At 44.5% G+C, this 72089-nt stretch overlaps 1 protein-coding gene across 1 annotated transcript; it reads left to right on the top strand.

The window, feature by feature from the left end:
• Nucleotides 1-23045: 23045 nt before the first annotated feature.
• CLIC6 (chloride intracellular channel 6) lies at nt 23046-67667 on the top strand. Its single transcript, XM_019730260.2, has 6 exons — nt 23046-24590; nt 57598-57707; nt 58207-58332; nt 58927-59033; nt 59471-59652; nt 65662-67667. The coding sequence occupies exons 1-6, from the start codon at nt 23514-23516 to the stop codon at nt 65821-65823; spliced, it is 1764 nt and encodes a 587-aa protein (XP_019585819.2). The 5' UTR covers nt 23046-23513; the 3' UTR covers nt 65824-67667.
• Nucleotides 67668-72089: the final 4422 nt, after the last annotated feature.

Raw genomic sequence — 72089 nt, 5'->3', positions numbered from 1 at the left:
GCGGGGGGGCTCCTTTTACACAATGAAAGGTCCCTTCACAGGACTTCTGTGGCCACCTCATTTCTATTTCAGGAAGAATCAAGCTGTTGCTTGGAAAACAGACTGTGTTGTGAGGAAAATGTTCAAAGTATTCCTTACCATTTGCCAACCCTCTCTATGAAAATTCCTAATAAAACATGGTCTTACCATATGATCCAGCAGTCACATTCCTTGGTATTTATTCAAAGGAGTTAAAAACATGTCCACACAAAAACCTGCACACAAGTGTTTATAGCAGTTTTATTCATAATTACCAAAACGTGGAAGCCACCAAGACGTCCTTCAGTAAGTGAATGGATAAATAAACTGTGATATATCTAGACAACAGAATAGTATTCAGCAATAAAAAGAAACGAGCTATCCAGCCACAAAAAGACACAGAGGAACCTTAAACACATATTATTCAGTGAAAGAAGCCAATCTGCAAAGGTTACATACTGTATGATTCCAACTATAAGACATTTTGGAAAAGGCAAACTATGGAGACAGTAAAAAGATCAGGGGTTGTTGGCGGGAAGGAGGGATGAATAGTGGAGCACAGAGAATTTTTAGGGCCATAAAATTATTCTGTATGATGCTGCAATGCTGGATACATGTTACTACACATTTATTGAAACTCAGAATGCACAACGGGAAGAGTAAATCCTGATGAAATGTATGAACTTCAGTCACTAATAATGAGTGTATCGATCTTAGCTCTTCAATTCTAACAAATGTACCACAGTAATGTAAGATGTTAACAATAGGAGAAACTGCTAGAATTGTTTTACAAATGTTTACATTCAGAGATTTTCATCAATAAACTAACATGAACAACAGTTATAAAACATATTTATAAAAAACACTATAGAGGAAACTGTGTGCTGTGTGTGGGGGTGATGAAGCGATAGATGGGAACTATGTACTTTCTGCTATATATATATATATTTTTTGTACACCCAAAACTGAGCTAAAAAAATAGTCGGTTAATTTTTTTTTAAATTGCTTAATAATATGGCCACGAAGCAAGAAAGTCAAGTAAACATGCCGGAACAAATTAGTTGCAAATTTCACCTCTCCAGGATAATATTGGAGAAAAAAAAGAATGATTTGGTTTTAGAGTAGCTATTTGTGAGGGGGTTTCTCCCCCCTTAAATATCTAGAGAATAAACTCATTTGTCAGCTGGAACCACTCAGCAAATTGCAAGGTAAAGGAGAGCAAGCCATGGAAACAGTGACACCTAGTGGTAGAAGACATACTTTCAGAAAAACGTGGCGTACTGTTTCGTACAGGTCGTTTACTGTGGTATTATCACTAACGGTGGCGAAGTACCCAAATTCCTTTATAAAAGCTGGGAGAAAGGAGGCATGGGGGAGGGAGAAGGAGAGCTGGGCTGCCCAAGTGGACGGGTACCTAACCTTTTCCATCAGACAGACTAGCCTAGGCAGAGTGATGAGATCTGGAGAGCCCAGAAAACTACTGTACAGACAACAGTGATTTAAAAGGCACTGCAGGATCTGTTTGTTGAATAACGTCTCAGAATGAAGAGCTCAGAATGAAGTTTGGGGTACACATGCATCCCTCTGGGTCAGGCACAGGTCTCGGGTTTTGGTTGAGAGACTCGCTGGGTGACATTTGTTCTGGGTTTCAGATGAATGTTCATGCAAAATTGTTGGGTTTCTGAGATCCCCAGGAGCTGGTGGCTGGTGGGTGTTGTGACTGTGGTGGAATCTGGAGGCTGGCAGCTCTCTTTCAGAGGCACATGGCTTGAAAATTCCCAGAGTCTTGCTGTTGTGGGCTGGGGAGCACCAACCCCTCCCCAGACCTTGGAAGAGTTCAGTGTTCTGCAGAGAATGGATTCTGCGGTAGAACATTCAAACCCACTGGCACCAACCAGGAGCTGATGTAATAGGTCACAATGCCTGGGGGCATTGGATTTGAGCTCAGAAGTTTTGTCACCCTTATGTATTTGCAATAGGATTCACGTGACCTTGAGCATAGGAAGGGAGAAGACTGGTGATGGCGTATCCATGATTGGTGATGGTAACTCCCACAACACTATATTTTGGCTGTTGTGAATACTGTTGCAGTGAACATTGGTGTACAAAGATTTGTCTGAGTCCCTGCTTTCAATTCTTTGGGGTATATACACCAAGGAGTGGATTTGCTGTGTTGTATGGTAATTCTATGCTTACTTCTTTGAAGAATCACCAAACTGTTTTCCATACATGCTCTTTTCTCTCTCTCTTTTTCTCTTTTTTTTTAAATAAACAAACAACCAAAAAAAGGAATTTATTCGGCTCATGTAACGTAGCATTTTGGGATGGAGCCCGCATGGTTTGCTTGCTTCAGAGGTTCATGTGATGGCTCTGGACTTGGTCTCTCTTTATCTCTCATTCCTGCCCATCTCCATTCGCAGGTCTTTCTCAGGCGCTGTGACAGTGAGATGGTGGCAGCAGCTCCCACATCCTGCCACATTCAAGTTCATCTCATTCACTCTTTGAGTTCTTTGGAGAAACTTTGGGGTTCTGGCTGACCAAAAGGGTGACTGGGTTCCAAATAGCAAAGGTAACAGTTGTGACCACACCTTTCCTACTTCTGTAGATTTCCCTCCCACCTCAGGACATAATCAGCTTCTTCAGCTCCAATACAGTGTATATGAATGGAGATTGCTATTCTTCTGATGTGCAGGGGCTGTTAGTCAGGGCTCTCCAGAGAAACAGAACCAGGAAATACACTATATACATACAGTACATTATATACACTATATGTTATAGATACACGTTACATATATAATACATTATATAGATTGAAATTATACATTATGTACTTTATATATACCTTATATATGCATTATATACTGGCATTATAGGTAACAATGTACCTTTTATGGCTTTCTCTAAGAGCAAAGGAATTTGCCCAGCAAATGTCCTTTCACACCTGTCACCCAATGCATCACTGAACTAATCTTTGGTGGGAAGATACCACCTGTTGATTGACTCAGGTTTGTGTTCTGGAATCCATACCTGACGGGGGGCTGGGACCACCATGATCATCTTAGATTAATGAGACTCAGCCCTGGGTGGAGGCCACAGTAACCAGAGGAATGACTGTTAACCCTGGGAATTTATCGAGTTATCAGTGGGCACATTGGACTTTTCTCCAGATGCAAGATAGGGGATTTAGATTACTTTAGCAAATATTGTAACAAAAGAATTGCACATATATTCATTGATTTCATCCTCCAAACCCCTTTTCCATTACCATTTAGAATTTCTTAAAATGTCAAAACCAAACAACCTGGGTAATACGACAAAATCAGCCTTTTCATACACTTTCCTCTGAAAAGCTCTTCTGGATGACTTAATAGTACTTGAAACAAAGCATCAGGTTGCCATGATATAAAAAACTAGATGGTGCCTTACGGGTCAGGACCTAGAGATGACAGTCAGAACAGACTGCCACTGAGTGACTCAGGGTTTAGGAACGTTGTGGGAAAAGAGGAACCCTTCAGGGAACTCTAGAAATCCTCTCCTCGCCTGTAAGCCCCACTCCAATATGGGGGACAGGCATTACCTATTAACACCTGTATGTTTTACTGTGTTACTATCTATCTTGCTTTTGTCCCTTGGAAGTCACTGCATAATAGTATAGGGAACAAGTCCTCATCTATTTCTACATTCTGTTGTGTACCTTTGCCCTAGTTTATTCAACCAGTTTGAATGGGTCGTTTCCTACCCTTTGCTGTTAAAAACAGTGCTCTGTGAATAGCCTTGTGCATGTATGTCTTCTGCATTTTTCCAGTATATCTTTGGGAAAGACTTTCAGCAGTGGGATGCCTGGGTCAGAGGGCAAAAGCATATACTATAAATTTACTAATGTTAATATCATTTGAATCCCAGGTTTCTACTCGTATGTGTATCTCTCTTACACTGTTAAAACAGAAGCTTTATGTTTAATTTACTTGTATTGGCACAATGTTCCACTCAAGAGAAAAAACATGTTGCCAGACTCAGACTTTCATTCCCGATACAGATTTTATTCAATGTGTCCCTGAAATGGAGTCCTTGTTAGTGCATAAAAACAAGCCAATTTGGCTACTTAATAGTTACCAGGGCACCCTAATGCCATATTTCCAGTGTCAATGGCTGGCTATTTCAGCATCATTAAAAATATTGTACTTTGAAATTGTTTCAATGAAAAAAATTCATGCTGTGCCCACAGGGAGGAATTCTGGTGCTGGAGTGTCTCCCGATGGCATCATGTGTCCCTCAATTCCTATAGAAAAGGAAAACTCCCTTCTGCATTGGACACTGAACCTCCTTTTTCCTCAAGTCCCCTCATTGCTCATTCCCACGGGTCCAGCCAGCACTCTGGATCCTCTTTGCCTCAAATCACCTCCAAAGACAGCTGCTGGGGGATAGGGGTGGGGCAGGCCCTGGAAATTCAGGAAGGATTTTTATTCCACTTATCTGGGCATGTAGAGGCATGCCGGCCAGACTGATACAGATAGGTGCGTCATAAATTCCATGGGCTGTCCCCCAAAATCAGGGAGTTTGGGCCTGTGATCTAGGGCTTTTTGTAGCAAGTCAAGGCTTCAAATTCCTGGAGGTTGATTACCTGCCAAAAACCTCTTTACAGGTGAAGGAGTCCTGAAAGGAGGGCTTACACACCTGGGATATATGATCTGCTCTCCTAATGAGCCAGCGGCTTTTAAAAGGGCTTGTGAAGGGACAGTGGCAGCAGTGGAAGAAAACAGTAACTTGGGCCCCTCAGAGCCTAAGGATACCAGGGAAGGATCAGGTGATTGATTCATTCAAAAGCTTCCTGTAAAATAAATGCATTTCACAGGTAAGTCCTGGAAGAAAACAGGCTAACTGAAACCAGACCATTGTTGGCTTCAGGAAAGATTAAAGGGAAGAGTGAGCCTTTTGAAAGAGAATGGGTGCACATCTTTGTGTAAATTTCACAGGAAGGGGCTACCAGCCAGTCCCCTGTTTTGATAAACATGCCATGTATATATTAAGAAGAAAGGTCATCAGAAAAATCCAGGGTTTACAAATAAAGTTCAAGAGGGATAGAAATCTGGAAATCTGAATTGCTAAACTCTTTAAGAAAATAAAACAAAATAAATATTGTTTTTGAATTGGCAGAAATAATTTGAAATATTTAATATTAAAAATTTTAACATAATAAATTAAATGTACAAGATGCAAAAAATCAAAGCCATTCTAAAAGGTATTCACAGAGATCACTCATTCCCACCCTCACCCTCTGTTCCAGTAACTATATACCCTTATTTTCCCTGCTTTGAGCTGCAGCTGGCCCTGGTGGGCAGTACCTGCAGCCTTTCTGGGAATGTGGGAAAGGAAAGGAAAGACGAGAAAGGCCTGATGAACACGACACTCCTTTCCAGCTCTGGCCAGGAGGCGGAACCTTTAATCCAGGCTCCTTTCCACCCAGGGGACAGAGCCATTACCCTCCCGGCCCTGAAGGGCGGAGCCTCTGGGCAAAGTGGGGCAAGTCCCCAGGATTTGTGCTTGGAAAGGACCAGGCAGATTGCACAGTGGCTTCACATCTGCATGTGCCAGAAGCAAATGGTCCTTAAGGGAAGGAGTTGAACTTTGGGAGGGTAGAAACCTTTGGTCTAAAAAACTTTTAAAGCATTGGAATAAATAGAGCAAATAAATAGAGCATCTCCCCAAATCCAGTCCTCCCCAATTCACCCCGTACCAGAGCCCATGCTAACCAAGTCTGTCGTCAATGCCAACAGTGTTTGAGCATCCCATTGGCAAAAATCAACCAATCAATAATATATATACATATCTGAATGTGTACCCCCAATATTCCAACATAGTAAGTATATTAATGAATTTTACCACACATTTACATATACAAATATTTTATTCATAAATTGTATATATTAGTAAGAAAATGTTACATTATGAAACATACGCAAGAAATATGTGTTAAGAGTGTTGATACCAAAAAATGTCTCAAGTGCTTGTATTTACTTTCTTCACCCGGGGGTTGGTCTGGGACCACTGCCTCACACACCCCAGATTCAGGAGGTGGAGTTCTGGATTGGTCCAGAGTTCTCCCTCAGACATTCCTTCAGAATTGCAAGTGGGAAGGGGAGCAATGTTTGCTGAGAGCCTATAATAGACCAGACGCTAATAGAGGCAGCTCCTTTTCAGGATCACTACCTGATTGAACAGATCAGGCTGTGAGGCTCCCAGGTGGGGGACCTGTCATGCATCCCCCCACGGAGCAGGGCGGGACCCCCATGGCTGACCTCCCGGAAGTCAGGGAGCTGACCACATGCCTTGCAGTCCAGCACAGGGACATGCTAATTGATTTTGTTTGGGTTCTTTTTCTGCTTGGTATATTTTTAAAGAGTTGTTCAACTTCTACTTTTTGAATTTAACCGCTTTGAAGGGTAATGTCCCTCCTCCTCTGTCCGACGGGACGCTGGTTCTGAATTGTTTACAGATTGCTGTGTTTCGGTCACCTGTTCAGCGTAGAGTTTCTCAGTGGGAGCCGTGTTGGCATTTGGGGCTGGACCAGGCTTTGGTGTGAGGGGCTGTCCTGTGCATCCTTGGATGTTGAGCCGCATCCCTGGTCTCTACCCACTGGAGACCCGTAGTACTTCCCCAAGTTGTAACAACCAAAAACATCTCCAGATTTTGCCAAATGTCCCCGGGGAGTCAAAATTGCCCCTGGTTGAGAAGTCACAGCCCCACAGCTGGGCGGCCCTTTTCAGACACCTGCCTACCCTTACTCTTTGATGTTGACCCAGCACAACTGTTAGGGTCCTAGACTGCCAGGAAGTGGTTGCATTAGTTCTGTAGGAAGTGGCAGCCGGTGCCCCACCTTGGACCACTGCCACGTCCTTCTAACTCGTCTCCTGCAAGTGCTCTCTCTAGATGCCCATCAGTTCATCTCATCCCCAGCAGACAACCCTTCGTTCGGGGTGCCTCAGTGCTCTTTGGGTAAAGCCCACACTTTTGGATGGGGCTCCCAGGGCCCTTCAATGCCCGGTCCTTATCTGTGTCTCTAGGGTTCTCAGTCCTTTGCTGCCCCCCACGCCCATCACCAATCCACGGTTTGCTCCGTCCTCCCTGAGATGACTTTTTTCCCCCTGGCATACTTGTTCTGGGTTTTCCCTATGTGATTTCCTCTGCCTGGAATGCTATCTCCTACCTTTTTTTTGGTGGGGGGGGGGAACCAGCTCTATTCATCCTTTAGCTGTAGCAAACCTCATTGCACCCCTACTCAGCTTCAGGTCAGGGTGGGACCCTCCTCCCACCAGCTCCTCGCAGGACAGTGACTTCTGCCATGTTGTAACTGTTTGGCTCATCGTGTGAGGCCTCCCAGGAGTCCATTAGGGCATGGGCCATGTGGTCTGGTCACCCTGTGTCCCCAGCCCTGGCACAGTGACTGGCACGCCAGCAGGTCTCAGGGTATATCTCCTCAATACACGCACACGCTGTGCTGTGCCTGGCGCTAGGCACATGCTTCTCCAATGTCAGGAGGGGTTAACTTCATGGGGTTAAGTTCACAGACGCTGGAGCCAGGCTGTCTAGGACATCTCTGGGCTCTGCTGCTTTCCAATTGGGTGCCCTTGGGCACATTACTTACCCTCTCTGTTCCAGGCTCTTCATCTCTAATGCGGGGTGGTGCTAACAGTATTTACCTGGAAGGTTATTATAAAAATCATATGAGTTAATATACGTTCTGTGCTTAAAAGAGTGTGTGGCATTCAGTCAGCACGATATAAGAGTTTGTTGTTAGAGTTTCTGGACACTTAATAGAACTTACCCACATTAAGAAGGTAAGAGTTTTGTTTTGAGTGGGAGGGTAGGTGATGGGGAGGAAGAGGGGGAAGGGTGACAGGCAGGCTGGGAGTCCTCAAGACAAAACCAAAAATTCTCAAGAATAAGATTAGGACCTCAGAGAAGAGTGCAGAAGATGGTGGGACGAGTCCAGAAACTCACTCATTTTATAAAAAAATTGTGGTGGGTTCATTTTGGCTCCAGGAAAGCAGGACATTTGCTGTCTTCCTTCTTCTCCTGTTTGGCCTTCTTTCCCCAGGATTCACGTGAGGACGCTTCTCTGGACACCTTATCACCATTTGTCACATCATTTCCATGAGAAAAATGCATTTCTTACCTTCTGGCTTGTCAACACATCCGTTAGAAAAGACGGGACTGCCAGTGATAGAAAGCCAGAGTGGCTTTTTCTTATTATCAAAGATTTGGATGAAACAGAAATTTTAAACCTGTCCTGGAGGCATTTCTAAGCCTTCATACTCATGCCACTGGATGGTACACTCGAACCCGAATTCTCCATGCACCATCTTCAGTTTGCATTCACAGGTCTGGAATCAGAAATGACCTGGGGTGGGGTCAAGGCTGGGTTTTCCTGTCTGCGAGGGAAATGACTTCAAACTTGTGGACAAGGTTATCTTGACTGGAGGAGAGCCAAGAATAGGAAGCTTTTCTTGACCCTTGAGCCTGTGTTCCTAAGCTCACACTGACCTTTACTGCTGTTTGAGCTCATGCAGTTGAGATTGCGATGGACAAAGCTGGGTTATTTGTCAGTTGTTGCGTTAATTTGGTTGTTCAAACAATAAATCAGGCAGACAGGTAGGCGGGCAGACAGCAAACATTTGCCTGACATCTGTGCTAGGTGCCCTGGGACAAGGCAAAGGCACTGGTGGCCTGATACAGTTCTGCAAGTCACCTGGGCTGTCGGAGACACCTCGGTTGGACTCCTGGCGCTGCCACTTTCCATAGTTATTTGATACCTCTGACTCTCAGTCTGCTCATCTTTCAAATGGGGGTAATAATTTCAGTTACCTCCTAGTGGTCTGGAAGGAATGAATGAGACAATCCACATAGACAACTTAGCACGCTTGTTTGTCACTGTGCATTAGCTATTACTGTCACTGCCTTGGTTTTGGAGTTCATGGGAAGATGGAAGAATCCTATCTGATTAGTAAAAGCCCCTTGATGGGCCTTTTTGGTTTTGGGACAATAGCTCTCAGGGCATGGGGCAGCTTGGGTGGGGAATGAAACAGACAGATGGCTACCTTGCTTTGTATAATAAATTAATAGGGATTTTGGGGTTGAGTGTGAGCAAGCTGAGGGGGAGAATTCAGGATGAAGTGGAGAGGGAGAATGGAGTTCTGTTATAAGTAGAAGGTGTAACCATTGAAAATTCCTGGGGCCAGCAGTGACCTAAAACTAAGAATCTACACATTTAACACTTGACTTTTTGGGGCATTTTTCCCCCAGTGTGGCTCTGATGTAACTACCCCCCAACCTGCTGCCATCATTAGCCCTAAATCTTAAGTAAACATCTCCCATGCCATGAAGCCACGTGTCCAGCTTTGCCAGGAGAGTCTCACGACTTACACCTGAAGGCCCAGCAGAATTACCTTTACCTCCCAGAGTGTCTGAGTTTGTGCTATAAATCAGGTCCTAACTATGCCAAGTATCTTCTGTGAGGTGGTGTGTTTGAAAAACCAAGGAAAGAGGCAGGGTTCATCTGGACTGACCGAGGAGCAGTGGAGAAAGCAGCAGGTAGAGGTGGCATGTGTGTGTGTGGGGGGCAGACATAGGCACTCAGAGCCAGAGGTGTCCCGGGGAGACGCTAAGACACAGTGGGACAGATGCTGGGCTGTCCTCTGTGCTGGGTCGGGCTTCTGGCCTCTGACTCGTACATCTTTAGGGAGAGATGGAAGATGGGGGATAGTCAGCAACTAACATGTGGGTTATATTTATAGCATGTTAGAGAAATGTACATACCCTGAAATTAAAAAATACCATGGACCCCAGAAATCCCCTGTGCCCCTTTGTTGGCAATTCCCCCACTCCTTGCCCCCAGCCAACCATTGATCCGTTTTCTGGTTTGGACTTGGAAAAGTGTCATAGAAATGGAATGATACAGTACGTAGCCTTTTGGGCCTGGCTTCTTCCATTTTTCATAATGCATGTGACATTTCTTCATACTATTGCATGAATCCTAGCTGGGCCCCGTTTTATTACTGAGAACTATTCCACTGTATGGATGTACCACAGTTTGTTTATCCACTCCCCTGTTCAAGGACATTTAGGTTTTCATTAATAGTATCATTTTGACAAATCAATATGTCTGTGTAACTCGCACCCCTCTTGAGATATGCAAATAGGTTTCATGTAAAATACCACTGAGAAACGAATTCTAGTTCAAGGGTTTTAACTTGTACGAGCTATGGCTGTCTTTGCTAATCTGTTGAATTTTTCTCTGAATAATGTTTTTAACACATAAAATGCATAGGATCTCAGAGAAAGCCAATTATATCAAAATACAATTAATATCAAATATTAAGAAGAAATGTGTAATTAAAAAGAAACATAAGAAGAAATGAAGTAATATATGTATTTCTTTCTGAACACATTCAATAAAATCCAGAGGCAGGTCTAATAACTACTGAAATTTTAAAGAAGTGATGAGCGTTTAAGTGACACCATGCGATAACTCATGTCTGGAATAAGGTATAAAAATATCGATGATTTTATTGGAGACAAAGTCACAGATGAGATTATTACTATTGTTATTTCCCCTCCTAACTCATAATTGGAGGAAATGCTAAATTTCAATTTGAGGTTCATGAATATAAAAATGTGATTTTCCCCCACTCACCTTCTGAACTGACCCATGTACCTGCCGGGGACTTCGCTTGTGGCACCTTGCTATAATTAGATCACCCAGATCATTTGGTGGCTACAACCTTAAAAAGGGGGAGGGCGATCAACTGTGTTTTGCCCACTTTCATATACACAGAGATGGAGTCCAGGCCCTTTTCTCTGCTGACTCACAGCTGTTGATTTTTGCATAACCCACCTATTTAAGCAGGTACATGATCCCTGGTCATTTCTGTTACTCCGGAAGCCACACAGCTTACAGCAGTCTGACAATTATACCTTCAAGTCCCATGAAAAAGAACTGGAATAAAGCCCCTAAGTCCTCGGAGAGGTGAAATGTCTAACTTTACCTCACTTAGGTAGGAGACCTGCCACCTGAATGCATAGCTGTGTACACACACTTAATGCAAAAGCGAAAAATAAATAAAGAAAGAGAGAGAGAGAGAGAATGGTTTATCCAGGGGTAGAAAAATACAACCCGTATTTTGTGACCTCAGAGTTTCTATTGAAACATGAGCCAGTTTGATTCTGGGAAAATTCAACTTCCTGGTTTGAAGACGGGCTTATTCAAGTTTTGCATGTATCAAATGCTTCTGCACTCACCCAACAGGATTTTTTCAGATGTAATGCATATACATGCATCAGAAACATACACACTAATAATGCTTTAAAAACCACTTAGATTTATAAGAAGGAATAATTGTATAAAAAAAAATAATTTAAAATCTCCAAATAGGGCTGCTTTCAGACCTATCTCTTAACCTTTTTTTTTTCACTTCTCCAAAAAATCTAGGACTTTCCCCCCTTCCTGCCATGATTTTAAATTGCTTTTAGATTTACCAAGTTCCTTATTCACTCCTTCACTATAAAAATCTATATGGTTAAAATATACCTTAATTATATTCTTTCTTCAAAGGTCCCAAGTGGGTGAACTTCAGGGAACTGTCAAAGGTTCTCTACCTGAAAAATAGGTTTCTCACTTGATTTTGGATGCCTTCAAATTTTAGTGGGTGCAAAGCTCTTATTTCCCAAATAGAGCTAGGACTTAAAGTGTAAATATTATTTGGAGTGGTAGCTCACCGAGCCAGGTTCACATAAAGGAACAGATATCTGATCTTGAGAGCAGTCTTCCCAAACTTGGAAGGACACGAGATTTTCCTGTAGAACCTATAGAACAGATACCGGGACCTTGAGTCTGACCGACTGGATGAATGATTTCTGGAGGCAGCATCTAGGGATCTTCCGTCCTCACATACTTCCCTGTTATGCAGCAGAGCTGGGTTTGGCCATCACTGCCTTCGAGCACTGCAAGTCTGCTGAAAGATGCCTTGCTTTTGTACATCCGCAGTGTACGGGGTTTTAGTCACACAGACTTCTTGTTTGATCCTAAATAACTTTGCAAGGGCAGGGCAAGGATGTTCCCAAGGTTGGCAGGAAAGGACTGGAAACGTCAAGGGACACATCCAAAGACATCCAGACACCAAGTGCAAGGAAAAGAGGGAGAAGGAAGGGCTGGTTCTGCCCTTGGCTTATATTGAAATTTTGTTTGAAGGCAATCCTGTGTGTTCATAAACGCCAGGAGTGTCATCTGTGAAATTCAGGGACTTAGATATGGAAAGAAGTGTTTTTTTTGTTTTGTTTTTTTTAAAGCTCTTTCATTTGCAAATGTAGTCAGGAGCCTTCCAGAGGGGCCATGCTGGGGTTAAGTGTGTATTTCTCTTCTTTTTCTTTTCTTTTTGATGAGAGAAGCTGCTATTTACATCTTAGCAGAGGAAGGTCAATTGTCTGGGACTCACTGAAAGGCAGGTGCCAGTGGGATTGCCCTGGGTTACTGAGGAAGGGTCGAGTTGGAGAGTCTTTGTTTTGAGGGTTAAAGAAGAAGCTAGCCCATGGTGGTGGGGAAGCTGGGTAGTGCGGTGGTGCTGGACTGCGTCCCCACCTCGGGCGCTCCAGGCCTGTAGGCCAGCTGCCCGGAAGAGGCTGGATGAGCAACCCACAGGTGATTTGCAGAGAGCGATGATGTGGGGAATGCCTTCCCAGTGGGGAACTTGGAGTCAAGGAATGGGGTGGCCTCCTCTGCAAACTTTAGCCCCTGTGGCTCTGTGCGGACTGGGGTCAGTGCTCCGGGTTGAGGGGAGAAGCACTCCTGGCCTAAACATCAGCACTGGGTAAAAGTGGGAAACCAAAGTCATTTCTCACCCTTTGACTGACGAAACTTCTGGGGTTCTTAAATTAAATGAAGGGGAGGCCCAAGAGGAAGAAACCTGGCTTCCTCTTAATGAGGCCCAGGAGTCCTTGCAAAGAAAAACGAGGTGGCTGCATCTCGAGCTTGACTTTATAGGTAGTTCACCAGCTACCAGTTCACCTCCACCTGGGCATGAACTACCGAGTAACTCTGCCAGTTCAAACATACCTGATGGCTGACTGACTGGATGAATGAGCAGGACGTTTGCTCCCTAAGAACAAACATTGGCTGTGCAAAGACTCTCAAAGCATGTGAGCACCTTAGACAGCAAGTTAAGTCAATTCAGTCAAAATATCATTCATTCCAATAACAAATGATTATGAGCGCCTCCTGTTTGGGGGTGCTGTTCTAGGTGATGAGGAGACACCAGTGAGTAAGAAGCCGGCTCCCTGCCTTCCTGCAGTTTCCTGTCTGGGAATTGGGGGGTCAGGGACTGAAAATCAGCCAGTGCAATTGGGCTGAGTAAGAGGATGGCGTGAGGGTTGGGAGGAGAGCAGTATTGCTGGGAGTTCTGCATAAAAATGGAGCAGAATCTCACGTACATGTGGAATCTAAAAATGCCAAACTCATTGAAACAGTGTAGATTGGTAGTTGCCAGGGACTAGGCGCTGGGGGAAATGGGTAGATGTGGGTCACAGGGTACAAACTCCCAGTGATCAGATAAGTTCTGGAGACCTAATGTACAGCATGACGATTAGAATTAATAATTCTGTGTTGTGTACTTGAAAGTCGCTAAGAGAGCAGATCTTATATATTCTCACCAAACACACAACATGGTAATTATGTGACAAGATGGATGTGTTAACTATCCTTATTGTGTCATTCCTCATAAATAATATATATATATGTATCAAATCACCACATTGTATACCTTACACTTATACAATTTATATGCCAATTACCTCTCAATAAAGCTGGTAAAAACGGTGCACAAAACCTTATTTCATGACTGTCAGGGATTATTACGGTTATTTTACACAAGGTAGGAAAAATGATCATGCTGCTCTCATGGGGAATATTTCAGAAAAAACTGTATTAAAAGTCAGTTTTTCACAAGTCATTGTAATGTAATCCAGCTTAATTTCATGTCATTTCACCCTGTGACATCCCCAGATTCTAGTCCAGGACAGTGACCACCTCCCAGGATTGTTGAGATTATCACATGATTTAAAATAAGAACTTATGTGCAAAGAACCCCCTTTGTCATGTTGCAATGCAAACTATTCTACTGACAAGGGGGAGCTAGACAGAGCATCTTTAAGGACATTTCACATTTTAATATTCTAGGAGGATGTGAGATATGTACTGAAGACTTGCAATAAATGTGGCCCGTGCTTTCCTGGCAGAACACACCTGCTTAGAAAGTGTCAGGTGAAAGTTCAAGTCCTACCCCTGGGGACAAGGAATCTGTTCCCCTCCAGGTGCCTTCCTTTCAGTGTTGGGATCTATTGGTTGCCTTTTTTCCCCCTGTTGGACCCCATTGACGAAGATCCTGCTCTTTGTCATTCTCCTAGAAACCAGCTTTAAATGAACAAGAACTTTGACCACACCAGCAATAGAATAATGGAAGAATTTTAAAACCTAATTTAGACTGTAGTAGAGGAAGTATAAAGAGAAGAAATTATGGTGCCAAATATCCATATTGTTTTTTTCCCCAACATGTGTACCCATAGTCTGTTTTTGAAATTTTTAGTCATTGTTATGTACTATGTGCTAGGCTTGTAGGACTCTTGCCTTTCTTTCCTCCCTGCTTCCCTCCCTCCCCCCTCCCTCCCTCCTTCCCTCTCTCCCTCCCTCCCTCCCTCCCTCCCTCACTCCCTCCCTCCCTTCCTCCTTCCCTTCCTCCCTCCTACCCTTCTTCCCTCCCTCTTTTCCTTCCTCCTTTCCTTTTTCTTTTGTTCAGTCAATATGTCATTTTCTTGGTTTATTTGAAATGAGGAACTAAACCTTATCAATAACTGAAACTTGACACTTTATATGCACTTTGCTTTCAATTTAAGCATCTTGTTTTCATGAAGACAGCTATTTCAGCCCTTCTATTTTGCTGTTTCTAATGTATTCTAATCAACACCAGAACATTGATTAGTTGAATTTATTATAAAGTCATGGGCTCAGAATGAATGCCCAGTTGCTCATCTTTGAGGAAAACACACTTGAAGAGGGAAACTCAGTTATATTGCTTTTGGCTCTCGGAGACCTTTTTCTGCTCACTTTCTGATTCTGAGCTCTTTCCACTCTTATTAGTGACTTCCAAATATGTGAGCTGTAGGATCATAAGTTATAGAATTCAAAGTGCTGAAGGAACCCCAAGATCATCTGATCCAAGGTCCTCCTCCAAGGTGATGCTCCAACAAGTGAAAGTGACTTCCAAGGTCACTGAACTCACAACTCACCAGATCAAACACTTGCACCTCCAGGGAGAATGTACCAACAGGGCTGAGCTCTCACCCAGGCAGACTCTCCTGCTCAGCCTTTATCTCTTTCTGCTCCAGTCAGATTAAATTCGACCAAATTAAAAATGAAAACCCAAATGTTACTGAGACTTTTGGGTATAAAATCGTGAGAATGAAATCAAGTATGCTGAATAAGTAAATAAATTTTAAACATTTGACTCCAAGTTTTTTAGACATGGATTTCAAAATACGTAAATGTTTAATCACAGTTATCGATGAAGCATGGCTTGAGATATCAGCATGAACCAGCATGAATATCAGAAACTCTACACTTCAGTAAGCTTTTTCCACTCTGCAAAATTATTCAGCAGGCTAGAATCCTTGTTTTGTTTATGTGTATTTCCCCACTACTCATTGAGTCATGTCACAAGAAAGGTCTTCAGAAAAAGATTGTGGTGTGATGGATGAACGATGGATGGATGGATGGATGGATGGAAGGGTGATGGATGGATGAATTGAATGATGGATGGGTAGGTCTTCTCAGTTCTGTGAGTAAACTGGAAATGGTTATTCTAGATGACAATTTCATGACTACGTATACCACATAGAGATGGTAAATTAATTTTAAGATGTGGTACACACTTCTTCATTGACCTGTAGTTACAGGTAAAATAATAAAAACAAAGGATTAGAAAGTCTCACAGTGCCCAGCTTGTGCTTCTGCTGGCCACTCAGAGTTTACTTAACTCCTGGTGGGTGAGTGTTACTTTCTGGATATGTAGGAACAACACCTAGCACCATGCTCTCTCTTTAGCTTCGTCTATCTTTTTCATTCTGATAGACAATTTTTTCCAGTGTTTCCTATAGAAAAATGGAAGTTTAGGGAATTGAATTTTCTAAACCCCTATGTGTCAATAGATCACCAGGGCCATGAAAGTTAGCTCTTTGACATGCCAGGGGATTAAATATTTTAGATAAATGTCCTGTGTTACAGAAGAGTAGGGTCAATTCCAATATCTGGGCAGTAAAAAAACAATAGGATCAAACATTACCAGAATGTAAATTAATAATTTTACTTGGCAATTGTGTAGAAATTTCATAATTACAAAACAGTTTACATAGTATCTCCTTCAGTGCTCAGAGGAAACCAGTACAATAGATTGAGTACCAACAAATGGCTTGCACAGTGTAACACAACCAGTAAGCAGCAGAATTCGGATTTGAGTCTAGATTTCTGAATGCAAATCTCATAATCTCTCTGTCTTCCCAAAGGACTCATGAGTAACCTTCAGGAGATGTTTTAAGGGGTGACAGCCCCCCAACATGACACATCCATCCCCCGTGGACTGCTCCAAGCCCTGGGTAGAGTCAACATATTGGATTAAGGCATTTTCTATGGAAAACTCTGTAATTGGGGGGCTGCAGGCAGGCTGTCCTTCTAACACAATAATTAACGTGATGGGATGGCTAATTCTTTGTCCTGGGGGGGAGGCTGCCCTATGCATTGGAGGAGGTTTAGCAGCATCTACCCACTAGATGCCAGTATCACTCTCCAATCATGACCAAAAAAAAATGTGTCCAGACATTGCCAAATGTCCCTTGAGGGGCAAAGTTGCCTGCATTTGAAAGCCGCTGCTCAAACCCATGACCACAGATCTATTTTGTCAGGTCAGCATCCATCACCACGATTTCAGGGTTCTGGGGGATTGGAGGGCAGAGGTCAAACACTTGGAGTTTAAAGAGTTAAAAGAAACTCAAATTTCTAAGACATGTAGAAAGCAAATACAGAAAGTTGAACAGTTTTTAAAAAATACCAAAATGCTTAAAAAAAAAAAAAAAAAAAAAAGAAACCCAAACAACTTTACAGCTAGAGGTGGAAGGTTTAAGATGGACTTGCAATCTTAAGTTTGAGTATTGTTTCTATCTCCTGCCGCCCTGGTGTCAGACGTGAAGGTATGTGAGAGTAAGAGGCTCTAACTGCAGCCTTCTGGAGCCCAGAGCCAGCGCGGCACAGGCTTAGGCACCTTTCCACCCTTCTCCCCATCCTTCTCCCCGGGGCCCGGGGCTGACCGTGTTATGTCTGAGGCCTATGACACTTCCTTCCTTCCAGATTATAGGCTACCTTTCCAGAATGGCTTCCAGCAAGTGGTTCGTAATAGAATTTTGGAGGCTTCTCCTTCTCCCCTACTTTCCCCATCTTCCTCTTCCTCCCCATTTCTCCTCCTCCTCCTCCTCCTCTGGTTTAGAATATCTTCTACTACCCAACAAGTATTTGTTGGAAATCTAGTTTGCTTTGAGAACTGTGCAAGATCATGTGGGAAGAAGACCAGGAAAAGCTCTCATGAGCTAGATGAGTTCATGATAGGGTGACCCTATAATTTATTGTCCAAACTAGGACACTTTCAAGAGTGACAGGGGATGCTCTTACGATTATGCTGCTGAGATAACAGGCGTAACCCAGAACTGTCACGGGCCAAGTGAGACACAGGGTCACTCCAGTTCTCCGTGGCTCTTCCAGTACTTTCGTCAAGATGTGACAGCTCTGTCCTCTGGGACAACAGTAATAATGAGGCATAATGTTAACAATAACAGGCTCTGTGCTGAGTATGAGACACACATGCTGATTCCAAACTCACAATGACAGTGGTCCCACTGTTCTGGATGAAACACGGTCAAGATCACACAGTTAATGCACTCTAGACCTGAGAACCCACCCATTTCTCCGTGGCATTATTTGTGTTGGTTTGTGTCATGTTCTTATTGACTTGCAAGCTGCTCTATCTGTGTTGAACCCCTGCCTCCTAATTTAGGCCTATTCTGCTGCAGTATCTTTCTTTGAGCTGAAATATACCTTTACAAGAAACTGAGCAAAGCCAGGCAGATTCACGCAGGTTGGGGATATTCTCACATAAGGAGAATGAGCTGTTGGAAGAAAAAGCAGAACAAGGGGGACTTTGGTTCACCATAAATGTATCCTGTGATCTGAATATTTAGATACGTCATAATCCCAAGGGCTCTGCTGAAAGGAGAGACCTGCAGAGAAAGGGGATTTCTGCGGACACGAGTCCATTCATTCTGGAAAAAATAGCAAAAACAACAAACCTTTAAAATGTTTATTTATAAGCCCTTGGGATTCTCTTTGTGACCCCCGAGATACCCTGCTTCACGATTCCTTGTAACGTATGATAGGGAAACTCCATAATTACTAAACCCTCTTCGTTATCAGCCCTTTTCTCTTGCCTCCATCCCTGAATTTGTCACCTCTGTTTAACCCTCCTTGGTATTTAAATAGCTCGTCTGGTTCTGGCTGCTCAGGTAACAATGTGCAAATCCCTAGGTGACTTCACGGTGACCTTCACAACTCTATTTATTTGGTATTTCCTTTGTGTTCCTTTGTATGAACTGACTTACCCTTTGCTAATAATTAAATGTATTCGCTGAAGCATTCACCAAAGTCAGTAGATAAGGATTTCTGTGAAACGCGTGTCTTGTGACGTCAGCTCGTCCCACAAAGTATAAAACCAATTAAGAAAAGTATTTTTCAAAACTGGTTGAGATCGATGCATCTGTGTATGAAAGCATGCATGTATTCGTTCATTCAATACGTATTTACTGCGCTTCTTCTACCGTGTACCCAGTCCTGTTCCAGGCAGTGACAAGTGAAAACCCCCGGCTTCACAGAACCATTATCCCAGGGGAGATAGATAATAAGTAAGCAAAATATATTCTGTGTCATAGCAGAGATAACTGCTATGGGGGAATAAGGCAGAAAAGGGAGACAGAGTAGAAGTTGTGTTTTAAAATAGGGTGTTTATCCATGTTCATTGAAGTATAACTCACAATAGTTAAGATATGAAAACAACCTAAGTGTCCTTTGATGAATGAATAGAAAAAGGAAATGTGATATATATATATATATATACACAGATGTATAAAATGGACTATTACTCAGCTGCAAAAAGAAGGGAGCCTTGCCATTCGTAACAACATGGATGAACTTGGAGAACATTACGCTGAGTGAAATAAGGCAGATGCAGAAAGATACACACTGAACCCTGCATGATCTCATTTCTATGTGGAATCGAAAATAGTCAAATTCAGAGAAACAGAGTAGCATGGAGTTTAGGGCTGGGGGCAGAGGGTCATAGGGAGATGTTGGTCAAGGGTACAAAGCTTCAGTTACGCAAGAGGAGTGAGTTCTGGAGATCTAATGTACAATAATGTGACTACAGTTAACAATATTGTACTGTATATCGCTAAGAGGGTTGATCTTAAGTGCTATCACTATAAACATAAGACAAAATAGGGTGCTGCAAGAAAATAGCTTATAAAAGACCTCAACAAGGTCAGGGATGATGTAGGAGGGCACAGGGAATGTCCAGGCAGAGGAATACCCAGCAAGTTCTAGAAACAGCAGAGAGGCTGGCGTGTTAGGAGCCAATGAGGCCGGAAAGAGATTGTTGTGCCTGATGTTTTGGGAGCTCATACTTGATGTGTAAGAACCGGACTTTTTCGTGGTGTGAGACGGGAAGCCTTTGAAAGGTTTCGAGCATTAAGGTGGCATGGCAGACTGGTGATTTCAAAGGAGGCTCCGTGGCTGTGGGGTGGAGAGCAGACTGCGGAAGGGCAAGGAGAAAGCAGGAGGACCGATCAGGAGGTGACGGTGAGTTGGACCAGCATTGTAGCAATGGGAGTAGAGAGAAGGGGTTGGATTCTGGATATATTTTAAAAAGTGGAAACAATAGGATTTCCTGGCAAGTTGGATGTGGGGTGTGAAAGAACAGAGTTCATGAAGGTTTTCAGTATGCGTATGTGTGTGCTTATACAGGAGTGTATGTGTGGCTGTATAAAGCTTAACTTATTAAAAAAAAATCTTAACGTTAATCAAGGTATTTGGTTTGCTTATTTTTCCTTCACCCCAAAACCCTTCAAAGGAAGAGCACTTGTCAGTCTCACTCATTGCTGTGAGCGTAGTGTCCAAACAGCCCATCTGCCTCCCTCTCCTTCTCTCTCAAAAACAGAGAAAGTGTTTATTGTGGATAATGGGATTAGAGAAAAATTGTAAATTTTCTTTTACTTTCTGTCTTCCCTATTTTCAGCTATGAGCCTGTCATCATTTTAAAGTTATACATTTTGTTTAATTACTGGAAACGAAAGACATTTTCAGAACGGTATGACTTAAAAATACACGGTGCACTTACATGGTGGAAAGTTCGCGAACTTAATTGTCCCACGCCCGTAAAAAACCTTCTTAAGACTATCATTGAAAAGTGAAAGGTTCTACATGTTACGCTCCAGATGGAATGAAGCTATTTGGAGAACCAATGTCAATGTGAGTAACTGAACCTAAACAGTATGAAAGGATAAACCCTATAGAATAAATCAGCTTTGTGTGATACACAGGATCAGTTGCCAGAACAGAACAGACTTTATTCGTGTTTTTCTACAAGGACGCTGCCCCGGGGCCAGCTCTCAGCCAGCCAGTCAACTGTACCAGGTCTGCATTCACTAGTTAATCATCTCTTGACTGGATTCAAAAGGAGGTTTTTGCAGAGATGCCAACCTTCCCATACCCAGGGCATTTCTGTCCACTTTGCCTGAGTTAAAGTTTATGGAATATTGTTGCTCACATAGGTAGGGGCCTTTGATTTGGTGCTTTGTAAAAGGAGAGCATTGGAGACAGCTGGTTTGTTAAGAAGCACAAACTTAGAGATGTACCTGATCTCAGATATTTCTGAACTGTAAAGAAACCTAGGCCTCTTCAAAGGGTCACAGGACCCTCGTCCCTTATACGCATTGGGGAATCCACAACACCCTGAAACTGCAAGCTTTTTGAGGAACTCATCGGGAAGCAGAACCAGACTGACCAGAACTGATTTAGTGGTGAACTTGAACTGGGGACCCTGATGCTAGGTGTGATTTTTCACATGTCCCACTCTCATGCGGGGTCTCAGCTCCCTGCACAAGAACACAGGATATAGTGAGTCCAAAAAGGAACACCCACGGAGCCATAGATAGGGGAGTCATACCACTATGTTCTCACTGGCGGCTGGGTTGGAGACACAGGAAGCAGGAGCCACACGGTCTGCAATCTGCCGTCCGCTTCTCTGCCAACCAACCAACCAACCAACCAACCAACCAACCAACCAACCAACATAGCCATGGCAGTTATACCCATGGCTAATGGCTAACTGGTAACAGCTGATGGCCAACCAGTCACAGTGGCTGGCCATCTCCTTCCCGAGCCAGCACCTTTCCACGTGAGAGACAGCTTTCTGGGACTCTGTCCCCACACCCACCTAATGGGAATCTGTGTCACCGCAGACATATGAGTGTGTTTGGTCACAGGGTGGTGTGCAGTGTTGCGTAACATACACAAAAGCACTCAGCCATCTTTCTAAGAATTCTTTTTCTCTGATACACATCTGGCCTCATGGGGTTTGTGTCGGGGACTGTAAGCCTGTACTGTGTTTTGCTGTTTGGAGCTGAATACTCTGGCTCCATCCTTCTTTAAGAAATAAGGCTGACGGCTGTTTTCTTGCCTGTGAGTACAGCAGGATTTCTTTTCTAGGTGACTGGAGCTTCCACAGAGCAAGATCTGTCTCTGACATGTCTATCTAGCTCATGCATGTGAGTGCCATGCTTTGAGTAGACACTGCTTTGTGATGACGAAGCTTCTGGCCGGTTCCTTCCCAGATAGGGCACAACTTTGGAGGAAGGTAGCATGAAGCTGGGTGACACTGGGCTCCTGTCTTGTCACCCATCAGTGATGGGCAGTGGAAATTAGAAGGAGTCATATCAAGGATGCCCCTGATCTTTTAGTGACAACAGAGACCTCTGGGCACATAGTAGGCTGCTGTGTCTCAGGGAAACATCAAAACCCTTAAGAACCTGACAACTCGAGACAGTCTTCAGTTGGGACTCCTGTTTCATCACATGTAGACTGTGCCATCTTGGGCAACCAGTTCCTCACTGTATGATCCAGCCTGGCTCGCAACAAACTTACTGCATGATTTTTCATCATGACTCCCCTTTTTAGGGAAAAGGGTGCCCAGTCTGTGATCTTGGGAGATTCCTAATGCAGTGAATTCCACAGCTCCTCCCCTTCAAATCTTGTATTTTTATCTCCCCACTGCCAGCTCCCCAAGCCCTTAACACACAATTTTGAGGCAGAAGCATTGGTCATGGGTTTATAAAACCTAGGAGAATGTGCAAGATACAGATTTAGTCTTTAGAGACCAGGGAGAGAACGGATAGAACCTTCTCTCAGTGCAGGATCCCCTGTACTTGTCACGTCTGGAGAAGGGGACCCTCATGCACGACAGGGTCCATCTCTGGTCAGAGCAGCTCAACTGGCCCCTCTTGCTTCTACATTGGGGCGTCTGGAACTTCTCCGGAGGGCCTTGCAAAATTGGAAGGTGGCGGTGTGGCTTCCCTTCTTTTTTCTTCCAGGATTTACCACCCTTGATCTTGGACACTGAGGCAACTGCAGTTGGGTTCCAGCTGAGAGGCTGAAGCTTGGCTCCTGGGGCAAAGCGGGGATTAAGTATTTGCGTGTGGGGTGTGTTTTTTGGGGGTGATTTAAATGTCTCTGGAATTTAAAGCTGTTCCAGAAAACACCCAAGTGGCCAGTAGGACCAAGATCTTTTCACTGAAATCCACAAGGGCTTTGAGAAAGGCTGTCATTGGCCAGGCTCCCAGGTCACCCAAACAGGGGCACAGGAGGGAGGTACAAACCCCGCCCAAGCCCTAGAGGGATGGAGTTGGCACTAAGGACCTGGTGAACCACAGGACGGCTGGCCAAGCACTTCAAAGAGAGCTGGAGCAAAGCGGCCCTCGGCAGCCGCGCATTGCACCTCCACCCGCCACAAGTTCAGTAGGAATTAGGGTCCGGGTGGGAAGCAGAGGCAGAACCAGGAAGAAGCACCGGCGGTGGAGGAACAGTCCAGAGAGCTTAAACCCAGGAGTTGGGGAGCAGTGTGTTGGGCGCGGCGGATTTCGCCCCCCGCGTCCAGCGCACGGCCCCCGGGCCGCCAAGCCCGGAGCGGGCCGTCCTCTCGGAGGGGGCGCAGTGGCCCCTGGTCTCCTGCCCTTCGCCCAGCGCCACCTGCTCCCCAAGCAGCGTAAAAGGAAAGATCTTCGGTCAAGGACAGAGAACTGTGGCCATGGCCGAGGCAGCAGAGCCGGAGGGGGGCGCCGCGGGTCCGCAGGGGCTGTCCGAGGGCCCGGCGCTTCTGGCGGAGAGACCCAGCGAGCTGGGGGACGCGGGGGGACAGGCGAAAGGGGAGGAGGCTAGCGAGGGCGCCGCGGAAGCGCGGAGGAGTGAGGGGGCAGGAGTAGCCGCGACGGCCGCGGTGAGAGAGGGAGAGGGCACCGGGCAGGACCGAGGGCGCGCGGGTGAGCTGGCGCCAGGCGCCGGCAGTGAACCTGGGGCCGAGACGCCGGGTGCGAGCGGAGCGCAGGGTGAGCTGGAGGCGGAGGAGGGCGCCGAGGCCCCCCAGGGAGGGGAGGTGGCAAGCAGAGCAGAGCAGGTGGAAGAGGAGAGGCCCGGGCGAGGCTCGCAAGGCGAGGCCCCGGGGGAGACTCAGGGGGAGGTAGGGGACCCCGCGGACCCCAAGGCGGAGAAGGAGGCGGAGAGCGGGTGGGAGGAACCGGGAAGCAGCGCGCCCGGGGCGCCGGGGGCCAGCATGGAGGCGGAAGAGTCGGCGGGAGGGGCGCCCAGGCCCCAAGGAGACCCCAGGGACAGAGGAGACCACAGCCCCCTGTCCCAGGTGGAGGTGATTGAGGAAAGCACAGGGTGCAGCCCTGGCGAGCTTTCGGGGGAGCCTCAGGGTGCAGCGTTGGGCGCCGCGGAGGAGGGAGGGAGCCCCGTGGGAGGAGAGTCAGAGGAAGCGGTCCCCGGGGACGCGACGGCAGACACTGGCGAGGACGGGGACCAGGGGGGACCCCAGGAAGAGATGGAGGAGGCAGAGGAGGAGAGGCGAGAGCGCGGCCCGCAGGGGCCAGGCGAGGAGATCGCAGCCGAGGGTGAGGAGGGGCGCCCCGATGGCAGCGCGGATACTGAGGCGATCGCACAGACTGGGGCCGCGGAGCCGGAGGCCGAGCTCAGCAACCACCTGGCGGAGGAGGGCAGCACGGAGGGCGCGGACGAGACGGCGCGGGTGAATGGCCGCGGGGAGGACGGCGAGGCGCCGGAAGAGGGGATTCCGGGGCAGGAGCACGACATCACCCTCTTCGTGAAGGTAAATCTCACTTCCCCTAACTCTTATGACGCCCCTTCTCATCCGTAGTCTCCGTCTTCTCACGTCCCAGAGGCAAGATCGGGGCCGTGCTCTAGGCGTCCTGATTGTCACCAAGCGCTTTTATCCGCGGGAGGGAGGCGGGACAGCCTGGGTTTCATGGAGAAGAGTTAAAGGGAAGTTTTGGGGAGGACACACTGGTTTGGAAGCGAAGAGGTTGGGGTGGGGCTGGTGAGAAGTCGGGATGCGGGGCCATCATCCCACTGTCCTTTGTCCTGAAAATCCTAACTGGCCCTTCTATTCAGGAGGTTATTAAAAGAATGAACTTTTTTTTTTTTTTTTAAGTGACAATCCTTATTGATGTTCAAAATAATTTCTGCCAAAGGAAACTCTAATACCTGACGTGAAAAAATACAAGTAGGTAGGTTGCAATGTGAGAAGTATCCAGGACTCAAATTCCAGAGGCCCAAAGCGTCTGGCCAATGTTTTCAGCTCTAATAGGGTATCCCACTTTGGTAGAATCTGTAAGGTATGTTTGGGAGGAAGTTTATTTAAACATTTTAATATTTATTCAACATCTTAACATTTATGTCGGAAGAATGCAGGCACTGGGGACTTGCCCAGCAACTGCTTTTATGTAATATTTTCAACCTTCAAATGGGTAGAGAGCAATGATTTTGTGAAAGAATCGTAAGAGACACAATTGAAGAAGTTTTGAGTTTAAACAGGCATTTCTATAAGGCATCAACAATAAGGGACACCAGGATCTCTGTTTAAAAAAAGCCCTGTGCGAAAAGACCTTTAGCCAGACCAGCGAAAGAAAGCGGTGGATAATAAGGTCAAGAATGTGCATTGCATGTTGATTCATAATCCTTCCAAATACTGTAGGCTTATAGAAGCCAGTTATGACCTAAACCTCTTTGACTGAAATGTAAGCAAGTTCTAATCAGCAAAAGAAGAGAGAAATGTTTCCAAAGTGATTAACGTCAGAATATCATGAATTGTTTGCATAGTGAGGGGGTTAGGGAGAAGGGGTTTGGATTTGTTTCTTCACTAGTGAAAAGGTGCTGTTCTGAGCATTTATATAAGACCCTGGGACATTTTAAGATTATGCATTAGGACCTAACCTGAGGGCACAACCCCTAAGAAGGCCACTGGGAGCTGGAAGTCTGCAGGGAAGTGAGGGGAAGGGAGAAGCCAAAGCACGGTGCGGCTGTGTGAGCCCCAGATCTGCTCCTTGGTTTAAGAAATTGCTATTGCTCTGATCACATGGTTACCTGATTCCAGCCTCTTGTTACAGTTTTGAAATACAGGGACAGCTTCCTAACTAGTCTTCCTGCTTCCTTTCTCTGCTCTCTCCAAACTGGTCCCTTCGTGATAGCCAGTGAGCTAGGAAAAAAGATCTAGTCATTTCGTTTCTTAGTCTAAAGTTCTTCAGTTGTTTATTGCAGAATTTCAGATGAATCCACACTCCTTAGCCAGGTCACAAGGCCCTACGTGATTTGTTCCTGCCTCCTCGGCATCATCTGGGTGTCCCCACCCTTTGTCACTCATGGTACCGCTATGCCAGCTGTACTGAACTACTTACTGTCCCTTGAGGAAACACATTTTTTTTCCTGCCTTGAAAGTGTGACTCTCTCCTCCTCCCTCTCTATGCCCCCTGCTATGTGTTCAAGGTACAGAGCAAGAATCTTTCCTAAGGTAGAGCAAGTATCATTCCTAAGTATCATTCCACAGCTCCTCCCCTTCAAATCTTGTATTTTCATCTCCCCGTTGCCAGCTCCCCCACTTCAGTCTGGGTTGGGTGTCTCTCTGTTGAGCCTCCACTCACACATGGGAATAACCTCTGTGCTCTGTCTCTTCTCTTGACTGTGAAATTCATCTTATATGTCTGGTGTGGCGCACAGGCCTGGAACTCAATGAAGGTTTGAGTAGGTGGTTTGCCTGCTTGAGATAGTTTGCCGTGATCGATAGCACAGACTTTAGAGCTAGTGGGCCTGGGGTCAAATTCTGGCTCTGCGACTTTCTTGCTGTGTGACCTTGGGCAAGTTGCTTAACCTTTCTGTGCTTTTGTTGCTTATGAATAAAATGGGGACAATAATAGTACCTCCCCAGCAAGGTTGTTGTGGGGAATTCAAGAATTAGATTGTATAAAGCACTTAGAACACGACCTGGTTTGAAATAAGCATAGTATAAGTGGGACCTCTAACTGTTACAGTGCTCAGTTCCCATAAACTTTCATTGGTTTTGCCCAGAAACAATCCCCTTCCTAATCCATTCATGTTGTTTGTTTGTTTGTTTGTTTATTTATTTATTTATTTATTTATTTATGTATTAATTTGCAAATCCCTTTAGGTACCCAATTACCTCCATTCTCTGGGGATAAGAATATAATTAAAAGTCAAAACAAGTTGTTTTCTCATTCTTTGCTCCGGAGTGGCTTGTGTAGACAGAGGCAAAAGGCATATCTTGGACAGCTTATCTAAAATGTTTTACTCTGATGATTGGCTTGGTGATCAGTCGATCACTTATTGTACTTTTTTTTTCTTTAAGGAAAGAAACAGATCTCCAACCAGTGAGATTGATTTTCAAGCAACTGCTGCTTGATCCAACTTCTGAGGGCCGCTTAAGATGTGTCTCATCTCATTTCTAAGGCTTATCTCTTTCTACTTATCTTACTAATCATTCTCTTTAAAAACAAGACAAAAGGCCCCAGAGCAAAAAACAAGCAAAAACCCATTAGACGGTTAGACCTTTTGAGTTTGTAATACTTCATTTTAAATCCTTCAGTTAGTTCAGAATAGGATTTCTTTGCCAGATTTAGCCTTTTCTAGGTTCCTTCTTTGGGCTCCATTATATTTGGACTCTATTCCATAATGGACCTGTGACCTCCTGGGTTTTGTAGACATGTCCAGGCAGGTGTGTTGTGGTGGGTTTTCTGTGCCATCACTGGGGTGTGGAATTCACAGAGCTGTTCTTTAAGGAGAGTGCCACAATGTCCCCCAAACATTCCTCTAGCCTTCATATGACAGCCCAGTAAACACAATTTGAGATTAGTTAGCCTATATTCTATTTCTGAACTTCATATTTTTACATTTCTTCCTATTTTAAAAATTAAATCGATTGGTTCCAAGTATATCAGAAAGTAATGACATACGAGTATGACCCAGTAACATGTAATAATAAAATCTGCTTCTAATTTTAGCCACCTATGCTTTATATTCCCTGTCTTAGAGTCAGCTTGTTAATTTGTCATTTGTTTTCTCCTATAAATATATAAGAATGTAGTCTTGCATATAAAAGAACCAGCAACGTATAGAACAGGCCAAGGAAAGCTTCCTTGAATTACTGTATGGTAAATTAATTGCTGATTGTGCTAATTTTTGGTTTTGTTTTCTCAAAGAAATGTTAATTTGTCATCACATTATAGGGTAACCCTGCAATATGTTTAGTAAGACAGATTCTTTTCTTCTTTACTCATGACACAAATGGTAACAACATAATAATATACCAGCATAATAGCAACTAATGACAAAGCAAATACTCATGATAAAGAATGAAGTAAGGACTCCCGTTGCTGTGGGGATTTAGTCACTAAGGAAGTCTCACTTACAGGCTTGGTTCTTCTAATTCAGCATGTATACTTTCAGGCAGGATCTAGGGTGGGACAGTCCGATATATGGGTTTCCTGGCAAATTTCTCATGACTTAAACAACCTCAATGTGATCAGTGAATATTCATGGGCCAGAGTCTAAGAATTTCTTAAATAATGTTTTGGACACCATACATTTAACTATTAATATTCAGCTACTGTTGAGCTTGAAAACTTGCATTTGTCATCACACTTGGGCTCTACAGAAAGCTGAAGGTGAGGATGGAACAAGTAAACTCAAGAAAGATATGGCCTTTGAATAATTGTCACTCAGAAATGCCTCCCACAATCAGTCAATCAATCAATCAATCAATCAATCAATCAATCAAACAAACAATCAGGCCACCCAAGCTTTGTCACACTGTGTGGCAGGATGAGAGTGGGTCAGTAATCTGTTGGGACCAGCATCGAATTGACCTGTGGTAGACCAGTAGGCTGCAGTTCTCTATGCCTATTTTACTGGAAGAGGGCTTGTTGAGATCTGTTTTGTGGGGCTTGGTCTCTGAGGAACTTGAAAGGGAGATGTGATTTTCATAACTATATGTGGTCTATGTATTTTGACGGGACATGAGCAGAGATGCACTTCTGTGACTTCAATTATCCCCCTAACATGACATTTTTTGTAATTTGTTTTCTGAGTGTCCTGTACAATTTGCTTACACACTACATGTATGAAATTTGTCAAGGGTTAGTTGGGGTGGAAACTGAGGTAGAAGATCACGTCTTGCTAACTTCTTCCGTACACGTTCACATACAGCACAGGCACACCGGGGAAAGTCATACAGTATGCTCACCCCTGACGTAGCAGTGGGCTGTGGTAAGCTGTCAGTCAGCGCTTTTTGGTGATGATGGGTAAATAACCAGATGGATGGATGATTGGTTCAAAGTGACTTGGCTAGTGAGAAGCAGGACACAAGTCCTGTTTCCCACTGTCCCAGTCCAGTGTCCCTTGTGAAAGGGCCAGAGCCAGTCTTCCTCATGGTGACAACTTGGCAGCAGGGCTACATGACACTGGAACCCCCCAGGGCTAAGGCTCTGCCCTGTCCTGTGTGCAGATGCCACAACCCCTATTAGGGCTGAAGGGTTGTGTGCGCTGGAGTCGTGGGGGTAAGTGAGCCGTTGTGCTTACCTTCAGCATGAGCTTCTCCTTCTCTTCACAGCTTGTGCCCTTTAAATCCTTGGTTGCCCATGGCCAGGTCCACTAAGATATCTTACCTCCTTGAGAATCTGCACGAAGCCTTTAGCAACACCACACTTGGTTCTTTCAGCATGTAAATTTATCTTTTTTTTCAGATCCATAGAAAAATAAAACCTGGAATTTGAAGGGATGTGTAAAATTCAAAGCTCTGATCCATGCTTTAGGTTCAAGTGTATCATAATGCTATAGATCAATCTGCTAACTCAGTACCTGTGGATGTGTCACCTATTGTGTGTCATGCACTGTGGGAGACACAGTGTCAAACAAGACTGACGGGGCTCCTACCCTCATAGAACTTTCCATCTACTATGGAAGACAGAAGTTGAGCCATGTATTGTATCAGTGGATGGACATTGCCACTGTACTAAAAGCTTGCAGTAGCAGGGACCATATAGCTTTGCTCAACGTGGTTCTCCCAGCACCCAGGACAGGGCCTGGCATATAACAGGCACCCAGTTAATGGAAGTAGTAAGGGGAGGCGGGAGTGAAGATGGTTAGGAGTCTATGAGTGTGTAGCAGGAAGACTTGCAGATACCACGGTTGTCACTAAATAGTAATTGATTTAATTGTGTTTCGGGATACACAGCAAGTGAGACCCTTCGGTAATCCCTAGTACAAATTCTTCAAGAGTTTCTAAAATAGGCTGTCTTTGCTGTAGCCATTCTCTGAGCCCATGCGCCATTCAGGAAAAAAAAAAAAAAAAAAAGAAAGAAAGAAAAAAGTTCTTTTTGAGAGTTGAGGAGGCAGATGTTTCAAGTTCCTAAACCTTGCCTCTTCCATCATTTATTTCCTTGGCTCCTTTTCTGACAGAGTGTGGTGATTCTGTATCTGGGCACGGTTGGAGGAGATATTTTCTCCACAATGTAGACAGTTTCTGAAAGATATTGACATGTTTTCTGGCAACCCAGTCTCCTCCCCATAAGGAGACAGTATCCAATTCCATCTTTGGCCGGAGTCCACAAAGCCTAAAATATTTCCTATCAGTCCCCTTAGAAAAGGTTTGCTGACTCCTAATTTAAACCTACTTTGATTCATCATCTGGGGCTCGACTAGTTACATTGCCTTCACCACAAAGGTGTTTTATTTAGCAAAGAAAAAGAGGAACTAGTAGTATCTATCAAGAAAGAAATATTTAAGACACTAAACGTGTTATATATATTGTTAGAGATGTTTTCTTTTTTTTTTTTTTTGCCTATGAAGTCCGTAACCTTGATTTAGGTTAGGTTGAAATTAAATAGAGATTAAACATATTTATACAAAGTTTGGACATTTATATAGTCCATGGGATTCCTTCGTAAAATGTACTTACTGATTTTTAAAAAGATAATGCATTAGGATAATAAAAACTTTGTAAATATCAAAATACACAATACAATGAAAAGTAAGTCATCTTCCACTTCTGAGGCCCAGCCTCTCAGTTTTTCTCCCTAGAGAGAACAACTGAATATCTTCCCAGAGGTATTCTGTGCATATTCAAGCATATATGGAAATACCCTCACTGTGTTGTCTACTGCTGTGTAAGCCATTACTACAGTACTTAGCATCTTGAAACAACAAACTTTTATTATTCATAGTTTTTCTGTGTCAGGAATTCAGGAGCAGCTTAGTTGGGTAGTTCTGGCTCAAGAGGTTGCGGTCAAGATGTTGGCAGGGCTGTGGTCTCATCTGAAGGGTTGGTTGACTGGGGTGGAGGACCCATTTCCAAGAGGACTGACACACATGTCTGTTGGCGGGAGGCTCAGTTCCTCACCACGGGGACTGCTTTAGTGTCTCCACAGCATGGCATCTGGCTTTCCCCAGAACAGGGATCCAAGAGAGAAGAAGCTATAATGCCTTCTATGACCTAGTCTCAGAAGCCACACACTGTCATTTGTTCCTTACTCTATTCACTGAGTCCAGCTCTCAAGAAGAGTGGAATTAAGCTCCACCTTTTAAAGAGAAAGCAAAGGATTTGTGGATGTTTTAAAAAATACCATACCCACCTTCCCCCTGATCCCCCAAAAATAGTACACTGGAAATACATTGGGTTATAACTTGCTTTTTTAACACCATATCTTAGACATCACATCCTATTGATGCCTGTGGCTCTCTTGCATTCTTCATAAAAATTTCATAGTTTTTTAGTTATGGTATTCTACAGTCTCCCACAGATGGATGTTTAGGTAGTTTCCTCTTGTTGATATGTTAATCAGTGCTGTAGTGAATATCCCCCCACAGATGTACAATTATATATGGAAACCAAATTCTTAGAAATGGGCTTGCTAGGGCAAATCATGTGAATATTTAAGATTTAGATGACCTTTACCAAAGTTCCTTTTCAGAGAGGTTATACCAAACAGTGGTCCCCTGACACTATACAAATGCCTTGTTTGCTTCCCCAACTTTCCTCACTCAATATTACCCAACTTCCTGAATCTAAGTGGTGAAAAATGCTGTCCGTTGTCACTTAATTCATATCTCTTTTAGTATGCATGAGATTGAGAATACTTTTACATATTTAAAAACTGTTGGTAACTGTTTTTCCATGAGTTAGCTGCTTATGTTCTTTGCCATTTTTCATACTGCTGTGGCCTTAGTTTTTCTGATTTTTACATTAAGAAAATTAAACCTTTGTCTGTGATGTGAGTTGCATTATATTTTCTGGTACTGTTTTGACTGCTTGTACTAGAGTAATTTATCCTTTTAGTTTTGGTAATTTCTTGTAATTGATGCTTAGGGAAACAAAGCATAGGCTGTGACAGCACTCTTGGAAACGTCACCTACATTTACTGGAATCTTTAAATGCTCTGTTTTACTTCATGTTCTATAGCTTCTAAAGTCCTGAGGGAATTAGGTCTTTCAAGTCTTGCCTTTCTCCCTTTCTTTTTAATTAGCAGGTTACATTTTATCAAACACATATGCTTTCAGGATCCAACTCTTTTTTACATTGTAAGACTTCTATTCAAAACAAAGTTTACAATGTGTAGATAGCAGGATCATTTCAGGCCCACACAGCTCCATCTTTGATCTTGGGTTGCCATCTACCGAAATGAATTTGATTCCCACAAATAAAAACCATTGTGAAAAGTTATCTTCTGTGATGAAGTGATATCAAAATATTGTTTGTGAGGGTGTGTCTCTTAGACAGATCTTCTGTGTATGCTCCCACGTTGTTGAAATAATTGACCAAAACTTATAGAGAATGATGACAAATTCTACTTTTAGAGTCCAGTGAATGGTGGAAGCCTACTTCTAGCTTATGTTTAATGAGAACTGAAACACACAAATATCAAAGATTGTTTTGAAAGATGATTTTGAAGCTTCTGGGAGGGTAGCTCTGTGGAGAAACACAGACTGTGTTGATATGTACTTACTTAGTCTGCAAGGGTAAGTCTAATTCTACATATGCCTGCAAGAAATCATCAGATTGAAAACATTCTCTAATTCCAGATTTTTACTAGGTTTATGGACTCTACCCCCAAATAACTGTTTCTCTTCCCTTCTGTGCTTGGTTGACCATATAAGAGTTGACTCTTTTGATGTGAGGATAAGTAAAAGCTACTTTTCAGTCTTCAAACTACCGAGTGGCTATTTAAAGCACATATTTATTAATTACCCATCATGTATCAGACAGTGTGCTTGGGGCCGGGGTAGAACCGTAACAAACAGTGATAAACACAGCTTTTCTGGAGCCTTCAGCCCAGCGGATGATCCAGGAGCAAACAATTACAATAACAGGTGAGAAAGGGGAGGATAGGGGGCGCTGGGACAGGTGGCAGAGCAGGATGGCAGGCTTGGCAGTGACAGTCAGGAAGGGGGAGATTTGGTTCCTAGATTTCTGAGCAAGGGCTCTGCCCTTTGCTGCATCCCCCTCTATTTGCAAGACTGTGCCGTGCACTATGGATGGACAAATGGATGATGACAATGTACAAGCATGGCTGTTGTGTTGGGAGGAAAGAATTGGGTGGTCAGTTTTGAATGATGTGTTTTGCAGAATGTAAGTTTTATAATCCCATAAACTCTTTCCACCTAAGCCAGCAATGCTTTGCCAGTGAGATTGCATTTACAGACACTGGCTTTTGCCTGAGCACAATAATTGAACAACTGTTCAAGGATGGTGCCCCTTAAATGTCATTCTTGCTTTTCCATTTCTGTGGCAGGAGACTATAGCCAGGAATGCAGGTGAAGACCAAAATGCGGAAGAGGAACAAAGGTCACTCAGTGGGGTCAGCTGGTGGAGGGGCTGGTCCGGGGGTCCAAGACAGCGTGTCTAGTGCCTGGGCCTGGGAAGCTGGAAGACTAGGATCAGCTGGGATTGTCAATGGGTCGCTTTCAGGTGGCCCCTCCAACATGGTGGCTTCAAGATGGTCAGTGAACAAGGCAGAAACTGCACAGCCTTTTATGAGGAAAACCACACAGCACCACTCCCATCATACTCTCCTGGTTACCGAGTAGTCAGGAAGGCCAGACTAGACTCGGAGGGAGGAGAATCAGACCCCCCTTCTCAATGGGAGGAGTGTCAAAGAACTTACAGCCATCTTTAAGCCATCACACTATATGATTTCAGGGTGTGCCCAAATGCTCAAACCATTTATTTATAGATCCAATTCTTTACTAACTTAACTGGCTTAAAAAAATGTTAGCAGTGTCTAAAAGCAACGGAGTTATTTTACATGTTCAGTGACGGGCAGAACAGCGTTATCTGCAGTACTGACTAGCTAATCGCAGTAGCGTAACTATGTAACTCTAGTCCACAAGCTAAGAGGGCCTAGAGCCACGATCTGGGCCACCCCACAGGCCTTTATTCCAGTCTTTTCTCTAAGAAGCAGCATTTATTCTTATGAAGGAGAGGAAATACTGTGCCGATTAAGTAGATACCAGCCCTAGCGCCCCCTTTGTCTTCCAAGGGTACATGTTCAGAGCTGCCCTGGAGAAGTGAGAGAGGTGGGTCCCCTTTCATAATCCTGTGGGATTCTGCTGAAGAGGGCGGCCCACTGCTGGGAGAGGAGAAAACCTGGACCTGCTCGGCCCTATTTTTCTAACTTTTGTGGGGGCCTAGGTTGCTGCAGTGCAGTGGGAAGAACCTCGTCATGCCCCTGTAGCAGCCCCCCCACCCCCAAAAGGCCTCTGGCCTCCCTCTGGCTGCAGTGAGGTGTAGGGACGGGAAATCAGGGCAGGGACGTCATTGCTCTTGGTAGGGGCACACAGGGGTTCTGATGCGGCCCTTAGGATAATTGCCACACTATGTGTGCAATCGTTGAGCACATCACAGCCTTCATGTGCTTTGAAAGGCTGCACAGAATAAAAGCGTTAGTGGTCTAGAGAACCAGGGACACTAGGCTTTCTCCCTAAATGAGGAAAATTAATACCTTTTTGGTGCCTTTGGTGTCAGGGCCTTAGAGGCGGTGAGTTCAAAGAATCTGGGAAAGACTTAATCTCTCTCCAACTTTGTTCCCTTTGTTTGAACTCCAGGCTGATGCCCTCAACTCTATTCCCATAAATGGCCAGACTGGATAAAGTTTTAGGTTGCACTCAATGGCTTCTTTGTGTCGTTTAACTCTCCAGAGAATTCAGAACTCAAGAAAACTCAGAGGTATTAACACATCAGATATGGAGGGGTACATTTTTTTGGTAACTGCCATTTTATATTACAAATTGTTAACTGCCAATATATTACAATTCTTTGCATCATAAATAGCAGCAATAAAATAAGATTGTTCTGCTGCTCTTCAGATACTGGGATTTGATTTAGTAAGTACTCCAGATATGTTGCTGTGCCCATTACTGAATATACCCCTCCCCCAAAACAAATAACACTCCATTGCTTTTAGACACTGTTAATATTTTCTTAAACCAGTTCAAGTTAGTAAAGAATTGGATCTATAAATAAATGGTTTGAGCATTTGGGCACACCCTGAAATCATATAGTGTGATGGCTTAAAGATGGCTGCAAGTTCTTTGACACTCCTCCCATTGAGAAGGGGGGTCTGATTCTCCTCCCTCTGAGTCTGGTCTGGCCTTCCTGACCACTCGGTAACCAGGAGAGTATGGACGGAGTGGTGCTGTGTGGTTTTCCTCATAAAAGGCTGTGCAGTTTCTGCCTTGTTCACTGACCATCTTGAAGCCACCATGTTGGAGGGGCCACCTGAAAGCGACCCATTGACAATCCCAGCTGGGCCTAGTCTTCCGGCTTCCCAGGCCCGGGCACTAGACACGCTGTCTTGGACCCTGGGACCAGCCCCTCCACCAGCTGACCCCACTGAGTGACCTTTGTCTCTCTTCCGCATTTTGGTCTTCACCTGCATTCCTGGCTATAGTCTCCTGCCACAGAAATGGAAAAGCAAGAATGACATTTAAGGGGCACCGTCCTTGAACAATTATTGTGCTCAGGCAAAAGCCAGTGTCTGTAAATGCAATCTGACTGGCGAGGCATTGCTGGCTTAGATGGAAAGAGTTTATGGGATTATAAGACTTACATTCTGCAAAATATATCATTCAAAACTGACCACCCAATTCTTTCCTCCCGACATGATAGCCATGCTTGTAAATTGTCATCATCCATTTATCTATCCATTATGCACAGCATAGTCTTCCAAATAGAGGGCGATGCAGCAAAGGGCAGAGCCCTCGCTCAGAGATGCCACATGGAACAGAAGAATCACTTAGTCAAGCCTTGCCCAAATTCCTGACTCACAAAATCATGACATATAATAAAACAGACACTTCAGGCTGCTAAATTTGGGGTAATTTGTTTAGAGGCAATAGGTAACTGGGCCATGTGGCTTATGTCTCTTTTAAGCTAGTGAAATCTGGGTGACTGACAAGACAGGACCAAGGTGAGAGGTACAGAGTGGTTTAAAGCAATTCAAAGGAGGGGGCAGTGCAGACCAAAGGGGGCCCCCATGAGGCCAGTTCTTCCATTTGGTGTGTGCATTTTTTCCCATTGAGTCACTATAGGGGTTGAAATACTCTCTGTCATTCAAGAATATAAACCACTGGGGTATATAAAAACAGGCTGCATTATTAAGCAGGCTTTCCAGAACAAGATGTTCCTTTGTTGTAATAATTCCTTGTGAGAATTTTACAAGGAAATAAGCTTTTCATCTCCATGTAAAAGCTTCAGTTGGTATCAGGCCATATTATTAAATACGGATTAAAAATAGCCCTGGAGTTTTTAAAGCAGAATTCGTATTTGAGGATAAATAGCAAGTTCCATTTCGTTTATCCGTATACTTCTTGTGACTTGATTCACCCACTGTGACAATGAACGCTTCTGGCCAGAATTTAAAGCTAAGGGCAACTTGGTTCAATGATTAAGCTATAAAGGCCAAGGGTGGTGAACCTCCTACTCCTGCTGACAATACACGGATTATTACAACAGTTAAACAGAGTAAATACTATACGTCCTTGCGAACACATTTAGGATTGATTGACATTTGGAAAAGCTCAGATCTATGGTTTGAAGTCTTAAGATCTAAAATGTGTTTCTTAGGACACAGGTGTAATGATGAATGGGATTATTCTTAAATTCTGAGGATATGGAAGAGTGAGAAGCATGTTTCAAGACTGAGCACAGTCCCTTTTGTGGTCTGGAGTGAGCAAGCTAATACATACAATTGTAGCGATCAGACGCAGACGAGTGCCGCTGTCCACGGCATGTTGGGTGGACGGCCTAAACCATTGGTTGGCTCTGCAAGCAAAGTCCAGTTAGAAAGTGTTACCAACTGTGCAAGCTTTTCTTTCTTTAAGGAAAAAAAAAAAAACCACTAAATTTTTCTTTTCTAAAAGTGGCCTAACTGCACTTATGATACATTTTTCCTTTGTAGGCTTACAAGAAATGCGATGCATCATATTTGTGTCACGGGCTACGCTAGCATAACATCGATAAATAATACCAACCAAGGTGTGGAGATGAGGGGGAATGACAACCTTTCCCTTCACTCCTCATAAGTGTGGCAAAAGAGAAGCTCCACCGCTTTGGCTCTTATTCTGCAGGAGGTCTTCTGTCCTGCACTGGGTTTTACTGGTTGTTGCTGTCCTCGCTGGCTAGTTGCTGCTCCACTAGAGGGCAGAAGAGGGAAGACAAGAGACAGCCCGAAAATGGCCAACTTTGAGTCCAGTTAGCGTTCCCTCTGCCTTGCTGAAAAGTTAAAGAAACGGAGAAGCCTTACAGATGATCTGCACTGTACAGCAGTCATGGCGATGGTACAGCTGGATCTCTGGCCTTTTACCCGCAAGCAGCCCCCTACAGCCCTCCCTCTTGACAGTGGCAGTTATCCCCCCACTATAATAACAGTTCAGCAGGGCACCCTCTGGCTTTCAGCTCTCTTCCCCATGGGCCCCCCTCTTTCCCAAGTGCAGGGCGGCCAGCTCCCCACTCCACCTGCCATGGCCCCATCCTTCACCTTACCAAGAGATGCGGATAAGACCACTGAGGGTTCCTACTTTGCTAGCACAAACTATAGAGGAAGAAGAGAGGAGAGATGATGCTGAGCTGAGAAAAGCTTGTACAGAGGGTGCAGGAGAAAGCTGATAGGATCTAAGTAAGTGGTGTGTCTCATGACTGATGTGACGAGACTCGTTTCCTTCAGCCTCTAAGGGGGACTCATAAGTAGGAATTCCAGAATTTGAGCTGGGGTATCAAATTCGGATGGCGGCAATGTCAATCTCCCCCAAAGAAAGGAGCTTTCCTGCATGCCTGGCCCTTACAGAAGCTGTGAAATTAGATAAGAACTTAGTGCATTGTGGACTGGCACTCTCTCACATTTCTATTGGTTTTTCCTCATGGCATCTCTGTTCACCGCTTAAGGGTCTGTATATTCTTTAGAATACTTTACACTACATAAGACACTCCTCACTTAATTTTGTGGTTGATTGGGCATTTCTATAAAGGTTGTTCCTTTAGCTTTTGGCAAAGAAAATAATATTATATCATTTGTTTCATGGGAAAAGCAGTGTATCAACTCAACTCACATCATCTTTCCCAAGAATGTAGGCCACTTATTGAGAACATCCTTCCTTTCAAAGATATCAGTGGGTGTTATTTCAGAAACACAAGTTTTAAAAATCCGCAGTCCAGATTTTCAGAGCTGGACTTTCAGAGCCTGTGGCATATTTTATTCTGGCAAATTCGTTTTTCAAGGTTTGCAGAGTATTACTAAGTTCTTACTTCCGGCACCAATAACATCTGGGTAAAAATGGAAAGAGTTAAAAATCCCCTGAAGTTATTCAACTTACCCACAGAGAATAATGTGTGAAGTGAGTTTATGGCCCTAGATTTCTCCAACACTATCCATTGTAGGTCGGGTTTTTGGAGTGTTCTCAACACAGCGGGTATCCCGAAGTAGGTCAGGAATAGAATAAAGCTTGTGAAACTCTAGAGGCTGACCCTTCCCTGAGTGGCTCTCTCCTCCTGCCCCATTGTCACTGTCCCCTTGACCTTGAGGACCTGTTGACATGTCAAAGTGCTTCTGTTTACAGAGCGGTGGAGTGCTGACTGGCAATGTGTTTGAAGGATAATTGATTGATTGACTCATGTGTCCATTCATTGTATCAGCAAGTGTTATTAAGCATCTCAAATCCCATGGAAGAAAATATTCTTTTATTATTTTTGCACAATGTTGTCTTTAGGAATGAGGTGCCATATTTCCTGGTTTGGGGTACTCAGTGTTTTGTGTCATTTTTACCCTCGTGCCTCATTTTGTCAAGTCCACCTTTATTGAATAGACTCAGGGGCAAGACAGAGCTAAACCAATCCCCTCTCAGCTCTCTCCTCCTAGTGTTTGTTGGAGGGGCTCTGTGATCAGGATCCCATAGGTCATTATCATTATCAGTGTGGATTTGGAGAGAGGTGGGGTCCAGGGAACCAGAGCGGGTCTGGTTCAGATGGTCCCCAAGGATGGGCTGGACAAGCTAAGACATGTAGCCCACTTTGGGTTAAAGATACCTAAGATACAGCAAGTCCTCCCTCTGCTCTTTAAATCCCCTGCACTCTCTTATTTTCATCTGTGTAGATGCCTTTATATCAGTGATAAGTAAACGAGAGCCCTCACAGAATCTTCACACTCCATTTTCTTCCTGAAATAGACTTGACTTTTCCTGTTTAGTTCATTACCTACAGGCACCCTGGTGTAAAATATTGTCAAATTCTTCTGTACAAAAAACAATATTTTGGTGCCTCATCTTTGAATTCCGGTTTTCCAAGCCTTACTTTCCCCCTTAACGTAAAACCGAGATATAGCAGTTCTTGAGGCACTGGAGTAGCCTGGATTGGATCTAGGACCATAAATGAACACCTTTAGACAACCCCAGCCTCCCCTCATGTGGTGTCGCTGTGTTCATCTCCCTGAGGCAGGTGAAGTGACTCAGCACCTTGACACTGGATTGCTGTGGCCTCTGTACAATTTGCAACGAATTAGAGACACTAGTTTCTTGGCTACTTAGCATAACTGCCCCTTTTGAAAACAGGAGGCTTGGAATGGTTTGCTTCTCAACTGGTTTGTGGACAACTTTGTGACGCTGATCTTTTTTGAATCAATGGGTAAGAGTTAGGGAATCTTGAGGCAGGGCCAGCCCCCCTTTTATTTTCCCAGGGGTGAGGATCGGAAGGAGTTAGAATATTTGCCAAAAAAAGCATGTGGCACTGAAAAGACTTCCTTATAATAAAGCCAGGGCATTAGCTTTGGCCTTGGCCAGCCTGCTCGGTGTTTCTTCTGTTTGGAGCGTGGTTGATCCACGTTGGCCACAGGCCTTCCCTGTTCTTGGATCAAACAAGGCCATAGGATACAGTCAGACAACTAACAGTGGAGAATGGGGGAAGGGAAAGCTTCCAGATAATTCTATAATGCCTGAAATCTTCTAAAATCTCTTCGTTGAAAACATCTATAGGGTCATACCACATGTCTCTGCTCACTGACCTAGAAACTTCAAGGTCAGCAAATTAGTTACCCATGGCCTAGAAACCTCTGTACTTGTAAGCATTTACAAACAACAAGGAAATGCAAAATGAAATCTAATTGTTAAATTGGAGTAGTTACCCTTTACAATTCTAGTAAAGTTTTGTGATTTTCCTAAACTCTACTTTCTTCCATCCTTCTTTCCTTTTCTTTTCTTTTTCTTTGTTTTTTTCTTTTGTTGTTGTTGTTTGTTTGCTGACTCTGATTTTCTTGCTTTTGAAGCTTAATGCCTATTTTTCCTATTTTATGCATAATATGATTTTATGTACTCCTGGTTGATTCTTTTGTCTCCTTTCACCAATGCAAAAGGACAGGTTTGAGCCCAAAGCTTGTGAAACCTGAGATTTCGGTTTACAAATGCAGGCTTACCTTCCACTTTCACAGGCCAGGAGAAAAGGGACATTTAGCAAACTGATGTCGCTTTGCTTGCTGAAATATGAAGATACAGGGCAAAGTTTACTAAATTTGCATTTAAATTAAAAACTGCCATGCCACTATACCAGTAATCTGGTATGCCGTCCCACAGTGTATTATGCAATCACCTCTCTCCTTTACAAGAAGTTTTGTTTGTGCTGGGAGCTGTTCATTTGTTTGCTATTCTTGTTGAAGTTGCAAAAGCCATTCAGAGATAATTCCATTTTTCCATTAAGCAAGACAACTGCAGGAGAAACCGATTACCTAATTGACTAGAAACAGCTCTGCTTTATTTGTCTTTGAAAATGTAGCACACATTTTCAATGGACATGTCATCCAGGAAATAGATCTTTTACAAATTTTAATTTAGAACACCAAATTTACTTAATACCCTAAGTTGCCATTTTTCAGTATACCAGGTGATTTAATTTTATGTTTGTCTTTTTGTTAAATTATTGTATATTTTTATTGAGGTATGATTGAAGTACAACATTATATTAGCTTCAGGAGTACAACACAATGATTTGATGTTTGTATCTATTGTGCGATGATCACCACTATAAGTCTATTTAGCTTCCTTCACCATACACAGTTACAGAATTTTTATTTCTCGTGATGAGAACTTTGAAGATTTACTCTCTTAGCAACTTTCAAATATACAATATAGGATTAGTAACTGTAGTCACCATGCTGTACATTACATCCTCATGACTTATTTATTTAATAACTGGAAGTTTATAGCTTTCGACTCCCTTCACTCATTTCACCCCTCACCCCTGCCTCTGGCAACCACCAATCTGTTCTCTATATCTGTCGTGTTTCCCCAAAAATAAGACCTAACTGGAAAATAAGCCCTAGCATGATTTTTCAGGATGCCATCTCCTGAACATAACCCCTAATGCGTCTTTTGGAGCAAAAATTAATATAAGACCCAGTTTTATTTTCTTATTTTCTGGGAAACACGGTATGAGCTTGTTTTTTTTTTTTTTTTTAATTCCATATATGAGTGAGACATATGGTATTTGTCTTTCTGTGTCTGACTTATTTCACTTAGGATAATGCCCTCAAGATCCATTCATGTTGCTGCAAATGGCAAGATTTCCTTCTCTTCTGTGGCTAATATTCCATTGCGCATATATATACACACACACACACACACATATACATATATATATATATATATATATACACATATACATATATATATACATATACATACATATATATATATACATATACATATATATCACAGTTTTTTATGCATTCATCCGTCGATGGCACTTAGGTTGTTTCCATATCTTGGCTATTGTAAATAATGCTGCAACAAACATGGAGGTGCATATATCTTTTTAAATTACTGTTTCTATTTTTTTCAGATACCCAGAAGTGGGATTGCTAGGTTGTATGGTAGTTCTGTTTTTAAGGAATTTTTTAAAGGAAACTTCATATTGTTTTCCATAGTGGTTGCACCAATTTGCATTCTCACCAACAGAGCATAAGGATTTCGTTTTCTACACATCTTCACCAGCTCTTGTTATTTCCTGTCCTATTGATAATAGCCATTCTAACAAGTGTGAGGTGATATCTCATTGTGGTTTTGATTTGCATCTCCCTAATAATTAGTGATGTTGAGCATCTTTTCATGTTCCTGTTGGCCATCTGTATGTCTTTAGGAAAATACCTATTCAGATTCTCTGCCCATTTTTTTAAATTGGATTGTTTGTTTTTTTGCTATTAAGTTGTACGAGTTCCTTATATATTTTGGATATTAACCCCTTATCAGATATTTGATTTGTAAATCTCTTCTTCCATTCACTAGGCTGCTTTTTCATTTGGTTGATGGTTTCCTGTGCTGTGTAGAGCTTTTTAGTTGATGTCGTTCCACTTGTTTATGTTGGTTTCTGTTCCTTTGCTTTTGTTGTCAAATCCAAAATATCATTGCCAAGACCAATGTCAAGGAGATTACTTCCTTTGTTTTCTTCTAGGAGTTTTATGGTTTCAGGTTTTACATACAAGTCTTTAATTATTTTTTAGTTAAGTTTCTGTGTATAGTGTAGATAGTGGTCCAGTTTCATCCTTCTGCATGATGCCGTCCAGTTTTCCCAACAACACTTATGGAAGAGACTGTCCTTTCCTCGTTGTATATTCTTGGCTCCTTTGTCATAAATTAATTGGCCGTATATTTGTGCATTTATTTCTGGGCTCTCTATTCTGTTCAGTTGATCTATGCTCCTGTTTTCAGGTCAATACCATACTGTTTTGATTAATATAGCTTTGTAATATAGTTGAAATCAGGGAGTGTGATGCCTTCGGTTTTGTTCTTTCTTAAGATTGCGTTGGCTATTTGGGGTCTTCTGGATTTAATTTCAGGTTTTGAGCTTTTTTTCATAGCTGTAATGACCAGCTGTAGTAATTAATACAGCTTATTAAGTGCCTTGAACCTTTTTGAAAGGGATCTGGCAAGCATGCTTTTAGAAAATGAACTTTAATAAAAAAAGACATGGGTATTCATCTGGCTTTGCTACTTCATCAAACATCTATAGGAAGCTGTAGAAAAAGTCACCAAAATGGACCCTTTCATGTTGTATATGAGGAAATGGACAGTGTCAGCTTGTGGGAAGGTAAGAGATTGCTGGATCTGGTGCCCTCTCCTCGCCTGACCCCAGGGAAGACAAGAGGTACCACCACCACGTCCTTAACAGACTGTGGCTTTTTTTCTAGGTGGTTCTCTGAGATTCAGGCTTTCATGGGCATTTTTAGTCAGGTAGATTCTTCTAGATCTTAGCTATCATACTACACAGGAGATCCCTGCCTTCTACCTGAAAAGTTAACCACAGAGCCTCTGATTTCTGCCATCTTTCAATATGAAAAGGAAAGCATTCTAAAATCCACACTGGTCCTACACACTATCTCATAAGAATTCCCTCAATAACTTTTAAGATATTTCTGATTTACTGACTAGTTTCAGTCTGAATAAAAAGTACTATAGAAATACCAGAAATACCCACAGCATCGCTCGTAGAACTTTCACAAGTTAGTTATTGAAACCTACCTGATTGTCTTGGAGGTACCAGACTTTCTTCTTTGTTAAATAGTTTCAGGCCTTTGGCATCCTTAAAACTTATAAATATTTCAAAGAAAATAGAAATAAAGCTGATATCTTTTTTTATTTTTCAGGAAGCTACATATTTCTAAAGAATTTTGCAAGAGAGCTAGAGAACTCTGAACAAATTGAGAAAGTTGAATCTGAACACATTTAGACATAATTAGAATTTCTTTTTCATGGTCTGCTCTGGCCCCACCACCCCCATACATCCTCCCTTTTCTCTCCATTGGTCTTCAATGAGAGTCAAGAAGTAATTTACAAATCTTCAATTGTTATTTTCCTACCATGAGCAAAGTATGCACTTCTGCTGCTGATGTCAAATCAAGATGCATTTTTAAAGGCATGCTGTCCAAGTCCCAATTGTGTTTGGGGCCTCATTATTGCAGTGTCTAGGATACAAAGCCATTGCTCTCTTCTGGTAGTCTTCCCATGAGGTGTGCCCATGGGAGTCAGGGGTATGGAGACCAACATGCCCTAGTCTTTCCAGGACTTGCCTAGTTTTAAAATGAAAATCTTAGATTGCAGGAAACCCGAGTCCTGGACAAACTGGGGAGGTTTAGCCTCTGATAGGGGCTAAAAATTAACTTGTGACATTTGCCAACAGAACCTAATCAAAGATGGCAGAACCTAATCAAAGATGGATGTGGTAAAAGTGAAGGTGGTAAGTCTGAATGTGCATCCCAAGGCCACTAAGGGGCGCCAACAGCAAAAGAGTTAGAGAATTACCACAAACTTGGTGGCTTACAACTCAAATTTCTTATCTTATAGTTCTATTGGTTAGAAGCTTGACAAGGGTCTCAGTGAGCTAAGATTAAGACGTCAGCAGGCCTGTATCTCTCTCTGGAGGTTCTAGGGGAGAATCCATGCCTTTCCCTTTCCAGCTTCTAGAGGCCACCTGCATTCCTTGGCTCATGTCTCCTTTGTCCATCTTCAAAGCCAGCAATGTTCATCTCTCTGACCGTTGTTCCCTAGTCAAGTCTTCTTTGATCACAGCTGAAAAAGATTCTCATTTTTAAGGATGTAGATGATCAGACTGGGCCCACTTGATAATCCAGGATTACCTCCCAATCTCAAATCCAGAAACTGACCACCATTGCAGAGTCCTTTTTTTTTTTTTGCCATGTAAAGTAACATATTCACAGGTTCTGAGTATTAGGATGTGGACATCTTTGAGGGGCCATTATTCTGCACCAGTAAACAGTCTTAGAGCTTGTTCTTTCACATTCTGTCATTGTCACCCCAGGCCATGGCCAGAATGAGGTGTGGTAGACCTACCTGGAAAGTCAACTGATGGTATTTTCCTGGCTGCTTGCTTCTGAGATAGCCCTACTGGCTCTTAACCAATGCCTTCTTAGAGTCTGAAATGAGAAGAGCAAGTCTGAAAAGCAGACTTTTTTCTACAGCAGAAAATGGCCTTGCTTAGTGCTTGTCACTCTCTGGGTGCTTTTATTGAAAGCTATTCGTGGCCAAGGTCAGGCATTTGGTATCACATGCCTTAAAAAAAATTTCAGACCCAAAGTCTTTTGGCCACACAACATGGACTATGCTACAACTAATAAGTTACTAGTTGCCTTTTTCTTGCTGCTTTTAGGATTCTCTCTTTGTCTTTAACCTTTGCCGTTTTAATTATAAATTGTCTTGGTGTGGGCCTGTTTGGTTTCATCTTGTTTGGGACTCTCTGCACTTTCTGGGCTTGTATGTCTATTTCCTTTACCAGGTTAGAAAGTTTTCAGTCATTATTTCATCAAATAGGTTCTCAATCTCTTGCTTTCTCTCTTCTCTTTCTGGTGCCCCTATGATGCAAATGTTGTTACACTTAATGTTCTCCTAGAGTCTCTTAAGCTATCCTCATTTTTTTGGATTTTTTCTTTTTACTGTTTTGTTTCAGTGTTTTCTGCTACCTTGTCTTCCAAATCAGTGATTCAGTCCTCTGCTTCATATAGTCTGCTGGTGATTCCTGCTAGTGTGTTCTTCATTTCAGTTATTGTATTCTTCACTTCTGACTGGTTCTTTTTATGGTTTCTATGTCCTTTGTTATGCTTGGTATCTCTTTGTTGAAGTTCTCACTAAGTTCCTTGAACATCCCTATAATCATTGTTTTGAACTCTGTCTGGCACGTTGCTTGCTTCCATTTCATTTAATTCTTTTTCTGGATATTTCTGCTGTTCTTTTATTTGGGACGTATTTCTTTGTTTCCTCATTTTGGCTGCCTCTCTGTGTTTGTTTCTATGTATGAGGTAGATCTGCTATGTCTCCCAGTCTTGGCCAGGTGGCCTTATGTAGTAGGTGCCCTGTGGGGCCCTGGCACAGTCTCCTTGATCACCTGCTCTGTGTGCTCCAGGAGTGTCCCGTATGTGGGTTGTGTGTGACCTTCTGTTATAGTTGAGCCTTGATTGTTATTGGCATGTCAATGGGTGGGATTGACCCTCAGGCTGATTGGCTGTGGGGTTTGTCCACATCCACAGCTTATGGGCTGCTATATAGGGAGCTTACCTCACTAAGTGGAATTCGCCCCAGTGGGCTCTAGTGCCTGTTGAGACCACCCTTTGTGTGTGCCACTTGTGAGGCTAATTGGGAGGTGTTTTGCTGTGGTCTGAAGCCAACCACCAAGTATGTTGGTTCTGGGGCCTCTTGGGGCGGGGAGGGGGGGCTCTGGTGCAGGCCCAGGTCACCCACTGCCTGTGACCAGCCAGGGACTACCTGGTAGGAGCTACAGAGTGATCTGTGGTTGTTTGCTGCCTGTGCTAAAGTTGGAGGCACGCAGGATAGGCTACATTGCAAACCGAGGATGGCTGCCACCAGTACCAGGCCTGGGCTAGTTCCGCAAAAAGCCAGGACATTCAGAGGCCTGCTGCCACCTGCTGACTCCCTTAAGTTTCAGCCACTGAAAAAACCTCCTGTGGTACGTGAGTTGGGTGAAATAGGGCCTCAGGGAGTCACTAGAGTGAGAAGGGTTGTGGTCACAGGGTAAATGTAGACTCTGGTTTGGTGTCAGTGCAGAGCCTGGAGCTACTCAGCAGAAGTCTCAGAGCACACCGAGGACAGTCACCACATACCTGGGGCTTGTGGACTCTGATAGTTTTCCAAGAAAGAGTGCAATGGGGAGGGGCTGGCTGCTCACAAGAAAGTACCTCTGATGTTGGAGGAGTTGGGTGGGGTGAGGTCCCAGTGGAGCTCACCAGGCCTGTCAGATTCAAATTTAGCTGTGTGGGGGTGGGCTCAACACAGAAAGATGGTGCCTGCCTGCTGGCTGCATGGGAGGGGCACCGCACAGGGAAAATGTCGACTGCCCTTTAGTCCTCCCCCTGAAGCTACACACCTCAGTCTGCCCCCTCCCCCATATATCTCTGAGGCCCCCTGAGTCACCATTCCTCTGCTGGGGCCCAAGGTGAGTGCCTGCGAGTGAGTGAGTCTGTACGTGGGCCCTTTAAGAGGATGCCTGGATTTCCCTGCAGCTTTCAGTCCCACCTGGATGGTCGGAATCCCCACTGTTTTTCACAGCCAGATATTGTGGGGGCTTCTCTTCCCAGTGCCAGTACTTGGGCTGGGGAGCCTGGTGTAGGGGACGGGGGTCCCTCACTCCTCCAGGGGGAACCTCTGAGGCTGAGTTATCCCTTCTCATTCTCAACCGCCACACAGAGGTTTGGGACCCATTTCACTTCTCCGCCCCTCCTACCAGTCATGGCGTGCCTTCTTTATATCCTTAGTTATAAAGCTTCTGTTCAGCCAGATGGTTCTCCAGATTGATTGTTCTGCAATTTAGTTGTAATTTTAATGTGTTCACAGAAGGACACAGGCACAGTGTTTATCTACTCCGCCATCTTGGATCTAGGGTATGCATTTTTGATAGCCCAGCCAAAATCCATTTTCTGTCCCAACCATTGCTTTCATATGCTTCTAATATGTTTTTTCCTATTACTGTGGATTCCTGCAAGCCACCTCCAATCCTTACTAGAAAGAGGTGGAGTAAAACCAACAGACAACCATTTCTTCTGAGGAGGGGCCCTGCTGGAGCCAGAGTTCCCTCCATTTGGACATAGGCCAGTTCAGGAGTAGGGTGAAAAGCATGGATGCTAGTTGACTCCTAAGTTCAAACCCTGCTGGGTAACCTTGGGCAAGTTACTCTAACTCTCTGTGTCTTTGTTTTCTCACTTATAAATGAAGATTAGTAATAGTTCCTGCATTGAATAGGGCTGTTGTCAGAATCGAGTTAATAGAAAGTGGTTAGAACAGTGAGTAGTAGAAAGTAAATGCTATGTAAGTGGTAGTTGCTATCATCATTATCATCATCATTGTTACTTCAAAATGGCCATTTTGTTCATAATCACATTTATAAAAGACAGAAATGGAATCTGTGATCTTAAGACTTTGGGTGAATTATTTTGAGAAGATGCATCTTTGAGAAGATGTGTCTTCTTTTTTCAATGAAAGGTGGGAGCTAAATTCCAAGCTAACACTAATCGATACTGATCTTTTGATCCTAAATTCCCAGGAGGCAGACACTCAAGTGTGCCAGGGTGTCTCCTCAGCTGCTACTAACTTAGGGGACCCCTGGAAGGTTTTCCTGTTTGAGTTGGTACAGAGTTTCTTGCTCTTCTTTTTAATCCAAGGAGAAATATAAAGTATCGAAGAGAAATTGTGCCCTTTTTGGAGAGCGATTTAGGGACTTAAAAATGAGGAGGTCCTGTTTTCTGGCCCATTTGTATAGTGCCCTTTGCTCTGGGGTGTCTGTCACACCCCGAGATGAACCATTCTGGAATATTTGCCACCTGAACTGCACCACCGAGTTTAACTGCTTCTCTTTCCTGAAGGTGACCCAACAGCCAGGAGGAGAATGGATGCTCCTATGTGACCTTGTTCTAATAACTTAGGGAGTCTGCCAGGCTTGTCTTAAACTCCCACCTCCTTCCCCAACCCCACAGGCTCAGCCCCTGTCTATCTGTCCCTTCTCCCAGGGAGCTCACGGTTCCATGTCCTCAGCTTCCAAGGTAGCAGCGATTTCATCTGATTGACCAATGGACTCATCTGTGCGGATGAGCTGGTGGGGGAGCAGCAAAGCTTTGCTTCCAGGGAACCTGTGAGGACTTTATAATATGTCCCCCTCTTCAAAAACTGAGGCTGTCATGTGGGCGGATGATGGGGTGACCCACGGTCCCAGCTCACCTGGGACTTGGGGCAGGGTGATGCAGATTTCCAGGTTTAAAATCAGGACAGGCCTGGCCGACCAGGTCACCCAGAGCTTGTCATTTTGGGTGGGTGGGAAAGAAGCCCCAAGACAGGCAGGCTGGGGAGAGACTTGGGCACAGGTCAAGGTGGCAGCACTGTTGGGCCTGCCAGGTTCTCCTGAGGGAGGAGGTGTCGTTTTGTTGTTTTTAAAGGAACGCTATTTGCCCCATGATGTGAGTTTTTATGGAATGACTTCCGTGGGCCTGGCCCTGTGCTGTGGGCACTGTCAGGGGAGTAGGAAGAAAATGAGCACGTCACAGCACTCAAGGGAACAGTTCATCACCCGTTCTGTGCAGAGGTCCACCCTGAAGGCATGTAACCAACAGGAAATAATTAGTAAACAATTTGGTGCTAACCCAGGCAGAGCTGACTAGATTGCAAGCAGGCTTCAGAAAAAAGGAGAAAGTAAAGCCAATCAGAGAGTCATAGAAAGGGGTCAAGAGTGGGAGAACTTACCTACCAGACCTGAAGTAAGATGGCGGCAGGGTGGCCAAGAGGTATTTCAGGAAGGTGACATGGGATAATTAAGGCAGTTGGCCTGAAAGGGGACAACATTTGAGGAGAGTAACTGGCTTGACAGGCGTATATTGGAAAGTGGAAAGGAAAGGAAGGAGGGAAGGAAGGAAAGAGGGAAAGACAGCCTAAGGGCTAACGGACAGATGAGGGAAGGAGGAAGAAGGGAGGAAGGGAACGGGGAGGGAGGGCAAAGGAGAGGGAATGAAGGAGAGAGATCATTGAACATTTGTTTCTGGGTGTCAGGCATCATTCCCTGTGATTTCCACGTGACGTCTAATTAATTCTCACCCAACCCTGAGGGATACCCTGTTATCCTTACTTTGTAAATGAGGAAAGGGCTGTAGTGGAAGGTTGGGTACTTTGCCCTGGTCACACTGCTTGACAATGTGATAATTTGAATTTGCACTTGAATAGCATCCAGCAGAATGACCTAAGGAAAATGGCATTTTATCTGGGTGCACCTTCTGCAGCTTACAGGGAAGATAAGAGGGGTTAGAAATCTAGGACAGAGACTCAGCAGGAGGCTGCTGCGGGAATGTCAGTGGGAGGCTCTGAGACCTGGGCAAGAGTGATTTCAAAGGAGGACAGGCGATGCTGCAGGACAGACTGAAGTTCAGACTGATGTTCAGGTAAAAGGAAAGGAAAGAGTCTGGTTTCCATCTTGAAGACCTGGAAAGAAGTTGGAACCTTTAACTGGATCCCATTTGGGAGTACACGAGACATCTTTATTCATCTAATTCTGTTGACGTCTTCGGACAGGTTACGTAGTCTCTCTGTGCCTCAGATTTGCCATCTGCAAAATGGGACTAACACGAGGACATCTTATAGGAGTTTGACAGGACGGAATGCCATAACATCCATCATTGTTTGGAACCATTCTTGTAATCAGAGCAATGAGTGTTTGCTGTTACCAGTTTTGAAAAAATCACCTTTGAAATCATTGATTTTGGAGGAGGGCATTTCCTTCCAAAGCATTCTTGTTGGACAAGGGAGGGGTGAGCAAGGTTGTTTCTCCCCCACTTTGTTAGAATAACCTTTCTTCGTGTGGATCTATAATTCCAGCATGTTGAGCTTCAAATCTCGATGGGGACTTGTTGCCTTCTTTTCCCATTGCATGGAATTCTCTCTTCCCCAGGTGATGGGGAACAGGAGACAGCCCCTGTCTGCTCAGGCTCTCTTAGTGCCAACTGCGAAAGTCAGAAAGGAGGTCAGCCTTTTAACTGTTACAAGCAGAAGACTTTGGAGTCATTTCTTGAGAAGGAGGCAGTTCCCTTGGGCTTAGCCTGCCATCAGTCAGGCGCTCACAGATCTTCTGTCCTCTGGACCTTTCAGCTGGAGATTGGTGTAACTCCCAGATGCCAAAGCCAGGCCAGGGCCCTGCCGTTTTGCCTCCTGGCTGAAGATCTGTTTGCTTTTGCAATTAAGAAAATGACTTCAGTGTTAATTTTCACTTGGAATAGATATCGGAGGCGTTACTTTCAGGGGGGAAAAAAAATCAGTGGTTCTTTAAGGACTATACGGTTTGGCACGAAAATCAGACTAATTGAGCCTTGTTAAAAAGTACCCTAAATTCCATAATTGCCTGTTCTGGTGCATGCAGTTTTGGAAGAGTACTGTTGATGATGATAATGAGAATAATAGCTGCTTTTATTGGGTGCCCAGGAGACTCGAGTATATCACACAAAGTCCTGCAAGGCATTGGTATCTTTAACCCTGTTTTTAAAATGGAGAAACTGAGGCTCAGGCAAAGCAAATGAAATGCTCCAGGCCACACAATTAGGAAGTAGTGGGGCGAGTGTTCCCCCCACCAGCTCTGCCTGGCTCCAGGCTGCACCCACTCCCCGTGACCGAGATGCCTCAGGGAGACATGATGCTACTGAGGAATGGAAACTGCAACTTATCAGGCAAATGGAAAGAATGATACATTTTCTTAACTCACGGAATTATTCAAAAGCAGGAAGTCACAGATCTATTAAAAGACTGCATTCTAAGTCAAACCCTTGGACCAAGAGGCTTGGGGAAGACTTTGCTGCCCCTCTGCACCCTGTCTCCCTCTCCGTCGCCCTCTATCTCCTCCACCATCGATTCTCTCCTCTCCCATTCAATGTCATTCTCCATGGCTGACCTCTTCGCAGTGAGAATCTGTTTGCTTCTGAAAGGGAAAGGTTTATGGACATTGGCCCAGAAAAGGAATAGCAGGGAGGGGCTGTGAGGCACTGGGCTTCTTTCACATGGGAGCCATTGGATTCAAGCCCCCAGTCATTTTTTGAGTGTTTACTGTGTGCTAGGAACTCTGCCAGGGCCTGTGGGAGCCACCCAGGTACCCTGACTCCAGACACAGCCCTTTCGAGGGTTAGAGAGATCCCAGCTCTCCCACCTGCTTCTGCCTGGGAGTAAAAAAAGACCCAGTAAGAATGCCCCTGATCCATCCCACAAGGCCTGCTTGCTGGGCTGGGACAATTTCCCTAGCCCGACCTGCTCCCGATGGCAGACCTTGAGTCAGAGACACTGGGTGCAGGCTGGGCAGGGTGGTGGGCTGTCACTGCTCCCACATTTCTCTGTCACAAACACCAGCTATTCCACGTGCTGCGTGCTGATGACTGATGACCCCTAGATCCTCACACACCACAAAAGGTGTTCATCAAATACTAGCGTCAGTTGTTTGTGCAATAACACTCCAGGTGCCGAGGGAAGGGAGCCCAGGAACCTGGAGAAGTCCGACTGTTCGGTTAGAAGGCTAGAATCATTGTGCCTGGCCACACGCTGTAGGTCTGATCGCCAGTTCCCAAAGTGTGTGAGGCCATCGTGCTGTCAGCAAAGGATGCAGAAAGAATTCAGGGACTCGGAGGGCATCATCTCCCATCCAGCTGTCTTGAACTTTCTCTCTGGCCGTGCTGTGTTCAGCCTTCCCCTCCCCTGGGCAAGCGGCCAGCAGAGGAGAGTCCTGGCTGGTCCTCTTGGCCACATTGTTCTTCTCAGTGGAGAACTCATTCTGGTGGCTGTCCAAGGCCTCCCACATCAAAATCTGTGTCTGACCCCTGCCTCCTCTGGTCAGCTACTGTTTCTATTCAGCTTTGGTCCCTCTGGAACGTTGGAAACAGAGTGCGCCATCTTCACTCCCTGATTTTCTTCGTGTCCCTGTGATGGACACACCCAAACTATTTGTCCCCAGTTTGGGACCGGGAGGGATCCCGGTCTCCCACAGGACCTGGAACACTTCCCTGCACACAGGAGACCCTTTGTACCTCCTTGGCTGAAAACCAGTTATCAGAAAAGGGATCATTAGAATATTACTAATGTATTGCCTCTTCCTTATTTTCTCTCCCCCCTCCCCACCCCCTGCCAAATTGTTTTTCACTACATTTGAGTAGAGTAAGGAAAAATGCTTACTTTACAGAATGTTTACCATTTAGGCTTACATAGAATTTTCTAGAAAGAAGGTAGAACCAAAAAGGTGAGGAATCAAGGTGGTGAGTGAGTGACCTGCTGTGGTGGGAAGGAGAGGGTGAAGTGCCAAGGAGCCACCAAGAGTATTTGAGGGCTCATCATCCAGTTGTCAAGTCTAGACTAGGATGCCAGGGGTCTGTCTCATCCTTCAAAGGCAGTGGCTGGACGGGAGTCATTTAGTGAAGGTGGGGGAGTGGGTGGTACCCCTTACTTGTAACTCCAGCCCAGCATTTGGAGAGCTCATTTGCCTGAAGCGAAAAGCACTGAGAAGAAAATTGAAAAAAAAAAAAAAATTTCCCCACAAATTCTGAATGGAATTAAGTGGGCAAAGAGTAGGTGGGAAAGGCTCTAAATTGAAGAGGGCCGGTGATGAAGAGGGCTTTCTGACCTTTGTTGTGACCTTTGGACCCTTACATCTGGGGCCTCTGTGATGCGGAGGTGGGCACAGGCCGGGACCCAGCAGAATTACCACTGATCTCGAATGCTGCAGCTGGTCTCAGTTGCACACAGAATTTTTCGGAACATGTCAGAGGCATCCGTGTTTTTCTTTTGAGAATTACCATCGTCGGCACTCAAAACAGTTGAATTTGAAAGGCAGACATACAATCGTGGGTTCTCCAAGTGCCTGGGTCTTCACTGGAAACAAAAGACACTCTGATCTCTCAAACTGCTTAATTTGATTTTATCAGAAATGTATACATACAAAATTTCCCCCGTAGGCTGAGAATTCTGTGAGAAATGTGAGCCCATAGTGTAATTAGCCCGACAGCATTATCAGCAATGGAAAATAAAACTATGCGATCAAATGTTCCAACTATGGCGGCGGTGTCACTCCTAATAGGTACATCTTGAGCCCATCGTTTTGTCCGGTTGATAAATGTGACCAACATGTCCACTCTCTCCCAGTATTGCTCAACAGTGGGCTTTGCAGATGGCATATCTCTGCCTTTCTTTCTGCTGGCACATCCTAGCACTGAAGCACATTAAAGAAACAAAATTAGGCAGCAAGGCGTCCTCGTCACTCCCACCATGTTCCCGTAACTCCCTCATTTACAACAGACGAGACAGAAAAAATTTTTTAGAGCAATTTAAGATGAGGCAACACGGGGTATGTAAATCCTGTTTTATTGGCAATCGTGGCAGCTGGCTAATTCTTCTAAAGCGCCTCTCAGCCTTCATTCCACCAGCCGTGCTGGGTTGGAGCAATTTCGTTTTAAGGCCATGGGGGGAGGGGGACATGTACAATCACAGCTTTCGTCACTGTCATCGAAGCTGTGGGTGCAGTGGCCATACAAGGCCATCGTCCTACCTTCTGGACACATGTTTGGTCACAGTTGCAGTTCTGGGAAGGAGCTTGTTAAGAATTCCAAGTTTTTACAGAGTCAGATGACAAAGGCAGGTTTTCTTTCTTCTTTTTTCTTTCCCCCCCAAATGTATTGCTCCTACCCCCTTTACTTGTCCTAAAGACATAGCGGCCAGGATTCAGGAAATGGCGAGAAGAACAATTTCAAGGGAACACACGGGCTTGAGACTATTAAAGAGATAGAGCAGGGGGAACAGGCCTACGCAATGTAGTTCTTCTCCAGACCCAGTAGCAGAACGTGGTTTGCTGCAGGGAGGCCCATCCTGTCCTGCACATCCAGCCTCTTATCAGGTCAGAGATGACAAAGCAGCCACAAGCTCAGCGGGGCTTTGACATTCAAGATGCGTTATCACTGGATTCCCAAGGTTACACAGACAAGGCAGGAAGAGAAAGAAAACAACGGCCCCCACCCTCGGCAGAACTCATCTTGGACGTTACTGTGCTCAGAGTAACTACTATAAAAATGAGAGGTTGAATAGCTGCGGAACAAGTCAGCACTGGCCAAAGTATGTGGCTTTGTGTCCCTGCGCTCATCTCCCTATCCTCTTTCCTTGGCTTGACTCTGCCCCAACCTGCAGTGGGGAAGAAAGCAGCCCGATTTAAGAAGGAGACCAAGCAGCAGGCTGCTGGGAGTTTTACAGACTCAGGTCTGAGCTGCGTTTTGCTCTGGGACAGACTGATCAGGACATAGGCAGCCTTCAACTTGGCCACGAGGGGGTGGGACTCAGGTGGCCGAGGGGGTGGGACTCAGGTGGCCGAGGGGGGCGCTGTTTCAGGGGAGGGAGTTGTAACAACTACCTGGACGCTTGGGTCCTGACTCTCCACCTCCCCACCCCTGAGGCTCCCAGCAACTTCACAGATTCCAGCTGGGAAATTCTCAGCTCCTCCCCTTTACTAAGTGGACAGAAGACTAAATGCTGGAGGGAGAAAGGGAGAACCAGAGGGGTTGGAAGGGTGTGGAGCAAGCACCCAGGGCTCCGGGGACTCTGAATGCAGTTATCCCGGTGGATTGGTTCCTCTTTATGGGTAATAAGCCCGCCCATTATCTTCATGGCTTCCTGACCGCCAGCCTCACATCAGCTTCGGGGAGCTTATTCAGATTCCTGGGCCCCATGCCAGATCTACTGAATCTGACTCTCCGTATTATTTTTTAATTAATATTTTTTACTTTCTTTTCTTTTGTATTGAAGTAAAACACGCAGTAAAGTCCCTAAACCTTAAGACTTTGTCAGTTGACTATACCTGTGTAGCCACCATCAAGACCAAGATCCAGGACACTCCTGCCATCCAGGAGGCCCCCTCTCACCCTTCCCAGACAATACCCAGCTTCCAGGGCACCTGCTAGTCTGCCTTTCAACACTCTGGGAAGTTTGCCTGTGCTTGAACTTCACCTACGTTGAATTATACAGGACTCTTTCGAGTCTGGTTTCTTCTCTCAACATTATGTACATGAGATCCATCCACACCGTTGCTTGTGCAATAGCCAATTCTTTTCCATTGCGGGGCAGTGTCCTACCGTAGGAATATATTACAACTTATTCAGTCTACTCTTGATGGTAACTGGGTGGTTTCCAGGTTTGTGCTGTTTTACTAAAGCTACTAAGAACATTTCTATATGTGTCTTTTGTGCTCATTTCTGTTGGGAGGGGGATTGCTGTGTCATCCGTTAAGTGCATATTTTTAACTTTTGGTAGATAACTGCTGAAGTTTCCCAGGGCACTTGTGCCTCTTCACACTGTCACCAGCAATGAATGCACATTCAGTTGCTCTGTATTCTTGTCCACACGTGGCATGGTCAGACCTTTTCATTGTAGCCACCCTGGTAGGTGTGCAGTGGTATCTCTGTGGGTTTAATGTACATCGCCCTGCTGGCTAGTAATGTTAAGAACCTTTCCATGTGCTTATTTGGACTTCGCCTTGTGCGAAGAGGCTTTTTAAAATCCAGTTGTGTGTCTCTGGTCCTCTTAATTTATAGAGACCTCTTGTCACTAATAGCCTCTCTGGGTGGCTTAACGCTAACATCTGTTAAGTACACCTTGCATTGTTCAGTTTTCTTGAGGCTATTTGTTTTCAATTTCAAAAAAACAGTGGCTCACTTTCTGCCTCGTGCCTTTCTGTTCCTCAGGTTCTAGATACAGTGTTTTACTCTCATCTTTCTTTTAGCAGAACTGGACTTCATGGAGTACGTATGGCTGTGTTTGTGTCAGTGAAGTCTGGGGATGTGAGGAGCATGCCTGAGTCACCTCTGTGCTGTTCCAGCAGCACTTTGCTAAGACGATAACCTCATCAGAGATGTGTGGAGTGAGAAAGATGGGACGAGAAGGAAGAGTTTCGAAACTTCTTTTGTTAGCCTTGGTAACACCACCCCATTTCCCAGGGCTCGGGAAGCCCTCCGTCTCCCCTCTCTTCTCTAACACCTGCCTTTCTCCTTTGCCGGAGGACATACGTTCATTTGTTCTCTGCTTTTGTTTGGGGAATGGGTGTGTGGATGTGACCTGTTTTGGGTCATCAGAGAGGAACCATTTCATATCCTTCCACTCTCGACGCCAGCTGGGTAATAGTCTACCTTCTAAGTACAATTGCTCCCCATCTCTCTGCCACCCCGTGAATCAGAGGCGGGTCATAAGACTTTTACAGTGTCCAGGGATCGCAGAGCACATATTATCCCATTCTCTCCTTCTGTAGCTGAGCATAGCAGAGACTATTGGGGATGGTGTCTGGAAGGGAGAGTCGGCTGATCTGGTGTTAACCATGATCAGCCTGAAAAGAGAGGTGTGTTGCTTCTGGAAAGGACCAAGAGACAGAAGAGGGGGTGAGAGCATATCTTTCTTCTTTGCCTTCGGTGACAAAGGGAGTTCCCTCTTACCACTCTTTCTCTCTGTGCACTGCTACTCAGAGGCCCAGCGTGGCAGGAAGTGGTGAGGTAGTGGGAAGAAAGAAAGAAAATGCTGGGTGCACTGTGCCTGTGTCCTCTCCTTCCCCCGCCCCTCTCCCACCTTGGCACAGAGGCTGAGTGAAATGGCCTCAGAAGGATATTTACAGTCTCATGACCATGAACGAAAATTTGTAATGATTTTGTGCACGTGTGTTGTGGAATCTGGCACTTATAATTGTGAGACTGGCTCCAATAAAGATTTCTTTTTTCCGTTTGTAGGCTGGTTGTGATGGGGAGAGCATTGGAAATTGCCCCTTTTCTCAGCGTCTCTTTATGATTCTTTGGCTAAAGGGTGTTATATTTAATGTCACAACAGTGGACCTGAAAAGGTAAGGTGAGGTTTCTGCATTATTGAAATAACTACCTAACTTCACACACACACACACACACACACACACACACACACACTCACACACACTCCCCTAAGACCCATGGTGTTATCACAGGCCTGTCCGTCCTTGGTCAGGACCCTGAATTGAAGCCAAGTGTGGGCTAAGCAGTAATTACAGGATCGGATCAGACATAATCAGGGAGGAGTAGGAGTTGGGGGCGCCAGAGGAACCTGCTTTCCCAGTTACCGGTCAGCTGTGAACCTCTCAAAAGCCTGTCTGAGCAGCGCTCCTGGCTGATAACACTGGGGAGAGGTAACTTTTTCACCTCCATATCCAGAGAAGGGGCCACACTTCACTGCCAGTAAGCCATTTTGTAAACACACAATTTCCTTTGAAATCCTCGAGGGCTGTTTCTCTTAAATTGGGGAGGACATGGCTAAGCCTCAGAAATGCGTCGCACACTGGCCTACAAACACTGCCATTCCATCCCACCCAGGAAACCCGCGGACCTACAGAACCTGGCTCCCGGAACGAACCCTCCTTTTATGACGTTTGATGGTGAAGTCAAGACGGACGTGAACAAGATGGAGGAGTTCTTAGAGGAGAAATTAGCTCCCCCGAGGTAGGCCTCCTAAAACCAGTGTCACAACCTGGTTGTCACTTACTCCCAACAATAGACTTCGTGTGTTTGGTTTCCTGTGGCCGAGGTACTTACTTCCTAACTGTACCCATGGTGTGCCACAGAAAACACAGGGCAAGATTAGAAACCTGGAGTGAAGGTGGCCTGGGTTTCTTTGCTCTGTATCTGCATTTTGGCAAGTAGGGTTTGATAGCAGGAAGTGGGGGAGGAGGTTGGTTGATGTCACGTGGGTTGGCCATGCCTTAGGTACACTGCTGGAAGGGAAGGAGAGCATGTTGGCACGCAACGTCATGCAGTACTGGACTTGGAAGGGGACTTTCTAGTCCACACCTTCATTTTAGTAGGGAGGGAACTAAGACTGGTGAGGCCAGGTGGGCCCTGGGTCCCAGGATGAGAACAGTCAGTCTAAAGCTTACCCTCAGACTGCGTGGCTCCGAGCATTGAAGATAAAAAGATTAGGAAAACATTGAAGGGGAAGTTTTCATTTTTATATCCCCCTGCCCTCCTCCCCCAACATTGTATCATCCCAACTCAAACATTGCTTATCTGTGATATTCTACTTTTCAATTTTTTAAGGTACCCTAAGCTGGGGACCCAACACCCTGAATCTAACTTTGCAGGAAATGATGTGTTTGCCAAATTCTCAGCGTTTATAAAAAACACCAAGAAGGATGCAAACGAGAGTGAGTTCTCAACATGGCCGTATACTTGGCTTCTGCTGTGGCGTCTTATGAGGTCTTGGGAATTCTGCCCCATTTTACAGAGGGGTGGGACCTGTGTCTAGAAATAAGGTAAACGTACCTCCAAATTTGACTAAGCACATGGATTTCAGATTAAGGGCTTCTTCTAGAGGTTGGAAGCCCAGAACATGATATTTTTTGGGGAGGGAAATAATTACCACCAGGCATTCCCAGTTGCATCATGGGAATCCTACTTCGTGATAGGGTTCCCGTAAAGATTTTGGAAGAAATGAATGAATTCAAGAAGTAGCGGTGTTGTGTAGACAATAGAATTATTTTCCAGGGAGGAGTGAGACCAGTCAGCCTCCTTCCTTGTCTCCAGAGAAAGGTGACAACGAACTCACGGCTTATCTTAGTCATTGTCTGCCTTCCTGTTCTAGTTTACGAAAAGAACCTGCTAAAGGCCCTGAAGAAGCTGGATAATTACTTAAATAGCCCTCTGCCCGATGAAATTGGTGCCTACAGTGCAGAGGAAGTTGCTGTTTCTGGAAGGAAGTTCCTGGATGGAGACGAACTCACCCTCGCCGACTGTAACCTCTTACCCAAGCTCCATATTATTAAGGTTTGTTTTTCTTCCTGCCCCATGAGCTGAATACATGAATGGAGCTTTGTTTTATTTTGTTTTGACTTGTGTCTTGGCCAGACAATGAAACAATCTAAAATGTGGTTAAAACTCTAGCTTGTTTCTATTTGAGGCAGCCAGAGCCCAGGTTTCAGATACGTGGGTATTCTCAGGTACCTTCAGATATTCTTAACGTCTGGGAACATGAGTCCTGTCCCTCCCCCCTTACTGCTTCTTTTCAAGTCTTGCTCCCACAGCCGAAAGAAAAGTTAAGTGAAAGCAGCTTGAGGGAATACATTGATTATACCTGGCATTTAATGCTCAAGGCTTGGAAATGATGAGTGAGTTTTAAATGTGAGTTCAGCCGATTGTTGGTGATTGTCAGGGTACACGAAGCCCTGCCTAAGGATGACGGAGGCCTGTTCTCTCAGTGCTTAGCGTCGACTTCCTACAGCTGGGGTGCACTGAGAGCCCCTTGGCTGGGCCTCTGCCAGATTTGATAGCCTGTCTTCTCAGATAGTTGAACATGAAATAAGAGCCATCAGCCATATATTATTAGAGTTTTAGGACTCCCTAGACCAATGGTTCTCCAACATGAGAAGGCATAAGAATTGTTTGGGGAGATTTTTAGGAACGTAAATCCCTTGATCCAGCCCAACTTACTAAATCAGAACTTCTGGGGTGACCCTATGATTCCCAGGCAGATGGCCCCACAGTGGACTCCTTAGTAACGGCTGTCCGTCAGTAGTGCCCCCAGCGTCTTTATCACCTACCATGTTTCCCCGAAAATAAGACCTAGCTGGACAATCAGCTCTAATGCATCTTTTGGAGCAAAAATTAATATAAGACCCAGTCTTATTTTATTATAATATAATACAACATAATATAATACAATATAAGACTGAGTCTTATATTAATTTTTGCTCCAAAAGATGTATTAGAGCTGATTGTCCGGCTAGGTCTTATTTTCAGGGAAACACGGTACAGGTGGTAATTGTTATTGTCATTAGCACTGGTGCTATGTCCTTGGCCTTCAGTAACTCCAAATACTCCAGGAAGAAGCCCACACCTTGTTGTGGGGAATCTTTATTATTCAAATCCCACCAGGTCTAGAGTTAGGTCCTTTTGGATAGGGCAGATGGAAGACGACAAGTCAAGGACCTTGTGTTCTAATACACATTTAATCAGCATTTAGAAATTTACAATCAGGCTCCCACAACCTCTGGCACCGATGTTCCTGTGGGCTGCCAGCCACCCTGGTCACTCCATGTCATTCCTGTGTCACTCCCCTGCCTTTCTCTTACTGCATTTCTTCTTCCTTCCCTACTCCCCTCCCAATCCTTGCCCCATTCTCTTCTTTCTTCTCTCTTCCCTGCTGTGCTCAGGGCACCCGTTTGAAATTCCAACCTTAAAGATATTGCTGATCCTGCAAGTTAATGCTCTGAAAAGAACATTCTAAATAACTTTATATTATTATAACAACAATATAAAGAACTTTGCCAGTGCCCTGACACCTAAAATTTAATGAAAGCCCATGAACCCCTTAAACCCGCTACATTGGTGATGGTTGAAATTGGAAATTCGGGAGCCGTCTTCCAATGAGGTATTTATGTAGTTGTGTCTTGGTTTAGCCCCTTTGGTGAATACATTCTAATCATTGTTATGACCAGTGTAGTATCACAGAAGTATATGGGGTTCAGGGAAGAGCAAGAGAAATGCCTCAGCCATCCAACATCACTTGCCGCTTGTTTAGCCCCTATGAAGAAAGACTCTTTCACATTTCAGTAGAAGCCAAGTATTTAGAATAAAATGAAGCCGTCCATGGCTCCAATATAAGACCTAACAGCAAACTGTTCAAAGCCATTTAGCACTCAAAATACCCAACAGCTTAATAATCTTCCAGGATGGAGCACTTCTGAAAGGAAATGAGAATCAGTCTAAAGGAATTTACGGTAAAAGATGAGAGAGTAAAGGAATTTATCGTTTATTCTCCTTTCTGAAACCCAGCTAACACAATATGAAAAAATAGAGCAGTAAGTTCATCTTTCATAAAACCAGGAAAGGGCAGATAACCAACTCAAAGACTAAGAAACGTCGTCCAGGGTGAGGGGCCATAGAGACAACGCATGCTTCTGCATGGCTTTAGCAAGGTTCAGAGTGCTCTAAAAGTAAATCATACAGTCCTGAAATGCCAGCCCAGACTTCTTTGCTGGAGGACTAGGGCGTGGAGCAGGCCACAAGAGAAAGAGGGAGCATTCCCGCAGAGGTCACTTTTGAGCTGAGATCCCTGGGGAGGCAGCATTGAAGGAGGAGCCACACAGTGGTGCCATCTTTGCTTTCTGCCACAGTCCCCTCATTCACAGGAACAGGAAGGGGAGGTAGAATGGAGGAGGGAAGGGAAGTGGCATTCTGCGTTGTGGTTGCTGAGCAGAGAAGAGAAACATGCCTTGAACCAGTTGAGAGCGACTGTAAATGACCTGAGCTTCATTTTTAGTCATGGTGACCTGCCTAACCTGTAAGCCTCAGAGTGGAGGATGCTCTACCCCAAAACCCTGACCCTAACCTTACACTTAACCCTGACCATGACCCTAACCCTGAGCCTGACCATAACCTTAACTCTGACCCTGATGCTAACCCTAATGTGTCCCTGGGCAGAGTGCAGAGTAGTGTTTGGTGAGATAGTGTTTCAGGGTAAATATCCAAATGGGTCTACCAACTGCCCTCTCATTCCCTTCACCCTCCACACTATTTTTAAGCAAATGGTAGGGCCAAGAAATCTGCCTCATTCAAAGATAATTAATCAATAGAGAGAGTCCAAGTGGGTCCTCTCTGTGGGTGATCATAAAGGGGACGGGAAAAGGATAAAGAGAAGGGAAAATAGAGGCAAAGGTACATGGGAAACACATACCTGATAAAGAATTGCTCCAGTAAATTAAAGAACATTCCAGATAGATACTTCCCTGAGGCCTCAAAGAAATGGAAGACTACCTGAATCTTTTGTGAAAAAGCTCAAAGACAAGACACATCATGCCACAAAAACATAGTATCCCAAAGAATATGAAAATCAGGCTGGCAGAGCTCAAGAAAGAAGCTTAAAGACAAATAAAATAATTTCAGAAATAAAAGTTATATTAGAAGTAGCAGGAAGTAGAAAGAGACATTCCAGAAATGAGTTGGGCATTTGGAGGATGGGCCTAAGAAAACCATCCCAAATCAAATGGAGAAGAACCAGGAGGTTAGAGAGACCCCAGATGTGCACCTGCAGGAACAAGAGAACAAGAAACAAAGAGGAAGGCTCAAAGGGAAAATCGTTTTGAATTAAAGGAGGCCCTGAACCTTCAGTTTAAAGAACATGCCATGATTAGAAAACCAGCCCCAGAATAATCAAGACACTATGACATATGTGACGAATCACTGAATTTTGAGGATAAGAAAGAACCCTCTTGGCATCTAGACAATAATAACAGCACCAGCAGCGATAATGATGGTGATGATGATAATTATAAATTAAGTAAATAGTAAAGCCACTTACACAGGGGAGAAATTCAGACTGGCCTCGTATGTCTCCGTGTCCACAATAGAAACCAGAGAACAGTGGTTTAATATTTATAGAGAATTAAGGGAAAGGATGTCTGATGTGAGGATTTTATATCCAGGTAAATTTTTTTTACCTAGATTTTCGTTCTTCATAAAATAAGTACTCCTGAGCCATTTTTCAAAAATCAAATTAGGACAAAATAAAATGATAATCAAAGTAAGAATCTAGGAACAGAGAAAGTGTGTGGTATAAAAGAACTGGTTATAAACATAGCACCTATTTAAATCTAAAACCAGAATTAATACTAAATAGTAGGAATTACAGTTATAGGACAGAATCAGAATATAGTAAGCTTGGCTGTTTTTACTACCATTGGAAGGGGGGATAAAAGAAAAGAAATGGAAAGAATTGTAGTTATACTAATTTCCTTATTTGTCATAATCAGGAGAGTAAACAGATCTCATGTAAAGTTGATAAATCAAGCAATACAGAATTCCTACTCGTGTTATTTAAGGTTGTACAGGAAACCACTGGAAGAGTTAAAACAGACCATTACCAGACAGGGAAACACACACACACACACACACACACACACACACACACACAACACATATATATACATACAGAAAGATAGAAAACAAAGTACAGTGGTACCTTGGTTTTCAAACATAATCTGTTCTGGAAGACCGTTCGAGTTCTGAAACGTTCGAAAACCAAGGCACAGTTTCCCCATAGAAAGTAATGCAAAATGGATTAATCCATTCCAGACCTTTAAAATCAACCCCTAAAACTGCAAATTTAGCATGAATTTTACTATCTAATGATACCATAGATCCATAAAATTTACGGCGTTCATAAACCGAAATGTTCATCAATGGAGACGTTCGAAAACCGAGGTACTGCTGTAAGTATGAAATTCAGAAAATATAATACAAAACCAAGTTGATATTTATAGGAAGCATACATCTTACAAATGTACTCAGAAATGTTAAAAAAAAAAAAAAAAAAAAAAAAGAAAAGATGGGCAAAGATAAACCAGGCAACTGCAAATAAAAGGAAAGCAGAATTCTTAAGATGAACATCAGTAAAGTGAAATTCAAGCAAAAGATATTAAACAATTTAGGAGGCTTCTTGAAAGTTGTATGGTCCTGTTTTGCTGCCACACTGCATCAGTGGCTGCTGGCCTCCAAATATGAGAAACAAGTCCCAAAGATCTTCTAATTTGTGGTTAAGTCCCACGTCACTTCATTCAGACACCCCAGGAACCACTGCAGTAGGAGACAACAAAGCGGAACTGGCCTTTGTAGCCCTGGGTCCCTGTTAGGGGATGAATTGTGTCCCCCCCTAAATTCCTGTGTTGGAGTGCTGACCCCCAGGACCTCAGAATGTGACCTTATTTGGAAACACATTTTTTGCAGAGGGAATTAGTTAAGATCATATTGAGACCGTAGTGGAGTAGGGTGGGTCCCAATCCAATATGACTGGTGTCCTTATAAAAAGGGGGAATTTGGACAGAGACACAAACACAGTGAAAACAATGTGAAGATGGGAGTTATGCTCTCAGAAGACAAGGAGCTACCAGAAGCTAGGAGGGAGACCAGAAACAGGTTTCCCCATAGAGCCTTCAGAGGGAGCATGCCCTGCAGCCACCTTGCTCTTGGACTTCTGGCCTCCAGGACTGCGAGAAAATACATTTCTGTTGTTTCAGCCACCCAGTGTGTGGTACTTTGTCAAGGCAGCCCTAGGGAACTGACAATAGTTCTCAACAGCTTACACCCTCCTTTGTAACTAATTCCCCAACGACATCCCCTCACCCAAAGAAAACATATCACACCATCGTGTTGCCCGTGTTGTTTACTCTCAATTGCCCTGTCCTGACATCAACTATTTCCACAAGGTAAGGATTTCTGTCCATTTTGTTCATGACTCTGTCCTCTGCACGTGGCAGACCACAGTGAAAGGATTCTGTCATTTGTGGCAGAATGATGGAAACCTGCAGGAAAAACACGCACAGGGATTCGGGGTTTTGGGAGATGAGGCTTGGCATGTAGGACAAAGAGAGGGCACGTCCCGGTGATCTGAGCACAGCCTACCCCGAAGATCCATCATGAATCTCGAGGCACCAAGCACCACAGCAACAGCACCCACGAAGAGAAAACTGCCGGAAATACTAGGGGAACTCCACGGGAGGACAGAGCAAAGTCACGCCAGCAGATCTCAAGGAAAGTCTGTGAGAAACGGGTGGGCAGGATCGTGTGGAGCCACTGCTTTGAGTCCAGTACCTTTATAACTTCCCAGGCCCAGTATGTCCCACACAGACTCAGAGTGCAACTCAGGGTAGCCCAAAGGACGGTGGGATGACATCAGGGCTTGAGATAGAGAATATATCACACACCTCAAAAGAGTGGATTGATCTAACTGCCTGCATTGGTGGGTTTCCCCTTTGCTGATCATTTCCTCTTCATTTCCAGATTGTGGCCAAAAGATACAGAGATTTTGACTTTCCTGCTGAAATGACTGGCCTCTGGAGATACTTGAACAATGCATATGCTAGGGACGAGTTCACCAATACGTGTCCAGCTGACCAGGAGATTGAACACGCGTATTCAGACGTTGCAAAAAGAATGAAGTGAAGCCAGGTGTTTCTGCCTTATTTCCAATGCATGAGCGAGGCTATGAGAAGAGTGTGTTCTTTGTATGTCCCCACAGTAACCATCCTTCGCAAAATCATGCCAACAGTTTAATACTCCTGATCCACTCAACACTAAATGATACGAGGCCTTGTAAATGGTCCACTCCCTCGTGCACCTGAACAGTGCCAGCATCTGCTGTTAGGCAGCCAGTGGTCCAGTTTATGTGAACTTATGTCTTTGACATTCACTGACTTTGTAACTCACATTTAGGGCATGTGTTCTGCAGTGTAAGTTCCAGAGCAACTTGGGTTTGCGTTCAAGTCCGCCTTCAACTTTTAACAAATTTGTCTGCCTCTGATAATTTCCATAATCGTGTTTAGCCTGTTTTTCTCCTCTAAAATCGCATTTTAATTTTTTTCAGAATGCAAATACTGTTGTTGTAATTACAAAATGATACATGCCTCTTTTAATATGTTAAAACACTGTCAGAGAGGATAAAGATGGAAGAGAAAAAAAAATGACTTGAAATTTCACTATACTTAGGTAACTGATAAGTTATTGGTGAACATTTTCCCAATCTTCAGTCTCTTCTTCTCTCTCACACACAATGTCATTCCTATGTGGTATTGCGTTACTTTATTTTAAAGGACTGGTGAGGGGACCTCTTGGTAATGCCTTGATGATGCCGTTGAGGACCTAGAACAATCAGATTTGGCACTGTAGAGCTGGAGAAGTTGCTTGTGCCCAGGTTTCACAAGGGGGGGAGGATTGTAGGGTCCACAGATGGGCCGAGACCAGCAGGGACGAGCAGGATGCCAGGGGTGGTCCCCACTCTGTCTTGTTACCACCTTGCTGATGCCTTTGGTTCCAGGGTTGGCAACGGAGGAAAGTGCCTATCTGTGTCTTTCATTCCAGCCTCCTGTCTGGTGTCTTCTCTTGTTCCCTCCCCTTTCACAGAGACCCTGCCTTCAGGAAGACTCTGAATGTCAGCTGCAAGTCATAGACTCTCTCTGCCCTGTGCTGAAAGGTGAATCAAGCACACCTTGATTCCTTCCAATGGCCACTCTCTCTAAGCCCCCAACACTGCATGGCTTTATCAATGCGATGACATATTGGTTCTTGCTGCTTCTCTGCCTTTTACATGTCATTTTAAGGTCAGGCAGGGAAAATCCAGAGAGATTAAATTCATGGTGACTACTCCTGGGCAGTTCTGGTAAACGGTCAAGTTGGGGGAGGAAGTGGAAACCATTGACTCAAAAGAGTTTTCTGGTATCGCTGTGGCTTCGCCTCCACCATCCGTGTAGCCAGCCTCTCATCGACAGCTGTGTGTGTGGGCTGCGTTGCTGGGCTCCAATTCAAGGCATGGAAGACACAACGGGAGGCTGTTTAGATACTCATCAGGACCTCACAGGGTTTAAGCTTTACCTACCTGACTGTGTTTCTTTGACCTTTACACACATCTTCTAGAAAACCCTCTTGTTGAATTGGTTGTAGCGTGCAGTTGATGCTAACATGTTCATTAAAAAAAGTACACATCTGCTCTATGAGCGATTCCTTTGGAAGAGAGTAAAACGCATTAATGTAACTGTTCTGGAATTTAGTGAAAAATGACTAGGAAGAGAAACAAAGTGCCAGTGTTTAGCATGTGTCACCAATGTACATGTTTCATATCTATTTAGGAGTCAGATTTTTAAGACTAGTTTTATAATGTTACATTTAAATTTGGTAAATAAATTGACTATCATTTCTTACTACTGCTAACGTTGTCCTTTTAGATGTTAAAATGATCTACACAAACTGTGTGTCTTAAAAATTAAACAAATTATAAAAATGTTTACATGGAACCAATATCTTTAATTTTTTTTCCTCCTTTGCATTCTCCACTTAGATTTAAAGAAATAAAATGAACGGAAATGGGCTTCCTTTAAAATGGGGAGAGCAGAGTCCAGAGTGCTAACCATTACTTTGTAGGGTATCCGATGGACACTTGTCTCATTAGGGAGACCACCTCAGGGATGATGTAGATGCCTGATCACTGCACTGCACACCTGAAGCTGAAGCTGAACAATAATGAATGTCAACTACAATTTATATATATATATATATATATATATATATATATATATATATATATATATTTACAAGAAGCAGAGAGCAGCATTAGGAATAGAGACAGTAGAAATGTAATGGCTGTGTGTGATGTCAGAAGGGTAGTGGATGGGGGAGGGGGTTGTCACTGTGTGAGGGATATAAATGATAAATGTCTCACTATTACATTGTGTTGTACACCTGAAACTAATACAAAAAATGAAAAATAAAATGGGAGAGCAACTTTGAACCACAGATTAGTGGTATTTGGATTAGAGATAATCTGTATTTGAATGTGAACCACAAAGACATTTCAACGGAGCCTTAAAGAGGTCTGAAAAGACACGTGTGACCTGTCTTTGTAATAGGTGCCCTGCAGACTCTTCTGGTTTTAAAAAAATTTTTGTAATGCAAGTATAGTTGGCATACAATATTATATTAGTTTCAGGTGGACGTACTAGTGATTCAACAGTACCTTGAGATGGGATCGTCCCACTCAGGCTAGGACCCATCAGCCACCGTGCATTTACTACAATAGTATTGACTGTTTTCCCTGTGCTGTATACTACAGACTCTTCCATTTTTAAATGTAGTTGTCGGATGGTGGACAGTCCCTGGCAGGCTTCCCCTCCCAGCGCCTCGCCCCCACAACCCCTTCAGAAGCCCCTAAAAAGCTGTTCTTCTGTGGGAAGGTGAGAAAGATCCCAGGGCTGTTTGGCTGGCCTAAAATCTGTATTACAGTGTGGATTTTGAAACAAAGTATATTGGTTCTTCAAAACATACCACACAGAAAGCAAATACAGGCACACCGTGTGGTAGTCCCTCCTCTCAGCCTGATGTGAGAACGTTTTCTGGGGGAGGGGATTCCCTTTTCCCTCCTAGTTGCCCAAGAGGCCTGACAATTAGAAAAAAGTCAGCTTTACTCTTGAGCACACAGTCTCCAAATGCAGGCTGGGAAAAAATCCAAGAATATCACAAAGTTATACTTTCTGGACACTGCCCAGCAAATAGGGATGGAATGATAAAATTTCACCCAGGAAAAGACTTTTGGAGACGAGAGTTCTCAGCAGATTTTTTTCTGATCTACAGGGTCCATCCCCAGTAACTGAATGTGTGCCTAAGCCCATCGCCCCTGGACAGACAGACAGACACAGACCTACTTGCACACATACACACACACAACACTGTCCCAAGCACACTCACACCTGCATAAATACACAGATACACATTCACACACACAAACACATACACAATATACTCACACACACATTCCCATTGGCACACTCACATACCTACACATGTGCCAACACCCCCGCCCCCCCCCCCCCCCCACTGCAGGGTGAAGTCAGGGATCTCTTTCATCCCTCCTTCAGTCAGTGACCAGAAAAACACTAGCAGCCTTTCGCTTAGGCCTCCATCCCGACTTCCCATGGTTCGTAGTTAGGCTTTGGAAGAAGCTTTTTTTTTTCTATTGGGGAATATTGGGGAACAGTGTGTTTCTCCAGGGCCCATCAGCTCCAAATCGTTGTCCTTCAGTCTAGTTGTGGAGGGCGCAGCCCACCATCCCATGTGGGAATTGAACTGGCAACTTTGTTGTTGAGAGCTGGCGTTCTAACCAACTGAGCCGTCCAATTGCCCCTGGATTTTTAAGAAATGTATATATATTTCTTAAAAAAAAGATATATAGATATATATGTGTGTGTGTGTGTGTGTGTGTGTGTGTGTGTGTGTATCTTATTTTCTGTTAAATGCACCAAGGTGTGCATCCTCCCAAGAACACAATTCACAAAGCCCTGGAGACATAAAATGGATATGTTAGGGGATTTGTTCACAGTATACAGTGACTTCTCCTTCCATAGAGCGGTTTAATTCTGAATCCTTCTGTACCGCCAGATTCTCTGCAGATGCTTTGCCTATTGGTTTCATATGGTTCCACATTTCAGGGCACGGCCCATTCATGAGACCAGATGCATGTGAATGGCCTCTGCTCCCAGAGGGACATCGTGATTCGCCAGGGCTTTTGTAGGTGTGGGAGGTCAGGGAGACCCTGCTGCCTGCCTGCCTGTGTTCTCAGGGTCCCAGGAGGACGGCTGCCCGTCATTGCAGCCCGTGCTCTGACCAAGTCATCGTCCCCACCGCAGAGGGTTCCAGCTGAGTCTCTGGTGACCCTTGTCTTGAAGAAGGCCGTTTAATCAAGGAGTGCCCAGAGCTGCCACTTTTGGGTCAGGCCACAGTCCAGGGGAAATTGTGTTCAAAAGCAGCGAGTTAGAGGTGTGGGGTGGAAGCCATCTATTTCCGGAGTAAGGCCTGCGATTGGGATGCAGTGGGATGTTAGTCGACCTCTGTGCAGTTCTCTCCTTTCAGAGACTGCTGGGCACATTGTCCTACGCCAGCCTCTCCCTCCCTCAACCCTGGACATTCAGCTGTCCCAACAATCCTCTTGAACAGAGACCAGTTTTCTTGATGACACCCCTGCTCCCATCTTCTCATCCCCCCTTCTGTGGTGGGTTCGCTGATCTACCCCTGGGTGAGTTGACAAGGACAGTGGCCGTCAGTGACTGGCCTGGGCTTATCCACGGCTCAGGTGACCTGCTGGGCTCTGTCACCTGCAACACCATCTTTTTAGGTGGCTAACGCTTGTGAATCTGAGTCAGGCCCCTTTCTGAAGCTCCAACCTTCTACTGCGTACATCAGTAACACATGCTAAAGCCTTGGGAAGCCCTGAAAGCTTTCAGATCCCATCAGGGTCCAGAATAATCTCACCAGAAAGAGGGGAACGGCCCTTGCTCAGAACGGTTCTTGGTTTTGTAAGATGGGAGCATTCAAATAGCATTCAGGTTTCCTTGCTTGCTCTCTCCTTTCTGGCATTAAGTACTGACAAGTTAAACAAGTTACTACCTTCATCCCTAGCAGGAACTCTGAGGCAGTGTCAGTGTTTAGAAAAACAAAACACAAACAACAGCAGACAGGTTCTAAATCTGCCACCGATACCTCTGACATGTCTGAATGATCCTTTAACATTTCTAAACCTTGTTCTTCTCACCTGGAAAATGGGAGCAATATCTCAGTCGTGTAGAATGCGGTGTGCTTAGAAGTTCTCTGTGAAAGCTGCCGTGCGGCTGGCTGCATACAACCTACTGATTCTGGTATTTGTTCTTTGTATATGGGTTATGTTAAAACGGACAGGACATAAGATTACAAGTTTACAGGACCTTGGAACTTTCTCACGGAGGTGGAAGGCAGCTGTGCCATGACCTCCAGGTTTCCTGCAATGATGCACCCCCAGTAGGATGGTGGTTGCTAACTGCTCAGCTGTCCCCTTTGGTCAGCTCGCGTGGGCCATCTAGGGCTAGTCCAGTTGTCTGTCAGGCACCCTGTGAACTGGGTGGGCTCCACAGTGCACTGGTGGCTCTATCAGGACCCTCCCATTTGGCTTGGAGACACTGCTTTCAGTTGCATGACATTTACCAGAGGCCCTGAGAAGTGGAAAGGCAGATAAATCAATGTGAGTGGTCTTCAAGCCAGTCCGAGCCAACCCAGGCCTGGCCAGACTTCTCACCACTAGGTGGCGCTTCCTCCCATTCTCCGAAGCCAGGTGGCCGCATCCCACCTTCTACAGGAACCAGGCAGGTGCCAGTTGGATTGACCCCCTGAGCCTGAGGCACAGACAGCCTCAGGACTTCATCCACTCCCAGTCCAGCCTTCTCAGAGTCATTCCACGGCAGCCCACCTGTCAAAGAGTGGCTTTTCAGGGCCAGAGAAGCAAAGAATAGACTAGCACTGCTGGTCTGAGCCTGGCTTCCAGGAAGTCCACTCCCAAGTCAGGCTGTAGTTTTCTTTTATTACTTTCAGGTGTACAGAACAACGCACTACAGGCTGCAGTTTCTGATGAGCAGAAGGACGGCTGTGGTGGGGCTTCCACCCTGCCCTGTGGCTTTCTGCCCTGCCACGGACGTGCCTCCAGGACGAGAAACTCCTCGTCCCTCCTACCTCTAGTGCAACTTGCTCGCGATAGCCCATCATCCATTTCCTGTTCGTGAAGACTGATGGGGTGGAGGTGGGCACAGCCTGTGGATTCAGGAACTGAGAAGAGCCCTTGGATCCCTCCTCGGCCTCTTCCTCTCCAAGCCCATAAACCTGATGCTTCCTCCTGGGGCCCAACCCACTGATGGCTCCAA

The sequence above is a fragment of the Rhinolophus sinicus genome, linkage group LG01 (genome assembly GCF_036562045.2).
Source record: "Rhinolophus sinicus isolate RSC01 linkage group LG01, ASM3656204v1, whole genome shotgun sequence".
Lineage (NCBI taxonomy): Eukaryota > Metazoa > Chordata > Mammalia > Chiroptera > Rhinolophidae > Rhinolophus > Rhinolophus sinicus.
This window is presented reverse-complemented; position numbering and strand designations above follow the sequence as displayed.

Coding starts and splice junctions, on each gene's coding strand:
- CLIC6 (XM_019730260.2), top strand. CDS start 23,514: ATGGCCGAGGCAGCAGAGCCGGAGGGGGGCGCCGCGGGTCCGCAGGGG. Junction 57,708..58,206: donor ACAACAGTGGACCTGAAAAG/GTAAGGTGAGGT, acceptor CATCCCACCCAG/GAAACCCGCGGACCTACAGA. Junction 59,653..65,661: donor CCAAGCTCCATATTATTAAG/GTTTGTTTTTCT, acceptor CTTCATTTCCAG/ATTGTGGCCAAAAGATACAG.